The sequence below is a fragment of the Cajanus cajan genome, chromosome 5, assembly GCF_000230855.2.
Source record: "Cajanus cajan strain Asha chromosome 5, NIPB_CcT2T_4, whole genome shotgun sequence".
NCBI classification, from domain to species: Eukaryota; Viridiplantae; Streptophyta; class Magnoliopsida; order Fabales; family Fabaceae; genus Cajanus; species Cajanus cajan.
In genome coordinates this window covers 60,601,769-60,673,857 of record NC_138521.1, presented here as the reverse complement: position 1 = coordinate 60,673,857, position 72,089 = coordinate 60,601,769, and the positions used below count along the sequence as shown (strand labels likewise).

The window sequence follows — 72,089 nt, the reverse complement described above, 5'->3', positions numbered from 1 at the left end:
GGCCCGTGATGTCCCTCACCATTTGGGCCCCTACCCTTGCTCGGAACACTCCGGATGCAGCAATCCTCCTCGGAGAGAACATGTGAGTCGCGGAAATCCTTCTGAGGTTCCTCCAGTACTCCCCGTATGGCGCGAACCCCATTGCACGATGGAAGAGAAGCTCGTAGGCTGATTCCTTAACAGGACGATCAGCAAAAGAGGGACTATTCAAAATCTCTTTGGCAGTGTCCGGGTGAGAAGAGATTATGAAACGAGTGAAGCCCACGGAAAAAGCCATCAAATGCTTGGCATCAAAAGCCTGAGCTAACTTAGCAAGGACTCTGTGGGTAAGAGGCCCTGTGAAAGCCGGAACCAGGCCCACCACCGGGTAACCGGAAGGTCCTGGAATGGAAGCTTTGTTGTTTAGAGCTGTTCCCACTCTAAACTTAGATAAGGCCCATGCAAGACCACCGGGAGCAAGCCAGTAGCCCAACACGCCCACAAAAAAAAGGAGTCCAAGAAGGACATCAAGACTCAGTATTGTTGAGCACGTAGATAGTGGCAGAAACAAAGAGTAGAGTTCGAAAGACATCTTGTGGAGTTCAAAGGTTTTGTGTGACTGAGAGAGATAGCTTTTTAGGTGAATGGAAGGGAGAGAGAAAGGCACTTTAAAAGCCTTGAAATTGTAGTGAATGACCAAGAGTGTGAGCCAACGCTTATATAGATATCAAGACTCCTATGGAAACTCCATTTTCAATCACACTTCTTACATCACTAAGTACTTGATCCATGTGTCGGGTGGGGGTGGCTTTAAAGTTTCTTCCATATTTTCATGTTCAAATTTAGGTTAAACATAGGACCTCTTTCTTGGTGGTGTCGTCACTGTCGTGTAAGAGAAAAAAAATAAGTTATAAAAGGTTATATTTTAACTTTTCAATATAATATTAATTATATTTTAATGTATTTATACATCTAATAATATTCTTTTTAGAAAGTTGTTACCGTGTTGTATAGTTTATAACTAAAAATAATTAATAATAAAATTAATTAATAATAAAATTAATTTTATAAAATTATCATTGACACACTTTTTTTCTTCTGATATCTGTCAATTAACTTAAAATAAAAGTAAAAGTTTTTGCATAATTATCACATGTCCTAAGATAAGCGAAATATTTTTCTGCTCAAATATTTATATGGTAAACGTTACAAACACTATTGTTAATTAATTAGAGAAGCTTCCCTATTTAATAATTTTGATGACTTTCTAATACAATTTTTAATTAATTGGTGGCTTAATTTTTTTTAACCTGTTAGTATAAATATTAAACATCAATATTTACATCAAATCAGATATTTTTATCATGTTTGAAATATTTAAGATTTTACTTAATTTGTCCATGCAAAATATCACCCGTCTTGAGATATTTCACTGTTTTATTTAACGAGTGGAAGCTGACACATTTACAAGAGGGAAAAAAAAACTGAGAATACAAGTGCAGAAAAATCAAAGTATTGGTTTCATGCTGTAATGACTTGTGCAATCTTCACTTAAAAAACTGCATAAACGGTAAACGGGATATAAGGACCATAATTAATTTACGGGCAGGCCAGTTTAAATTAATTATTTCTGCCTCCTTTTTTATTTGTGAAATTTTTATAAAAAATATTTTTATTTACTTGTTATTTTTAAATTTCAAGATACTATTAATTACTATATTATTAATTATATCTTTATATTTCACTTAATTTTTAATTAATTAGTTTATACATGATAATCAATATTTATATATCATAAAATAAGAATGAAAGGAAGTATAATAAAAAATATTAAAATCATTCCAAAATCAAATAAAAAATTTATTACATTTCTTGATTTTTCCATTTTCCAAGCATAACAGTTACTTACACAACTAATAAAAAGATTATAGTGTCTTGAAGAGAGAGAATGTTTCATTCTTCAGATCTGTCATGAGTTAATTCTTTTTAATACATCTTTCATGACTTAATTAGAATAAAAAGTGTATTTATTGGAAAGAAAATAAATCATTTATAATTTTTTTCCAAGGACACTTGCAGATAAATTTTCCTACAAAAAACACTTAGAGATGAATTTTGTACAATAAATTCATTAAAATTCTATTTTTTTATAAAATATTTTAAAGACTGAAAATTTTATTTTTAAATTTGAGAGATAAAAGACAAACTTACATCATAATTGTGAGAATAAAACAATTCAAACAAATATATAATTTAGTCAATTCAAATTTAAATATTTTTAAGTAAATTATATTAACTCCCCTTATTCTATGAAAAAGTTTCATATATTACATTACCCATTTTCATATATTAAAATACAAAAATATATAATTTAAATTTTTATCTTTTGAGAGATGTAAATATTATACTATTACTTTCTATTATATTTAAATCTACTATAAAAAATAATAATATTTATTATAAGATTTTAAGGTATATTTTTAATTGAAATATATTAAAATGTTTTTAGTTTATTAATTTGTCATTAACTCACTTTTTTGTGTAAAGTATATAATTAAAACTTAAAATAAGTTATTAAAATAATAATTAAAATAAAAAATATAAGATAAATTATATGTTTAAATTTTTTCATACAAAATGAGAAAATTTTAATTTTATTACTGCACCATTTAACTCTCTAATCGACCGAGTACATTGACTCGAAATTTTTCATACTCTAGTATTTGAGTTTGGAAGATTAAGTATAGTATGACTCTTCTTCCTATTGACCAGGTCAAACTTATAGTCACTAATAAGTTGTGTCGATCCAATCGTACACTTTTTTTTTTCTATTGATCTGGTCGAACTTATAATCACTAATAGGTTATCGACTAAATTGGATTCGTGATTCACGTCATAAATATCATTTATGGACTCATTATAAATGATTAAAAGCATGTGTTTCATGGGATTATAATCAAAAATAACAAATTCACATATTTAATACGACACCAACATATATAAAGAAGAGATAATATATATTATTATAAATAAGCATACACTTACTAAATGTTTTTTTTAATAATCATTTAATCGATAATTTTTTTATAGGAGTTGTCACACAAGAAAAAATGAGTTAATCACCTATACACTGTCAATATAAAGTTTTTTTTACACTGACAACCAATTATATTTTTTAATTGTGTCATGTCACTGTAAATACATTTATTTTTAACAGTGACATGACACAATTAAGAGATATAATTAGTTGTCCAGTGTATAGGTGATTAACTAGAAAAGAATTACCTATAATTTTTTTTCTTGTAAACAACATTTGTCCAATTTTTATATAGTATATTATATTATTAAATATTTCATTTTTTAAAAGAAAAAAAAAAGTAACATTCAAGAGGCAACATAATGCTACGCGTCTGCGTACGTAATTACCCCGGATTATGATCCAGGTCCAGGTGATGCGTAATTAAGCTCTGCAAACAATGGAGTACATTATGCCAATTTGCACTGAGCACATCCTAGACAGCTATGCTCACAATTTTTGTGTACCAAATAAGGTTTTTAATATGTATGAAACTTAAAAGCAGTCAAAAGAAAAAAAAAATGACTTTATAGGTATTAAAGTAGTGACTGGAATTGCGGCTTTTGCCCTACTCGAGATACCATCAGTTGTCCCCATTCGTACAATACTTAGGTTACCTATAAATTATTAATGTCATAATAAGATCAGCATCATAATTAATTAACATTATACTAACTCAAAATCACTATGTGGTCCATAAATTGAGGATAGCACATTAGGAAGAAAGTACTTTTGCTCTCCGATAATTCTTTAACATTTTAAAGCATATGTTGGAGAAGAATCCAACAGGCCAATATGATGGTTACGCATTTATTAATAAATCAGCCACATGTATATGCATGAAATGCCGAATTCAGAATTAGGTTTTTTAAGTCTCTTGGGTGATATAATTAGAGATAATAAATGTTTCAATCGAATAAATTTTTTTCCACAGATTATAATAGATTAGGTAAAAATAATTTATTAATTTATTTAAATTTATTTAAATTTATTAAAAAATTAGATAAAATTCAATCCATCTAATATATTTAAAATATCCAATTCATCTATTAATAAAAAAATTATGGATGAATATTCAATCTATCCATAAAATAATGTTTTAAAAATTAAATAATATTTTTTAAAATATTTTATTTCTCTATTTTTTTATATATAAATTATTATATTCATATATTATCTTTTAAAATATACACAATTTTTTTTAATAGCAAAATAGTCTTTTAAATTTTAATCAAATAAACATTTAATATCTAGTTTAATAAATTCTGAAAAGTAATTGATAAATTACAAACTATCCGTAAAATTAAATGACTGAATTATAATTAATTTATTATTTATTTTTAATGTAATAGATGAATTGGATAGATTTAGTCATCAATAAATTAGATAGATGATGGATAAATGAATTCATTTGTCATCTCTACTCCTAAAATATAATTAATATATAATTTTGGTTAAAAACCTAATTTGGTCTCTTATAATATTTTTTTGTTTCAATTTAGTCTCACTTTAATTTTTGGTCTCAATTTGGTCCCTAATAATTTAAATTAATGCAATGTCGGACTTTCGTCCAAATTATTTAAACGGAGTTAACTGGATGCCACGTTGATGCCACATAGATGCATAGGTGGATGCCAAATTTTTTTAATACATCTGGGACCAGAACGGCCCGTTCTGAAACCAAAACGGCCCGTTCTGAAACCAGAACGACCTGTTTTGAAACTAGAATGACCCGTTCTAGTTGCACTCTTGGTGTGTTAATTTTGCACCTGGAACGAGCTGTTCCAAATGCAAAATTAACACACCAAGAGTGCAACCAGAACGGGCTGTTCTGGTTTCAGAATGGGCCGTTCTGGTTCCCGAATGCCAAACACAAACGGTTGATGATTATAGTTCATGTCCGTGATTCTAAATCACTGTTGTAAATCGTGCAAGGAAAAAGACCTAAGGTACAAAATATTTCAAACAATGGATTTGGTAATATTGTCAATGGGGATTGATAACTTCAATTGCTAAACATTTGGGCTATACAGTGTATCATTAAGGACAATGCAGTGTATCACTAAAGACAATGGTGTCAGGTTTTATTTCATTGTTAGTCAAACTGGAGTGTATCACTTACTACCAAATTAACACTATACAGTGAATGATGAAACGACATGGTGTTTTCCTTTGAAGTCATTGACCGATGTACTCCAACAACAACAACCTGTTATTGAGGAGGTACAACCTGAAGTAGTGGAAGAGGACACACATGATCAACATTTTACCACACAACTACATGTACAGGTAGATAATGTTGATATCCTGCCAGCCATTCAATGTTATATGGTGGATAAGATGTATTATTGGCACCTTCAGCATTATCCAGATGATTTCCCTTCTTAGTAATTTCTTTAAACTTTCTTAGTATATGTTATGTTATGAATTTTTGTTTTCAGTCTCTGAACCATATTTCTGTCTTTGAATTTATGTTATGTTATAAATTTTTATTTTCAATTTTTGAACCACATTACGGCATTTTGCTGAACGTATGTACGTGGTTGGCGTTCTGAAACGACCTGTTCTGAATCCAGAACGGCCCGTTCTGCTGCACTCGTGATGTGTTAATTTTGCATATGGAACGGCCCATTCCAAATGCAAAATTAACACACAACATGTGCAACCAGAACGGACCGCTTTGGTTTTAGAATAGGTCGTTCTGGTTCCAGGTGCATTAAAGAAATTTGACATCTACCTATGCATCTACGTGGCATTCACCTGACATCCACGTGACCAACAGTTATCTCCGTTTAAATAATTTGGACAGAAGTATGATATTATACTAATTTAAATTATTAGGGACCAAATTGAAACAAAAGATTAAAATAAGACTAAATATTGAAGAAAAAAAATATTATAAAAGACCAAATTAGAGTTTTAACCTATAATTTTTAATTAATATTATTATTATTATTATTTTATATTTCTATAGGTATATTGGTGGTGGAGGATGATGATTCGTTCATATGCCTAAGCCAGAGCTTTTAAAACCCTAGGCTTTTCATAGTTGAGGAGGCGGCGCATGTTTTTTTTAATTCAACTGCTTTTATTTATTATTTTTTTCAGATTTTAATTTTTTCTTTCCGAGCGATAAGAATCACAACTACGTACAAAGTGGCTTGAGAGATTAAACTTTTTTTTTTCTAATTAAAGAAGATAGAGGATTACTAGATTTAGATATATTTCAAATATAATCCTTTAATTTGATTCACTCAATCTTTCTTTCACAACTTTATACCAATGGCAGATCTAACTTTCTGCGGCATCTCCAAGTAAAATCATTGATATATAACAAAGCGCCAAAAAGTTTGTAGTTTAGTTGATAATATAATTCGTTTTAGAAATTTGTGCGTAACTTTGATATTTGCTAAATTATTTATCTTTTTGTAACTTAGTTTGAGTGTCATTAAATTTAATTTTTTTTAAAAAAAATATGTGATTAAGAGATTACATTTTGACCAATGCTTTTGGAACAAACAGTAAAATCATTGATATAACAAAGCGCCAAAAATTTGTAGTTTAGTTGATAATAATTGGTTTTAGAAATTTGTGTGTAACTTTGATTATATGCTAAATTATTTATCTTTTTGTAACTTAGTTTGAGTGTCATTAAATTTAATTTTTTTAAATATGTGATTAAGAGTTTACATTTTGACCAATGTTTTTTTATTATATGCTAAATTATTTATCTTTTTGTAACTTAGTTTGAGTGTCATTAAATTTAATTTTTTTAAATATGTGATTAAGAGTTTACATTTTGACCAATGCTTTTGGAACAAACATTTTGGGAGGAGACTAGCAACAACAATATACTTTAATATTTTAACATTTAATTAATTTAAGTTTTAGAGAAAAATAATAATATTAATTATGATTGTCTATGCAGCCACGTTAAATCTTGAGGCCAGTTATCACAACCTTTGAGGTGCGTCCAATGTAGCGAGGAGATTAGTCACTGCTATTGGCAGTGGATACTCTAGGAACGAACAAAAAAAAAAATCTAACAAGCACGAAAAACAAGAATAATAAAGAATGTTGAACAAAAATTAAAAACTACAACAACAATAAAAAAAATATAAGAAAAATAACAAAACATAATTATTATTTTAATTTAATCTTCTAACTTAATTTAGTTCTATTACATGAAAAACAATCTATTCACATGGATGTCTTGTTTTAAGGTTGTAAGCAGATACAAGTTATTTATAAATTTATATTAATTAAAATCGACCCATTGATTTTGGTTCGAATTTTTAGAAGGTTTGAATCATACTATAATTTGATCCAATTAAAACTCGACACTATAATATGGATAATAAGTTGTGTGTATTTTACTCATAATCCATCTCGATTAAGTCATATATAATAATAATAGTAATAATAATAACAATAATAATTACATCATATTTTGTATTTTGTATTCTAATTAATTAACTCAATTCGTTCCTTATACATAAATGAATTTTCCTTTAGTTTAGCATTAAATTGATTTCCACATCATCCATAGAGTAATTTTTTTATTGAAGAGCAAAACAAAAATCAATATCTTACACTTTTCTTCACACCAAGACTAAACACAAAGGAGAGAAAAAAAAATGTTTCATAATTAAAATGGTGTTAAAACGTCTACTTTTAATTTACTGTGAGGACTCAATCATGATGAACACTTATCGTCGAGTGACATATATAATCAACATTACCAATGAATGTAATCCTCGTTGCTAAGGGATATTTTAACATAATAATTTATATTATGACAATCACAACTCCATGATAAGTGAAAGTTCATTAAATATTTTATAGCTAGACGGTAGAAGTAATTTTTTCAGATCTTACAAGATTTAAGAAATATAATCAATTTTTTTTTCTATAATATACCTAATATTGAATAAAACCTAGTTATTCTAAATTAATTTCATGTGATTTATTTGAGTTTTACTATTTAATTTATTTAATTGGTATGCTAAATTTTTATTAATTAAAGAATCATCCGTTGCCTCTTGTATATTTGAGAAGAGATATAATACTACAACTACAATAAAATAAAATTTTAGTAACATTTAATATTAATTTTAGTAGTAATAAAAATGACTACAAAATATTTTATTAACATTTTCATATTAGTCATTGCATGTAGTGTTGATAAAACATTTACCAACAATTATTTTACATGTTAGTAAAGATCCTTATGATGGTTGACAAAAATATACGAATTTTTATGATATTTTTTATTATTGAGATTTAATATTTTTTACTATTGTCACTAAAAGTTTAATAAATAATTCCTAACTCATGTACTCTTGAAGAGGGTGTTTGGTAAGGGATTTTTTTTTCATACCCAAAAATCATAATTCATACGAATTACAAATTCTAGGAATAACTAAAATATGTTTTGTTACTCATAAAAGTTTATAGGAATATTCATACAAGATTTTCAAGGATTAAAGATTTTCATGTTTGGTTACAATAGTATATTTATGGGTATATAAATATTTTTTTACAAAAACATCCTTTGTTAAAATAAACTTATTAGATATATTTATTTACTCAAATCTTATTACAAATATGACATTAAACTATTTTTAAAATTTTGAAAAATTATTAAAATCATTTAAATAAAAATTCAACAAAAAAATACAAATGCTACATTATAATTAGGAAGAATAAAAATATATTATTATTTCATTTCATTAAAAAAACATTAACAAATATCATTAACAATTAGCAATAAGATAGACTTTTATAATATTATTAAAATTAAAAATGTTAAGAAATGATGAGATACAAGTAGGAGAGAGAGAAAATTCGAGATATGGAAGGGAGAGAGAGAGAGAGACAAGGGGGAGAGAGATGGAGAGGGAGAGGGCGAAGAGAAAGGGAGTGAGACTAGAGATGGTAATGGGGCAGGATGAGTATGGGTTTCTCTATACATGTCCCTGTTCCCGTATCCTATACCCATCCTTGTCCCCATATCCGATTGGATGAAATTTGTGTCTCCATCTTGTATTCGTTGGGTATCAGATATACCTGTATCCGTCAAAAAATTAATTAAAATATTATTTTTTTGTAAAAAAATATAAAAAATAAGACTTTTAACATAAGATAATAATTACAAAATTACATCAATTAATCTTTCTTTGACAAATTAAAAATATAGTAATAAATTACATAAATATCGAGTAAACTCTAAAAAAATAAATTAAATATTTATTCATTTTAAGCAGGTATGAGTGGGTATGTATAGGCATGGTAATCTAACCCGACCCCGTCGGTACCTGCCCGAACTCGTCCCGATTTAGATAGAAAAAATCTGTGTTGACTAGGTTTGGGTTTGAATTTTTCCCGATTGATAAAATCGGGGACGAGGACAGAGATTGGGATGTTAATACCCGCCCCGCCGCCCCCACCCCCACCTCTACCCCCACTACCGTTCCGCTTAATAATATAATTAAAAAAATTATTCTTATATATATAAACCAAAATTAAAAACTTTATATATGTAAAAAATTGTATTATCTTGCATTTTTTTTTTAATTTTTTCATATTTATTAGAAACAAAAAGAACAAGTACAGGAGTGGGGGCGGGGGCGGGGGCGGGACAGGGAAATCGAAACCCCATCGGGGATAGGGATGGCTACCTAAATTTTACCCCCAACGAGTATCGAGGGTGGGGATGGGGGCGATTGAAATCTGAACCTGCCCTCGTTCTGCCTCGCTGTCATGCCTAAGTATCTATGTACTTATCCCCGTCTCCATACCTGGCTTAGTGAATTGGATATTACCTTTAATCGTACATGTGTTAGGTCAAATTGAGTATTCTTCGTCAAAGTTGGGATAGATTCGGACATTATCCACGGTATGTGTTTATTTGTCATCCTTAAGTGAGACTAAGAGAGACAAAAGGTGAGAAAGAGAAATAGAATGAGAGAGAGGAAGAGGGAGAGGAAGAGAGAAAGAGACAGAGAGGGGGAGGAAAAGAGAAGGGGAAGAAGAGTGAGAGTGAGATAAAAATTGTTCCTCAAAATCTATATTGCTACAAATATTTTTTTTAAAATACCTATCAAACACTGAAAACCAAAATTCCAAATTTAAGATTATCGAAAGAGTAAAACATTTTACACACCAAACATCCCCTAATTATCTTATCTCTGATCGATGTAAGACTTATCTTTAGTCAATGCGAAACTTGTAAGGTGAAAATTGTTTTTTACTTATAAATCTTTTAATTATCTTATTTTTAGCCGATATGGGACTTTGATTTTTTCTAATACACCTCTCAAATCTAACATTATTGAGCTTAGTGTACGAATAAATGGTTGATGATTTGATACTATCTTGAAATAGTAAGTTATGAGTTTAACTAAACCTTATAAAATCAACTTATAAGGTAAGGGTTGTCCCTCCACTTATGTACTATTTAATTGTCTTATCTCTAATTAATATGAGACTTAAGTTTTTTCCAATAAAATAAATTAAAAATTATCTTTACTTTTTATTAGTTATTTCAATAATTACTCTTATAAATATATTTTTAATAACTATCATTTATTAGTCTTTAATATTTTTATTAGACAATAAAATAAAAATAATTAATTTATTATTATTGATAATTATCATTAATAGTAAATTTTAATATAATGTAAAAGTATTTTTAATGATTATTATTTATTAATTATTAATATTTTTATTAGATAATAAAATAAAAATAATTAATTAATTATTATTAAATAATATAAAATTGATAATAATAAATTTTGGTGGAGTTTTCATGGCTTGTAAGTCACGAGTCATTACATCTTTCTTTATGGTGGGAAAGGAGCAAAGCTTTTACGAGCACAAATCATTTTATAAAAATATATATAAAAATTCTGAAGAAGGATTTGGATCATGCAAAAGATATAGGCACATATATATAATTGTTAGGTTCTTATTCCTCAATCATTTTAAATGTTTTTGCAAGGTCACGATAAACTAGGGAAAAAGGTGAAATTCTTATGATCATCACGCTACTTGCTAGTTCATAGCCTATACGAAGGAATCAATATTTTTTATTTCCACCAGTCCCTCCACTCACACTGGGAAATGATATATGATATTCCTTATATTATATTTCACAAACATTCATTTGACATCCATTATTTTATTTATTTTATATATTATAAATTTTTATCACATCATGATCATAACATATGTCTATATTTTTATTTTATTTTTCACTCAAAATATTAAACAACATGAGATTTCCATTCATGTTTATCCCCCCACACAATTCAGAACCGTTAAAAAAGTGACACTGCGGGATAAAATGATGCAGCCGTGATGAACATGCAGAGAATTCATTAGTTTGATAGCTTAATTATTTTACGTACATCACGCATGCCAATTCGCTTATCAACTTTCTTTCTCCCTCCATCCTGTGTTTGTTCCATAATTTTATTTTAGAATATGCACAACTCGATAAGAGAATATTAAAGTAAATAGTGGGTCGATGTGTAACAGTATAGACAGTAACATTTTTCTTTTTCTTTTCTTCATTTTATTCTTTATTTGATATGTAGTTGGAAAAGAGTTATTATATAATTGAATATTGTTGTAACCAGTGTGGTTGATGTGAATAGTTATATATAGACAATTACATTTTGACTTAATTGTGTTTTCATACAGAATTGTAATTGTGCATTTTTTATTTTTAAGATTTTAATTGAATAATTTTAATTTTTTAAGTATTGTAACTCTGTAATTTTAGTTTCTAAAATTTTGTTGAGTAGTTTTAATCCTTCAAATATTATAATTATATGATTTTAATTTTTCAATTATCATAATCATATGATTTTTGATTTATTTAAATTACATATATATTATAATTTTTTCATGTATTAGATGATATATATATATATATATTATAAAATTAATAATATTTATAACTTAAATAGGTAAAAAAAAAGGTATAATTATGATACTTAAATGATTAAAATTATATAATTATTATACTTGAGTGACTAAAATTGTTTAACTAAAATTTGAAGGCCTAAAATTGCTCAATTAAAATTTGAAGAACTAAAATTACACAATTGTGATTTTGAATGACTAAAATTGCTTAATTAAAATCTTAGAGATCAAAATTACATGATTATTGTATTAGGAGGATAAAAAAAACACAATTAGACCTACATTTTTTTTCTTCATTTTATTCTCGATCCAATAGATTGCTAGAAGGAAGTCATTGTATAATTGAATATTATTGTAACTAGAGTCTATGTATAACAATTACGTAGAAAATTATTATTTTTTATATTTTTTATTTTTTATTTTATTCTTTATACAATGTATTATTGGAAGGACATTATTGTATAATCGAACATTATTATAACTAAAGGGATTGATGTGTAATAGTTAACTTTTTTTTCTTTTATTAATTCTCTATCCAACATATTATTGGAAGGGATTGGTATAATTGAGTGGACAAAATCGTAAAAAAATTAGAGACGAAAATAATTATTAAAAGGATATTTTCTTTGTTAAAGGTTACAGATTTTATAATTAATTTTCTGTTTTCCAATTTTCATAACTTACAATTCGTATCTAAATAAAACAAGGAATAATAAAACTTTATGCTCAATATATATATATAATTTCTAACCTTTATTAATTATTATTGTGTTATTTTTTAAATGTTAAAATTGTAAACAATAATGTATATATCAAAATATGAAATCTTCCTTATATATAGGTATAGATTTAGATTATTATTATTATTATTATTATTATTATTATTATTATTATTATTATTATTATTTTCCAAATAATATCTTAAAGCTGAAATCTTTCTATATTTTTTCGCCCCCTCTCATTTGATCTTAAAATAAATTTCCCAGTGGCAAATTAATCTGTATATATCAGTGTTTTAAAACCCGGACCGACCCGGCCGGTCGGACCGGTTGGACCAGGAACCGGTGGTCCAGCCGGTTCGAATCTGAAGTTGGATCGGTTATGCAGTTGACCCGTTTCAAACCGGATTGAACCGGTCAATTTTTCGGTTCAACGGTGAACCGATGGGTCAAACCGGTTCAACCACATTTTTTTCTTATTTTTTTAAAAAAAATTTTAAGGGACCATAAATCACAAAAAATAATAATGAAAATTGAATCTCTTAATGAAAAAGTAAGGAGTCTTATTAAATATAACAATGACTACTTGTTCTAATATATTTGTTTGCAATATATACAACTTAAATAACTTTTATAGTATATTATTAATTTTAAATTATATATTATAATACAATATCTATGTAAATATTAGATATATTATTTTGTGATATTAATTGCAAGCATATTATATATGTACATATTATTTATATTTTTAATTTGTATTAATATACCGTTTTTTTTATGTATTTTTTTACAAAATAAAAATAAAAATAATTTTAAATAAGATAGAAAAATTGAAATTTAAAATAAGATATGAATTTATTAAAATTTATAAGTATAAAATATATTTAATATAAATATTTTTTAATAAAAATCGAGTTATGCAGTTCAACTAGTGACTCACCGGTTCAACCTTTGACCCACTGATCCAATACCTTAACCGGTTCGATCACCGGTCCAATTTTTAAAACTATGGTATATATGCATGTCAACATTCTTTTGAGTAAATTATAGTTCTATAAATATGATTTTTCAAGCGTAATCAATTAAAGTTCTAAACTACTAAAAGTTCTAGTTAAGTCAATGGATTTTTTTATCCAAGTCAATATGGTTTAAAGACAATGTTTTACTCCGTTAAAGTAGTAATTTTTATCGGTATATAAAATATATTTATTTCCCTAATTTAGTACAAGAGTACTGAAAACTCACTACAAGCCAAGTTAAAGGCACGTAAATAAAGTATAATTATTTTGTTGAAGTCCAAACTTGTGTAATCTATCCCATAATTATATTTATATATATACAAATAACATGATTCATAAAAAATATGTTAAAGGTTATATTCTCTATATCACATAATAACTGTATTTTAAGATTTTTACTCAGATTAAAAATAACGTATCAATTTTTTATATTTTTTCTAAAATAACATCACTCTTTCAATAAATATATTATTTTAATAAAAAAAAAATTAATGAATGGACAAATTTTTTATAAAAGAAAGTACTTAATATTATATTGAAAAGTATAAACATCAATTATTTTTTGGATAACTTTTAAATGTTAAAACAACCATTAATTTGTGACAAAGGGAGTATATATTTATGAATTGTCAATAACAGGTCGACACAAGTAACAGTGACTTATGTCTCTTAACCAAATTGTTTAGAATTTGAATCATAATTTTGGCTAAAAAATATACTATGTAAGATAGAGGATGTTTATTCTGTATGAATTGATTTTCAACAGAAATTACTTAATACTTTTAACGATGAATATTTCATACTAATGTCTTGATTAATATACTTTTACTTATTTTTAAATTGAAGTATGTTGGTAACATGAACACAAATTTTTTTTAAAAAAATCACAATTATTTTTATTTTAACTAATTTAACTAAGATCATTTGAATAATTAATTTGATTTCACTTTCTTCTCTCCTCTTTTATTAAACACATGTCATTTCCATTTTCCAATGTCTGTTTTCTATCAAGATTTTATCTACTAATGGGCTTTTTTTCATCTGTATACAGGGCGTGCTGCAGTGTTGGAGGAATGCGAGACAGCCCCCAACAGCTCTGTTGCTAGCCGTGTCAACGCTGCCTAGTAGAGGTAGGGTTCCTCGTGTTCTTCATAAATTTTGTTTTCCAATAATTATCTATCTCCGAATCTCCTTTTCCTCGTTGGAAATTAACATCATTTTTCTTCCACATACAAATCATAAGTTTTTCTTTTTACGAGTGCGTCTGAGCAACACCCACACCATCTTTCTCCACCGCGGAACCCTAACGGAGTGTTACATGTGAGGCTACGGTTGACAATGCAAGGCCCAAAAGAGTCACCAACAGGCCCAGTAGTTGGACTGACTTCATTCACTATTAGTGCAGCTCTTTTATTACATTATGTATTTTTCCCTTTATTTCTAGAAGAAGTTAGTTAAGATTTGGTGATTGTTGTATGGCCTGATGGTGCCAAGTGTTAGGGGAATCCTTCTAGAATTATTGCTTTATATGGCCTGTACTGTGAATGGAATTGGCAGAAAAAGTATTCTCATTCTCCTCTTGTTCCTTTCTTAGGAGGCAGCCTGTCCTCTAAATCAGTGCATCCTTCTTTATTGTTAACATTTGGTGCTTTCATTGCCACTCTCATGGCTGACGGTAGTCGCTTCAAAAACCTCTCTGACAAGCTAGATGACATGCTAGGTCAGATGACCATCTTTTCCTCACAAATGACCGATATGCAACACCGCCTTTCCAACCTGGAATCCAAACCGCCTTCCTCTCCACATTCCATCAACGCCATTAACAACCCACCCTCTCCCCGCCACTTCCTTAAACTTGACGTTCCCCGTTTCGATGGCTCTGATCCCCTTGGCTGGATCTTTAAAATCACCCAGTTCTTTGATTATCATAATACTCCGGAGGAAGAACGCATCACCGTTGCTTCGTTTTATCTTGATGGTGCAGCCTTGGCCTGGTTCCAGTGGATGTATCGGAACGGACAGATCCACTCGTGGCAGCACCTGTTGCAAGCTCTTGAGACCAGATTTGCCCCCACTGCCTTTGATGACCCTCGCGGCAGACTCTTCAAGCTCACTCAGACAACCACTGTTTCTGCATTCCTCACAGAGTTTGAGGCTGTGGCCAATCGCGTGACGGGTCTTTCTCCTCAATTCCTCTTGAGTTGTTTCATTTCCGGGCTGAAGCCGGAGATCCGGCGTGAGGTGATTGCGCAACAGCCACCGTCTCTCACTCATGCCGTCGGGTTGGCGCGTCTCCACGAGGAGAAGCTTCAGGACCTCTCTCGCATCCAACGAGCCAAACCAGGTGCACCTTGGTCCTCTCCTCCTTTTTCCCGCACCTTCACTCCCTTTGCTCCACCTCAAACGATAGCACCAAAACCACTTCCTCCATTGTTGCCCTCCCCGCCACCTACGACACGTTTTCGCCAGTTAACCGAGGCTGAGATGGCTGATCGCCGTGAAAAGGGGCTCTGTTTCAACTGTGATCAGAAGTATTCCAGATCTCATAGGTGTCCTGCTCGTTTCCTTCTTCTCATCGCTGAAGATGATGACCCACCTAGTGCCCCTGATTTAGATTTCCCAGCAGCGGACCCTGACCCGAGTTTGGTGGATCCTTCAACCGTCACTTCGGTCCACCCAACCCAGATTAGTTTGCATGCCCTCTCGGGTACGGGTGCCCCGGAGACGCTGCGGCTCACGGGCCAGATTGCCCATCACCCGATTCGGGTGCTAGTGGATGGGGGAAGCACTCACAATTTTATCCAGAAGAATGTGGCCCTTCAATTGGGCTTGGGCCAATCCCCCACTTCCCCTCTCAAAGTCTTAGTGGGCAGTGGGGAGGAGTTGGCATGTGATACAGTTTGTTTGGCAGTTGCATTATCCATTCAGGGCCATTCTTTCCAACTGGATTTGTATGTTTTGGACATGGGGGGGTCAGATGTGGTGTTGGGTGCACAATGGTTAAAACAACTTGGGCCCATTCTTATGGATTATCAGGCTCTCACTATGAAATTTGTTTACAATCAAGTTATTGTTGAACTTAAGGGTGATTCGGGCCAGTCTTCGTCACTTCTTTCCCTGCACCAATTCAAGAGGGTGGTTCGTTCAGACTCTGAGGCCCAGTTCTTTTCTCTTAGTGTGCAGCCTGCTTCAACATCAGTCCTTCCTCCAACTCACTCCGATCCACGAGTTCAGCATCTCCTTTCTTCCTTCTCATCCCTGTTCTCTGAACCGTCTTCCTTGCCTCCTTCCCGAGACACTGACCATGCCATTCCTCTCTTTCCCGAATCGCACCCCGTCAACGTGCGTCCTTACAAATACCCTCATGTCCAGAAGTTGGAGATTGAACAACAGGTTTCCAAGATGCTGAAATCCGGGTGGATCCAACCCAGTTCCAGTCCCTTCTCTTCCCCTGTCCTCCTCCTCAAAAAGAAAGATGGGACATGGCGTATGTGTGTGGATTATCGTGCTTTGAACGCCATCACGGTGAAGGATCGTTTTCCTCTCCCCACGGTGGATGAACTGCTGGATAAGTTGGGTGCTGCACGTTGCTTTTCCAAATTGGACCTTACATCGGGTTTTCATCAAATCCGTCTCCAGCCCTCCGATGTGCACAAGACGGCTTTCCGTACACATGATGGGCACTATGAGTATCGCGTTATGCCGTTTGGATTGTGTAATGCCCCTGCCACATTCCAGTCCACCATGAACGAGATTTTCAGGCCTTTATTACGCAACTCAGTCATTGTTTTCTTCGATGACATTTTGGTTTTCAGCAGCGATTTTGAGCAACACTTGCGTCATCTACATCAGGTATTCTCTATACTGCAGTCCCATCAATTTTATCTAAAACCACAGAAGTGTTCCTTTTTTCAGTCTCAGATAGCTTATCTTGGACATATTGTGGCTGAGGGGGGGGTGTCTCCTGACCCCACTAAGATCGAGGCTATGGTGCAGTGGCCCATTCCAATCAGTGTCAAGGGGCTGCGTGGGTTTCTGGGACTCACGGGATTTTATCGCAAATTTGTCCGGAATTATGCTGCTATTGCCTCCCCTTTGACGGATCTCCTTAAGAAGGGCAGTTTCCAATGGTCTCCCACAGCGCAGTTGGCTTTTGAGGCATTAAAGGCTGCTATGATTAGTGCCTCAGTCTTAGCGCTTCCGGATTTCTCTAAGCCCTTTTGTGTGCAGACTGACGCCTCTGGTATTGCTATGGGGGCAGTGTTACTTCAAGAAAATCGTCCCATTGCCTTCTTTAACAAGGTTTTCTGCCCAAGGCTTTCCAAGTGCTCTGCTTACATCCGTGAATTACATGCCATCACTAGTGCCGTGAAGCGATGGCGTCAATATTTGTTGGGTCACCATTTTGTCATTCAAACGGATCAGAAGAGTCTCCGGGAATTACTTACCCAAGTCATCCAGACTCCGGAACAGCAGCATTACCTTGTTAAGTTGCTGGGTTATGATTATGACATTCAATACAAACCGGGCAAGTTGAATATTGTTGCAGATGCACTTTCTCGTTCCCCTTGTGACGCTCAAGCATCGTTGCACACCCTCACAGTTCCGCAGTTTGTATTTTTTCGTGACCTGAAGAAGTCGTTACTACTTGATCCAGATTTCGTCCTTATGAGGGATAAGGTCTCTTCTGATCCCACGTCTCATTCCCTTTTCAAGCTGAAGGATGGGTTATTGTTTTATCGTGGGAAGATCTGGTTGAGTAACACTTCCACTTTCATTCCCCTGCTCTTGCGTGAGTTTCATGAGACTCCTATAGGGGGCCACGTAGGGGTCAACAAGACACTGAAACGTCTTAGTGCCAACTTCTATTGGGCGTCTATGGCCAAGGATGTCAAGTCATTTGTTGCTCAGTGCCTTGTTTGTCAGCGAACCAAGTATAGCACTAAGTGCCCTGGGGGTCTTTTGCAACCTCTGCCCATTCCCACGGGTGTTTGGGAGGACATTTCCCTCGATTTTGTGACTGGGCTACCTCCCTCCAATGGCTACACGGTGCTGCTGGTTGTTGTTGATCGATTCTCTAAAGGGGTTCATTTGGGGGCCCTGCGATCTGACTTTACTGCCTACAAGGTTGCAGAACTGTTTGTTTCCATTGTGTGCAAGCATCATGGGTTACCCAAGAGTATCGTCTCTGATCGCGACCCTATTTTCATCAGTCGATTCTGGTCCGACCTCTTCAAGTTCAGTGGCACGCTTCTCAGAATGAGTTCCTCTTACCATCCTCAAACGGACGGTCAAACTGAGGTCATGAATCGCACGATTGAGCAGTACTTGCGCGCCTTTGCTCATGACAAACCCACTCACTGGTTTAAATACTTACCGTGGGCTGAGTATCATTATAATACATCTGTTCATTCTGGTTCAGGGTTGTCTCCCTTTGAGGTAATGTATGGCAAGCCTCCTCCTTCGATTCCTGCATATGTCGAAGGGACTTCTTCTAACATTGGCTGTGACTCCACCCTGGCCACACGAGAGGAGATTCTGTCACTTTTGAAGACCAATTTAGCCAAAGCCCAGGCGCGCATGAAGAAGATAGCTGATTCGAAGCGCCGTGACCAGACTTTTGCTGTTGGGTCATGGGTTTATCTTAAACTTCAGCCCTATAAGCAGATTTCGGTATCAGGGGAGAAGTATCATAAACTGGCTCGGCGTTTCTATGGCCCTTTCCAGGTGCTTGAGCGGGTAGGACCGGTGGCCTATCGTGTAGAGCTCCCTTCATCATCCAAAATTCACAATGTCTTCCATTGCTCTATGTTGAAACCGCATGAGGGACCCGTTTCAGCACTAATTGATCAGCTTCCACCGTCTTTTGTTGACAACAATCCTCTTGTCACCCCCTTGGCAATTCTTGCTTTCAAAACTGTTCCGGTCAATGGAACACCGACCAAGTTTGCTTTGGTTCAGTGGCATGGACTGTCTCCTGATGATACATCATGGGAGAATTGGTTGGAGCTCAAATCCTTCTATGACCTTGGGGACAAGGTCGTTGCCGAAGGGGATGGTATTGTTACATGTGAGGCTACGGTTGACAATGCAAGGCCCAAAAGAGTCACCAACAGGCCCAGTGGTTGGACTGACTTCATTCACTATTAGTGCAGCTCTTTTATTACATTATGTATTTTCCCCTTTATTTCTAGAAGAAGTTAGTTAAGATTTGGTGATTGTTGTATGGCCTGATGGTGCCAAGTGTTAGGGGAATCCTTCTAGAATTATTGCTTTATATGGCCTGTACTGTGAATGGAATTGGCAGAAAAAGTATTCTCATTCTCCTCTTGTTCCTTTCTTAGGAGGCAGCCTGTCCTCTAAATCAGTGCATCCTTCTTTATTGTTAACACGGAGCCACTCACAATCCCTCTATTTTTTTCATCTACATATATTCAAACTTTAGTAGTTAAGTTTATCAAAGCAAAATAGAAATGAAGTTCAAAAATTTATTTTGTTTCCGCAAACGTACAAATCGATATAAATGGTATGTTAAATTAAAATGGCCAACATTATTCCTAACAAAATGCATCGGCATCATTCAATAACATTATAATTCCTAATTTAAAGTCATTGGATAATCTATTAAATTTAACACGAGTTTTGCACTTTTTTTTTACAATGAGAAAATAAAAGAGAAGAAACTAGCCAAAACCAGCTAGAACACGATTTTTGCTCAACAAACTAGCCAACAGTAACACTAGAACACGATTTTTTGCACGATAAACTAGCCAGCAGTAACACTAGAACACGATTCTTTTGCACAATCTTTAATATATAACACATTGAATATATGTAGAATTAGATTATTCTTAATACTCGATTAGAGTTTTCTTCTTTTTTTATGAAAGTATATATAACTTTTTTATTTATAAAAAATAAATTATAAATCAGCTGAATGAAAAAATAAAAATAAAAATCGTTAAGGAGTGTTTTGATTTAAAACTAAATCTGCGAAAGCCATTCACTTAAACTCCAATAACATCACATTTGTTAATGAGGTTTTCTTTAAAAAATTTGATAAACGATATGCTAAATCAAATCAAAATAATTAAATGAATCCTATAAAAAGCATTGATATCAGCTAATAATCATTATATTGTGATTGTGTTTATGATTGATTTTAAAAAAATATATCATCCAACAACCTTCTATCACGTAATTTTAATACCATTTAATGGACTTACAATTAACATTATTTTTGGGTGCAGTAGATTTTTAATATTTGATTTCGGAATGTTTTAAATAACCTTCATTCAAGGTTATTCTTAAAACAATAAATTAATCAAACATAAAAAAATAATATTTTTGTTAAGCACTCAAAATATTAGAATAATAAAATACATCCATTATTTGTTATTTGATAAGAAAAAAAACTACAACCCACGTTTCACAAACATGACGTAAGATAAATTAGGAAACAACTATCTAAACCCTAAAAAAATAGGAATTATTTAATTAACACTAACTAACAAATAAAGACTATTTCAAAACTAATTCTGATTTTATCTTATCAATTCAACATCGATCCCATAAACTAAATATTTAATTTATTCGGTTTACATTTAGATAAGCACGTACTCCTAATTGGCTCCTAAGCTTTTCAGACAAATCAAGTTTTAGGGGGGTGTATTGGATTAGGATTTTAAAGGACTTTTTTAGTTAAAAAAAATTCTACGGATTTTAAAAGATTTTGCAGGATTTTCATGACTTTTAAGATTTTGCAGGATTCTACAAGACTTAAAATCAGGATTTTAATGGATTCTGCAAGACTTTTAAATCAGGATTTTAATGGATTCTGTGGGATTTTGTAGAATTTTCATGGATTTTTGACATTTGATAAGATTTCAAAAAAAATTTCATACATTCAAATTTAAAGAGTCAAAGACAAAAATAATAATAAAAAATAATGTCTAGAGAATTAATAATAATAATAATAATAATAATAATTCTCCATAATATCTTGTCCTCTTAAATAGCATTCACTCACATATCCATATCTATACTAGTCCTCCAAGCATTAGCGTATTTTCGCTCTTGTTCCTGGATTTGAATAATAGGTTCAAAAGTATGATCTTCATTAATTGGTAACGTTGAAGATGAAGGTTCATCCACCGCTTCAATTGGAAATTCATCAGAACGACATTCTTTACGTAGAAAATTATGTAGTGTTACACATACTAACACAAGTTCTACTCGTGTCTTAAATAAAAATGGAGATGCTGACTTAAAAATTGTGAACCTTGATTTAAAAATACCAAATATTTTCTCGATCACATTCCTTAAAGACGCATGACAAAGATTGAACAATTCTTTCTCATTTTCAGGGTGATTACCCTGACCTGCAAAATCTTGTAGATGATACCTTACACCTCGAAATGGAGCTAAAAATTGACGTCGATTAGGAAATCCACAATCCACCAAAAAAATAGTTACCTAATTACATATGCAATATATTTAATATTAGTATAATAATAATAATAATAATAATAATAATTATTATTATTATTATTATTTAAAGAATAAGCATTTAGATATAAGGAATATATATATATATATATATATATATATATATATATATATATATTATTTTAGTTATATATTATATGATAATTTTTAACGATATTTATAAATATAAATTATTCTAACAAATATTTTAACAATATTTCCTCTTTTAAAAAATAAGCTAATGAAGACATAAATTCTAAACCCTAAAAAATTAGATACTGCAACGTTTTATGTTAATTTTCTTTTTTAAAATATAAAAAAGTCCTAATTTCACAATATAAAAAGAAAAAGAAAAATTCATAGTAAAAAAAATAAAATAATTGTTGAGTCATAAAAGGAGGAGAATAAGAGTAACAAACTTAAGGGAAGAAGATAAATCGCAATTTTTATCCTAAGAGAGTTCTTCCCCCAATTAAGATCAATTTTCATCTCATTTTACTCACAGAAACCCTAACAAATTCATCTTTTATATATATATATATATATATATTGTAGAGATTATAATATCAATTTCATCTTTCACTTTTTTCTTTTCTTGATGTGTGTTATAAAAAAAATTACCACTTAAAAGTTAAAATTTTAAGCATTTTTTTTGTGTTATATAAAGGAACAAATTCAACTACATAGAATAAAATAAAGCAAGTCAATTAAAGAGAACGAACAGAAAAATAGAACAAATCAATGACACTATCATTTATATATCAGAGTTTCACAAAATAGGAGAATGAGATGAGAACAATATTACAATATTATATATGAGCAATGAACAATAGTGCAATATTATTAGCAAAGAAAAAATGGAGAAGACAGGAGCATAGAAAAAAAAGATAAAAAACTCACTTGAAAAGTCACTTCAAACAATCCTTCGAAATCCGATGGGTTTGGATGAGATTGTTTTATGAATTTGGTATTTATAGATAACACTAGAAAGTCCTTCAAAATCCCTCTCACACAACAATCCTTTAAAATCCTTATATTTTTGAATACCAATGGATTGTTTTTAAGTTGTAAAAAATCTCAAATGAATACCAATGGATTTTAATGGACTCTTTAAAAAATCTTGAAAATCCTGATTGAATACCACTGGATTATTTTTAAGTGACATAAAATCCTGATTGAATACCAATGGATTTTTTTACTAAAAAAAAATCTTTTAAAATCCTACGAAATCCTAAACCAATACACCCCCCTTAATGACTTGCTAATTGTATCTGCAACTTGCTTCTGAGTATGACAATGGACTAGCTTTACAACTCCATCCCTTGTGAGCTCGCGAAGAAAGTGAAATCTAACATCTATGTGTTTGCTACGACCATGAAGAACAAGGTTCTTTGATAGCTCGATGGCTGAACTATTATCAAAAAAATTGTTATGCTGTCACTTTGAATGTGATTAAAATTATTTAGAACCCTTTTTATCCAAATAGCTTAATTGATAGGTACAAGAAGCTGCAACAACGGACTCTACTTCAATGGTAGAGAGAGTGACTATATATTGGTTGTTTCTTTGAGGACCAAGAAACAACACTTGAGCTTAATAGAAAGATATAGCCTGAAGTACTCTTCCCATCCTAATCTCTAGCATAATCACTGTTTGTATATGAAACCAACTCCTCATCTCCCCCCTTTCTGTAGAATATCCCAAAGTTTGAGGTTCTTTTTACATATCTCAAAACTCTCTTTGCAGCTTGGAAGTGCAACTCAGTGGGACACTCCATATATGTACTTAAAAGGCTAACCACAAACATAAGATTAGGCCAAGTGGCAATTAAATACATCAAGCTGCCAATTAATTGTTTGTAGTGAGTGTTGTCCACTCTAACTCCATTCTCATCCCTTGTGAGTTTGCAACCTGGAACAATTGGATTATGAACTGGATTTATACTAAACCTTTCTAACACTCTCTGGGTATATTTCTTTTGGCAAATAAACATACCTTCTTGATTTCGCAAAACTTCTTTGCCAAGAAAATATCTCCTTTGTCCAAGATTTGTCATATCAAACTCATGCATTATAAAGCTTTCAAATTCTTTAAACAAGTTTATCATTGCCAGTAAGAACAAGATCATCAACATAGAGACACATAATCAAGATTTTACCTCCATCTTCTACTTTAACAAACAAAGTGTGCTCATAAGGACAATGTTTGAAACACTCCTTAACAAAGTAAGGCCCTATGTGACTGTACCAAGCTCGCAATGCATGTTTTAATCCATATAAAGCCTTTTTTAGCTTGTAAACTTTTTGCTCTGCGCCTTTTCTTTGATAACCAGGTGGTTGATCAATGAAAATCTCTTCATTAAGTTCTCTATGTAGGAAAGCAGACATGACATCTAGTTGAAAGATTTCCCATCCTTTTTTATCTGCAAGTGAAATCACCATGCGAATTGTTTCCATATGTGCCACAGGCGCAAAAACTTTAGTGTACTATATACCATATTTTGGGTATATCCTTTTGCAACCAAGCACGCTTTGTACTTCTCCACATCACCATTTTCATTTAATTTTGTCTTATATACCCATTTTACAGCAACCCTCTTTGCTCTTACAAGTAACTCAATCAATTCCTGAGTATTATTTTTCTTTATGGCTTTAATCTTTGCATTCATTGTTGCTTTCCATTTTTTTCCTTTTGGGATTCTTCAAAACAAGTTGGATAATCTGTTGTAAACATGAAAAAAATTGTTGAATTTTCTTCCTCAAATAAATCTTCTCTACTTATATAATCTTTCATTCAAGCTGGTTGTCTTCTCATCCTACATTCACGTGGCTGCTCTTCACTCAAGGTGGATGCGTTTTCTGCTTGTTCTTCGTTGTTGTTTTCACCGGTTTCAGATCCATCTCCATTTGTTCCAGATATTGTATTTGCACCTTTGTCATCATCGTCCCAATCCAAGTCAGCCAAAATATCCTCCACATGTTTTTACTCCAATCCCAGCTGTCATCTTCTTCAAACACCACACCTCTGCTCATTATAATCCTTTGAGAAATGGGATCATACAACCTATATGCCTTTGACTCCTCACTGACCCCATGAAAAATACATATTTTACTTCTGTCATCAAGCTTTGTTCTCTTACATTCAGGAATATGTATATGCATCCAAATACCTTGAAATAAGTCATTGATGGTTTAAATCCCCTCCAAGCCTCTTATGGGTTTTTGTTCTTTACTACGAATGTTGCACTTCGATTAAGAATGTGAACTATCCATTTTACAGCTTCAGGCCAAAATGTTTTTGGCATTTTTTTGTCTAGAAAGCGAACTATATTCATGATTGTTCGATTCTTTCAATCTGCTACACAGTTTTGTTGAGGGGTGTAGGGAGCTGTCAATTGCCTTTGAATACCATTCTCACTACAAAAATTAGCGAATTCAAATGATGTGAACTCACCCCCACGATCTATATGAAGTCCCTATATGGCTAAACTAATCTCTTTCTCAATTTAACTTTTATAATTTTTAAAAGCCAAAAGAGCTTCAGATTTTTCAACCAAAAAATAGACCCATGTTTTTTTTCTTTCTAAAGTTATCAATAAAATTGATCATGTACCTTTTGCCACTATTGACTGATTGGTCCACAAATATCATCATGCACCAATTCAATAATTTATGATGCCCTCCACGTGACTGCGTGTGGAAATGGACTTCGATCTCTACTGCTTTTCCATTAGACAATCTATATTTATTTTTTATGAAGTGTCAGGATAAGGCAAACCTCGCACTATTCCCTTTTGTTGAAGTGTATTTAGACCTATGAAGCTTAAGTGGCCATCTCTACAATGCCAAAGTCCTACTGGATCTTTTGTCAAAGTGTTGAAACAAGCTTCCTCTTTTAGTTGTGTTTTTGCAGCCAACTTGAACATTCAATTTAAAGACATTGCTATCTCCAAAATCAACCCTTTTTAGGGTGATAAATTTCGCAAACTCTTCGCTGTATAAGAATTTCAAGCCCTTTCTCCGCCAGCTGTCCAATGCTTTATAAGTTTGTTTTTCAGTCCAGGAATATAAAATACACCAATAAGGATATGTGCAATACCATTTGTCAATATTCGAACAATACCTTTTCCCATCACATTCATGCTTGAGTTGTCTCCTATAATGTCACTGTTGTTCATAAGCTTTCATTTAGATCAACAAAGAGATCACGCTTGCCACACATATGGTTGCTGCATCCAGAGTCTATAGGAACCACAATTCTTCCTTCATGTACGCCATCGACAACACCTCTTCTCCACTTGCAACATAATTTGTTGAATTTGATTCTTTGGTTGGACATTCATATTGGAAATGTCCAAGTTTATGGCGATGATACATAACATTCAATGGTTGCTTTATCAAAATTATGCCCGCCTCCACCTCTTCCTTGTCTTCGCATTCCACCACGACCTTGCCCTCTTCCTTCTGAAAAGTCATCTTGGGTGACCTTTAAGGCCCGCTATTCTACCACTTGAGGTTTCATGCGTTGCTTGTGTACTAAAAGGTTGCTTTGCAATTCGTCAATTGTAAGAGCATCCATATCATTTGATTCCTCAATACAGCACACCACATAATTGAACCTAGATGTCATGGATCTCAATATTTTTTAGACAACATCCACATCATCTATCTTTGCCTTATTAATATGTATCTTGTTGATAATGGCAAGGGTGCATGCAAAATAGTCATTAATAGACTCTCCCTCCTTCATGTTTAACATTTCAAACTCCTTTCGAAGTGCTTGTTGTTGTACTCGTTGCACTCGTGTTGTCCCTTGATACTTTTTCTTCAAGGAGTCCTATATGCTTTTAGTTGTATCTTTGTTCAAAATGGTCTCCAAAATTGATCTATCAATAGGCTAAAAGAGATAATTTTTTGCCTTCATATCTTTCAGCCTTACATCATCAATAGCTTTCTTTTGTGCTTCACTAGACTGGACTCTTTCTGCTTCTGTAAGTACTTTATCTTCAATCAAACTCCAATATTCTTTTGATTGCAAAAGATTTTCCATATGAGCATACTCAAATGATCATAATATTGATCATCAAACTTTGAAATTGTTGCACAAATCCCTTTTGGTTGCCATATTTTCTCCAACACTCTATTCATCATCAGACCCTTTCACGGAGCTTTGGTACCAATTGTTAAGCACTCAAAGTATTGGAATAACAAAATACTCCTATTGCTTGTTAATTATTTGATAAATTGATATGACTTTGTATAGCCTTACAAGAAGTAACAAAATGAAAAACTGCAACCCATGTTCCACAAACATGACGTGAGATAAACTAGGAAACAACTATCTAAATCCTAAAAAATAGGAATTATTTAAATTAACACTAACTAACAAATAAAGACTATTTCAAAACTGATTCTAATTTTATCTTATCAATTCAACAATTTTTAACTTCAAATTTGTGAAAAATTAAAAACTTCCCATATACTAAACACTACATTATGTTTAATAATGAAATGAATATTAATTATCTGATTAAATAAATATAAATATATATATCAATTGTATATATTTTTAATTTTATTAGTGTTAATGTTAGTGAATATAATTTTTTTTAAAATTTAAAATTGATATTTTTTTCCTAAAATTTAGAGAGAAAAAATAATCTCTTTACTTAGATGTTGTTAATATAAATCAATAAAAAAAATTCACATTTTACAAGATTCAAAATTTATTTACAAATATTTTTAAAAGATAAAACATGTGGATGACATTAAATTAATTAAGGTTGCTTTGTTCAATCGATTTATCATTGTCACGGATATTCGTGATTTTTGTTTTAAAAATTGAAAGACTAAAATATTAAATTTAAATTTGAGAGACAAAATTAGATTTATCTCAAAAATAAATTTAAACCTCGTATACTTTAACATAAAAAAGGGAGGGTGTGACACAGTAATCTCACTCTTAAGGACGAGGGTAGTAGAATTTACTTGAAAAAAAATATATGTTTTATTTTCTTTTCAATGAATGCACTTGTTATTTGAATTAACTCATGACAGATGTATGAAGAAAAAATATTAACTCATGACAAATGAGAAGGATGAAACGTTCTCTCTCTTTAATACACTAATCTTATTTATTATTTGTGTAAGTACTGTTATGCTTGGAAAATAAGCATAAATCCGTAATATATTGTTTATTTATAATAATTGTTTAAGATTATTTTACATATATAATATTTTTTATTTAATATTTAATATTATATATTTATTAATTATTATGTGTAAATTAATTAAAAATTAAATAGAATATAAAAGTATAATTGATAATATGATATTTAATATTGTCTTAAAATTTAAAATTGATAAAAAAAAATTAAACATCTTTTTACTACAAATCTGAAATTAAAAAAGAACTGAAGGAGTAATAATAAATCAAACTTGCCTGACCGTAAATTGTGACCCTTATTTTCTGTTAACCGTTTATGGAGTTTTCACATGAAGCTTGCAGAAGTCTTTACAGAAACCAATGACCTTGAATTTTCTACACTTAAGTCAATTTTTTTTCTTCCTGTAAATGTGTCAACTTCCACTCTTTTGATAAAACGGTGAAATTTCTCAAGACGGGTGATATTTTGCGTGGACAAATCGAGTATAAACTGAAATATTTCAAATTAACTGCCTCATAAATATTTGATCAGAAAAAAATTTCTTTTCTCAGAACATGTGTTATCTATGCAAAAGCTTTTGCTTTTACTTTTATTTAAATTAGCGGACAGATCCGAAAAACGAATGTCTTAATGGACTTATCTCCAGACACATTTTTTTATTTAACTTTTTAAAAAGTTACTGTTACAAATATATTTAATTTTTAGGTTATATATATATATATAATTCCGTTTAATTTTTAGCACAATTCTAGTGATTCTAATTAAACTTTAAAATTCTGAAATATGAATTATTTTAGAAAAAAAATACTAAAAATGAGTAAAGATTTGAAAAGAGAAAATATATTTATTTCTTTCATCTTTTTACAAAATTAATCTTATTCCTAACCTTCTTAATGTATACAAGTGTTGATATCTATACAAGTGTTGGCTCAAACATGGTCTTTCACAATAATTTCAAGGCCCTTCTAAAGTGTCTCTCTCTCTCCCCCTTCCACTAGCCTAAAAAACCTTCTGTCTCAGTCACACAAAACCTTTGAGTTCTACAAGATGTCTTCTGAATTTTGTTCTTCTAAGTTTTGATGTTCTTCTTGGACTTCTCTGTGTTGTGGCTGTGTTCGACTACTGGATTGTTCCCGATGGTCTTGTTTGGGCCTTGTCCAAGTTTAGACCGAGGACAACCCTAAACAACAAAGCTTCCATTCTAGACCTTCAGGTTACCTGGTGGTGGGTTTGCTTCTTGCTTTCACAGGCCTCTTACTCACATGGTCCATGCTAATCAAACTGTCAAAATGAATTATAACCTCTGAGTCAACTCGTTTATCATAAGTGAATTAAATTAGACTATAAAAAAAATTACCATTTTCATTTCTGGAAAAAATTTAACCCAATTCATTAAAAATTCAACTCATTTTTATTTGAATTAAATCCATGGTAAGTAAGCTGACTCACAAACCCAATAGAAAAAATCCCTCAACTCCATTCTGTTCACACAATCATTTAAATATGTACTAAAACTTTTTTAAAAAGTAAATGAAAAAATGTTAGTGATATTTTTTAATATTTTTTAATATTTATTATAATTTATTAAAAATAATAAATTTTTATGAGTGTCATATCATTTAACAAGTCTATCTTAATATGTTAATAAAATTTATTAATATTTATAATTTATAATTAATATTTAGGAAAGTATTACTCAAATAAAAAAGTGTTGTTAGTATTTTTTTTTAATTAAGTATGTTCCATTGAGTAATATAACAAATGGTCTATCAATAGAGAAATGTATAAGAATTATTATTATTTTTTTTATTTTTTCAATTTTAATTTTTAAACTGTTTCAAATTACTCATAAGTCTATTTTAAAATATTAACTAAATATAATTATATATATATATATATATATATATATATATATAAAAAAGTAATATAAATTCATTATGTCCATTGCTTTATGTGATTACTTTCTTACTTATTCTCTCTTAAAAATTTAAGTGCGGGATTTTGACTATTTAATTTTTAATAAAGGTAAAAATATCATAAATTATATTCAGTTTATAATAAATGATAAAAATGATTGATTAATTTTTAATAAATAAATTAATTAACATTTTATTTCAATAAAAAGTATAATTTATATCATTGATTATATTTGATTCAGTCATGAACCATTTAATAGGAAGTTTCATAATAAATTTTATTTTTTTTTATCATCATAGATACAATTAATTTAAAAGAAAAGAACAAGTTAAATGCATTTATGAAAAAAAAAAATATTTAAAACAAAGAAGACTGCAATACAAAGGAGGAACTGAAAGAAAAGATAATAAAAAAAAAATTAGGTCTTATAACACAACAAAACACAAACTAATCTTAGGTAAAAGTAAGAGAAAGAAAAGGAGGTGTGCAAACTAAACCTTAAAAGACTTGTTCCAATATTGTCTTATATTTAAATATTAGCATGTGTTATTTTTAGTTAATAGAAAAAAAAGTATTTATAACATAAAAGGTGTTTCTAGTATTTTATGTCCTCTTTCTTCAACTGAATATTTTAAAAATAAAGTGTAAATATAAATTAAGAATTTTTTTTTATTTATTAAAATTGTTGGCTAATTTTGACTATTTAATTTTAATAAATATAAAAATGACCATTTAATTTTTGATAGAATTTTGATATTATTTTTAATTAATATATTATTTCAGTAGCTAGTATAATTTATACTATTGATTATACCTGATAGTAATACAATATTGACTCACCTTTGAAATATTTAACCTGAAGGTTCATTGTTTATACAATTTGTTTTAAGATCAGAGATAAGTCTAATTTTAAAGAAAAATAAGTGAAATGAATTTCTAGAAAAATTTATTTAATGGTATTGATTACATCTTACACCAACAATATATTAATTCACCTGTGACTTATCTGAATTTTAATTTCAAAACTCACATGTGATTTATCTGAATCTTAATTCCAAAACGTACCTGTGACTTATCTGAATCCAAATTTCAAAACTCACATGTGATTTGTCTGAATCCTAATTCCAAAGCTCAAATGTGACTCATGTGAATCCTATTTTCAAAATCCATCTGAACCTTATGAGTTTATGACTGATGTAAACTCTAAATTTTAAATTTATCAGTGATTCACCTGACTTAAGGATTTATCACACATATTACACCTGTGAGGCATCTAAACCCTAAACCCTAGACTCACTCATAACTTGCCTAAACCCTAAATCTTAAACTCATCTCTGACTCATTTGACTTGAAAATTCATCACAAATATTATATCTGTAATTCATCTGAATCCTTAAATTTAAACTCATCTGTAACTTATCTGAACTCAAAATCTTAAACTCATTTGTGTCTCTTGAGACCCAAAAACTCTTCACAAAAATTGTTTGTTTTAAAACAAGAAGAGAATGCAAATAATTTCAAAGATGAGAGTGAAAGAAAAAAAAGCAAAAGAAATAGTTAAGTTTTATTTAACAAGAAAAAAGATGAAAGCTTCAAGTTCAAACTTCACCACCAAGGCAAACAGCAATGAGAGTAAGTGGAAGAAAAAGAAGGTAGACAGGCTAAGCAGGTTACCGGACGAAATCATCCACCGTGTGCTTTCCTTTGTGGACGCAGTTTCAGCTGTTCAGACGAGCGTTTTGAGTAAGCGATGGAAGAAGCTTTGGACTTCCCTCCCCGTCCTCAACTTCAACTCTTCCTCCTTCCACCACCCTCTCCTCTTCCACTCTTTCATCCACCACTTCATGTCCCACAGAGACTCTTCCACCAACCTCTACGCCCTCAACTTCTCCTGCAACGATGAACTCGACGATGGCCATATGGTTGATTCCATCATTGACCATCTCACCCTCTCACCCACCATTCAGCTTCTCACCATCTCCGCTGAATGCCCCGTGGCCAACCTTCCTCAACTCTCTTTGTGTCAATCCCTCACCACCCTCAAGCTCGCCGACATATCCGCCGAGGCCACAACTTTTGACTTCGTTTCTCTTCAATGCCTTTACCTTTTTGATTGTCGGTTCGAGTGTGGGGCAGAGGAAGAACTTGATCTTTTCAGGGGTTGTGTTAATCTCAAATGCTTGTGTCTGCATGATTGTCAGTACTATGGCAGTGTTAAGAGCTTCAAAATCTCTGCGCCCCATCTTGTGGATTTGAGTGTCTCGGAGATGAGAGTGGATGATGTGTTTGATTCTGACTGTGTTATTGAGCTTTTCACGCCAAGGCTTCAATCTTTTAGCTACCGTGATTCTCATCTTTATAATTTTTCTGCAAGGATGAATCTTTCCCAAGTGGAGAAAGTGAATATTGTGATAAACTGTTTGACTAAGGATACTGATCTTTCTCTTCGGCTGATTAGGTTGTTTGACGTGATGAGAAGTGCAAAGTTTGTATCTTTATCCCTTGATGTTATTAAAGTAAGCATAATTTTTTTTCAATCTGGTATTTTGATTAATAATTGCTACACTACTGTTCTTTCAACTAAATTATTCTCTTTTGGATACTTATTTCCTAGGTTCTGTCTATGTTTCCTGATCTGCTGAATGGTCGGTATTCTCCTTTCACTAGAGCGGTGGTTTTTAAGTTAAACATCGATGGACGTCCTTCCTCCTATGCTATACCTACCAATGTCATGGCCTACTTATTTGGTTGATCTCCTTAAATGGGAAGTTATGGAAAGGGTATATTAAAACATGCTCTTATTGTTTTTTTTTAGCCCTTATCGTAAATGCAGAACATTGATACACTGATTAATTGTCATGTTGCTTTATGGAATGCAAATGTTTCTTTTTAAGATCAAAGTTACTTGATAAGCAACAACTCAAACTGTTTGGTGTTTAAGAAAATTCAACCTACTTAGATACTCTAGACATGCTTAGGTAAACTTCTAAAGGGGGTTCTGGATAAGTTTACACAAATAGACCCTTTATCCAAGTAAGGTCACATTTATGGCGTTGTCTATATCATAGAAGATTCAACAATGTTTTAAATTTCTGGTGGATTTCCTTACACATGACACATCTCTTGGGTCAAATGTTGTAAAGCTTGGTGAAAATGGATTGGTTATAAAGACTAAAACAATCTCTAGTTAGAAAAGGCAATCAAATATAAAGTTTATTTGTGTGGTAAAAAAGGGTGGGGAAAGACCTAAGGTTAAGTAATATGTTTTACTTTCTTCCATCCTATCACCATCCTTGAATATAGTTGAATTTTATAGAGAAAAGGGTTATATATCATAACCTATGAAGCAAAAACTCCTCTGAAAAATGGCATATTGACATGTCAGGCATGTTTAGACATGATACTTGTTAGACATGCATTTGACACTTTTTCATTGTGTCACAATTTTATTATTTTTTTGGCTTGAATACCTCTTTGACACGGCTTGGATACCTATCTGACACAACTTGGACAAATGTCAAAAGAGTGAGCCGACACTTACTCTTGGCTAAACACTTATCTAACACTCTTTAAAAAAAAATTAAAAAGTCAACTTGTTCTATAAATATTGCAAAGCTCATAACATCTTTTGTTGTTTTCTGAGTTTCATTTTCATAAGAACTACTAGGTATTTAACTTTTAAGAGATATAATTCATAATTTTATCATGGATTTTTTTATAAAAGATTTCATTGTGAAATGATCCATCTCTTATCATATAAAAATTATTAACAATTTTGTTTCTACAAGGTGAATATATATAAATCTTAATTCTCAATTTAGATTTTTGTCATGTAGATTATACACACATACATGTAATGTCTTAGTGTCATATATTTTGCTTATAGTCGTGTTCCTGTGTTGTGTTTGATATCTGTATTAGAGTTGATGCTTTATATTCATTACTGTGAAAATTCTTAGCTGTCAAATTTTAGCCCTTGTGATGGACAAATATGAATCAGATGTTAGAGTATCGTTCTTTAAAAGACCTGTAGAGTGAATGTTATGGCCACATTGAAATCTATTACAGACCTTTTGTTTTGCACTACAGGCGCGCAGTGTAAGAATCAACTTGATAGAAGATGGATTCTGATTAACTTCCACTGTTTTACTTTTTGGAAGATCAAGAGATGTTTTGCTTGGGTCTAAAGTAACAAAAAATTTCTGTTTTATGCAATGCATACGTGGCAATGCAAAGAGGACTTGACTTATTGTGTCTTTTGCAATGCATATGTGGCAATGCAAAGAGGACTTGATTTGTTGTTATTAATCTGGCATCATACTTGCTACTTGTTACTAATGGTTATTTTACAATCTATTAGACTCTTGCTGTAGTAGTCTGTCACATCTGATATGGAATTTCAATTATAAATTAGCTCAAAAGTACATGTGAAAGTGATAAACTGAATTGGTTTATAATATTAGATGTCTGAACTTAAATTTCTGTGTAAAATGGGACAAGCTTGAGAGTTTTCTTGATTACAGCTTATTGTCACATCTATTATATAAATGAGGAACCTTTATTTGGTGACCGAGATTTTCACTCTTCTCATTTTCTCTATAGTTTATTCTTAACTTCTCTCGATTCCTTTTAGCCATGGTATTCATGTGCTTAACTTGCAAAAATTGTAATGCTTAAGTGGTGGATATTTCTTGTGAAGTTAGTGTTAGGAAAATGCTTCAAGACTGAAACATGTCCAAGTTTTGATTATGTTATTTTTATTTGTAGTTGTTTTCCTAGTCTTAAGGAGTCACTTGGGAAGTTTAGGCACTTTGTTATCCCTGTTTTTCTTTGTGGTTTATTCCTAGGACCATTTGTTAGTGGGTAGTTATTCTTTAAGATTTATAAATTGTATTTGGAACATCCATAGCAGTGTGACTTTCTCATTCAATATATTTTTTGTTCTCGGTAATTCTGCATTTCTTTTCTCTTGAAAATTTCAACGGTTAGCATATTAGTGAGACAAGATTTCAACTCCTTTTGTACTGCGGCAATTAAGGACGGTGCCTTATAATAGCCCTTAATGTTAGTGTTTTTGGCTGTGCTTTTTGTTTGAGATGCCTGAAACAACTGATTCACAAATCAATCATATTCTTTTTTTTTTGTTTGCGCCGAGGATATCTCCTGACCTATAGTCTGGAACTATTTGTGTTTGAGATGTAGAGATCACTGAAATGAATTGTCTTGGTCAACAAAGTCTTTTTCATACATATAGACAGGAATCAAATTATTGACAACATGCTTAAGAGTATCATAAAGTTAAAATGGCAAAATAGTATATTGTTGACAGACAACTTGCATTGTGAATGGTTGAAACCTTTTCAGACATTTCCATACTAAAACATTCCAAGATTCAGGAAGTAGGCAGGTCAAATATTGACATGTAGGTTGGGCATTATGGTGAAAACTTGTCCACGTATAAGCGCACTCCTTATTTAAACATGGAGGGCATGGACGAAAGCTCATGTTTATGCCCCTTTTATTGAACCTTCACTTTATTTAAACATGGAGGGCGTGGGTTATATACCGGTTTTGCCTCACTGTGATTGATTAGTGATGTTTGATTTTGGTTAAATTTTAGATACTTTAGTCAAAAGATCTCTTGTAAATAGCTATAAGACTTTTTTAACACAATAAATTAATCCAAACACTTACATACCATTTGACTTCTCAAGATTATTTATAAGAGGAGACCAATAAAGCAATTTTATGCAATAACTTGGATTCATTTTTGTAATCATCATCTTGACGGTTAGAGGTCCAATCCTGAAAATGATGAAGACTACCAGTGAAGTCTGTAAAGAGACCATCAACACCTATCTTATTGATCCAGTAATCATACTCCATATACGGATCTTGAGAGAAGCTGAAGTGCAAAAATAGGTTCTCATTTCGGTAACTATGTGGATGTACCTGCATCAATATTAGTAGCAATTCATATTTGTTATTTGTTAGACTCTAAAATCATTCATGAAGACAATACAGTAGATTACAAATTAAAGAGAGGAAATACAAACATCTCCGGCTCCCGCCACTAGGTGGCCTCCATCTTCAACATGCTAGCCTATTATTGTCATGTTCCCATACAATATATGATTATCGCAGTTCAAATCGCATGAGAACATGCAAGGATAAGCTAGGTAAAATAAACACATAATATATATAGTTATATACTATATAGCAATTTATGGTTCATCATCATTATCATCACATTCAACGCAAACAACAAACAATTCTTATATTACTCACATTTTCTACATAACAACACATTATTATCACATCAACACATATTTAACTCATCAATACATATGTGTCGTCACGCATTTCAACTCGGAGATCTTATATAATACAGAGTGAACAGTTTAAGTGGTTGGGTCTTACCGAACCGACAAGAAAAAACCTTTTTGGGCTTGTTAGGTAAACAACAAATTTGAATAAAAATCCACAACACGATAACGGTTTCTCAAACTTTGTCATTTAAACAAGTAAATATAGTATTATGTCAGGATAGGACAGTTGGGTTTAAGCTTATCACAACATTAGCTAGCTCAACTAAGTCACCTATGGGATTAACCTACTATCCTCCAAATACTACAACCCTCCGATACTCGGTTAAGAACTAAGTTTCCGACTTTGTACTTTACTCGAATTGGCCGCTTATAATTAGTATAGCTCGACCTAACCCCTATAACATGGTCGCTTCATACATGTGTGCCTCGACCTTACCCACACACAGGATCAACTAAGTCCTAGAGGAGAACAACACATCATCTACTTCAATAGACAACTTCTCGAGAAAGGTTTTTAACAAATTAGGTTCTTAAAGCACCACAACTATCTCAATTCGCACAATGGGATGATCATCTTCGAAAACATCTCCCTTAGTCCTACTGATCAACTCATCATCACAGTACAACAACATAGTTATCATCTCATCAACTCAACTATCAGCTCATTTCAACTTTAAACAACACAGTCAACTCAACAGTTCAACAACTCAACTCACAACTTATAGCTCAACCATCACAAAGTAATATCTTTTCAACACATAGTACAACATACAACATACAACTCTCATCTAACAACTTAGCAACATTATCATCATGCACTTCACAACTCTCAACTAGATCATCTCATCATATTTCACAACATATACATAGTCAACACACATATAACAAGTTTAACAACTTAATTTCAACATGCTTCAAAAATATCATCTTTTCAACATATAATTGATCAACACACAACTTGTAAATAACTTCAACAACATGCAACATATAAACAACTCCAACAACACGCAACATGTTCAACACATAATGTTCCTCATCATATCGCATAACTTATTCAACATCATTTAATCATAATACAACTCAAACAACAAGCTTTCAACATACAACTCATCCATCATGTAAGCAACCAACTTAATTAGAAAATAAATTTATTAAACTAAGTCCACACATTCAGTGCATAAACTCACACTCAACCTCAGCCTTCTAGAAGCACAACTCAACTCTCACGCTAAGCGTAGAATCACACGCTCAGTGTCAGCCTTCCAAAGGCACAACTCACTTTCACACTTAGCGCAAAATCTCACGCTCAACCTCATCTTTCCAGTAGCACTCCCAAATTGTCACACTAAGCGTGAAAACTCACACTCAACGTCCCAAACCCAGTAAACTCATACCAATAGATGAACAACTCAAACCTCTAAATCCTCTCAACCCATGCAATGATCAAGGCATGCAACCTAAAAACCTTCCAACATTAACATCATACAACTCAAAAAATCCAAGAAAAACAACATTCATCCACAACAACTCAAGAAAATCATCACATTTTAACGTTACCTCAAGAACAACAAAAATTCCCAATTTTCAATAAAACCCCCCTTGAATCCTCCCCACGGTTGTAGATTTCACAAATTTACCAACATTAACCTTCAATCCATTCATCAGCCCTACGTTTTCAACCCAAAATCCCAGCTTCCCTTACCTCAAAGGAAGAAGAATCCGGCTCCAAGCTAAAGAGAAGGGAGAAGAAGAAATGTCTGCACGACTCCGAGGTTAAGGAATGACTACGGAACTTCAACCACGACTTTGAGACTTCCTTGCACTCCTAAGGTTCAACAACTTGCAAATGAGACCAACAATGTACCAACTTCAGCTAAAGGGTGAAGAGCGAAGGAAAGTGGTTAACAAGAAAGAAAGTTTAGTGGTTGGGGAGAAAATAAGAGTGAAGGGATTTACGAGTCTTACTGCTAAAATATGTACATTGAACACAAATTTTGAAAATAATATATTTATATTAAAAATATGTTATTAAATAAAATATAATTATTATAAAATTTAATATAGTTAAATAATATATATATATACACACATTAATTGTATATAAATTCACATAAATACACACACAAACACAATTAATAAACAAAAAACATTTTAGTATACATTTCTATTAAAAATATTTTTAAATATTATTTATCGATACTATTTAATTTATATATTCTAATATAATAAAAAACTGACAATATAATATTTACATATCTTAAGAAGGAAAAAATATATAACTTCGATTTTAACATATACAAAAAGAATAGTGTATTACATACATCTTTTTCATGGAAGGTGATGAAACTTATTAAAAGATATTAAGTTAAATAAATTAAGTTATATATCAGTTTAAATATATTTTTAATCTTTAAAATATTATAAATTTTATTTTTTAAATTTAAAATTGATATTTTTTCTAAAATTTGGAGAGAGAAAATCTCTTTACTTAGATGTCATTAACACAAATCTATTAAAAAAATTCACATTTTACAAAATTTATTACACAGAATCTATTCACAAATATTTTTAAACATGTGGATCACATTAAACTAATTAAGGTTGCATTGCTCAATCGATTTATCATTGTCACGGATATTGGTGATTTTGAGCCACTAAAATTGTTTTAAAAATTCAGAGGCCAAAATATTAAATTTAAATTTGAGAGACAAAATTAGATTTATCTCAAAAATAAATTTAAACCTCGTATCGTTTAACATAAAAAAGGGAGAGTGTGACACAGCAATCTCATTCTTAAGGAGGAGGGTAGTAGAATTTACTTGAAAAAAAAATATAAATGTTTTATTTTCTTTCCAATGAATGCACTTGTTATTCGAATTAACTCATGACAGATGTATGAAGAAAAAAAAAAAACATTAACTCGTGACAAATGAGAAGGATGAAACGTTCTCTCTCCCAATACACTAAATCACTAATCTTTTTTATTATCTGTGTAAGTACTGTTATGCTTGAAAAATGAGCATAAATCTGTAATATATTGTTTATTTATAATAATTGTTTAAGATTATTTTATACATATAATATTTTTTATTTAATATTTAATATTATATATTTATTAATTATTATGTGTAAATTAATTAAAAATTAAATAGAATATAAAAGTATAATTGATAATATGATATTTAATATTGTCTTAAAATTTAAAATTGATAAAAAAAAAATTAAATATCTTTTTACTACAAATCTGAATTAAAAAAGAACTGAATGAGTAATAATTAATTAAACTTGCCTGACCATAAATTATGACCCTTATTTTCTGTTAACCGTTTATGGAGTTTCCACATGAAGCTTGCAGAAGTCTTTACAGAAACCAATGACTTTGAATTTTCTACACTTGAAGTCATTTTTTTTACTTCCCGTAAACGTGTCAACATCCACTCTTTCAATAAAACGGTGAAATTTCTCAAGACGGGTAATATTTTGCGTGGACAAATCAAGTATAAACTTAAATATTAAAAATTAACTGGCTCATAAATATTTGATCTGAAAAACGAAAGTCTTAATGGATTTATCTCCAGACACATTTTTTTTTTTACTTTTTAAAAAGTTACTGTTACAAATATATTTAATTTTTAGGTTATATATATATAATTCCATTTAATTTTTAGCACGATTCGAGTGATTCTAATTAAACTTTAAAATTCTAAAATATGAATTATTTTAGAAAAAATACTAAAAATGAGTAAAGATTTGAAAAGAGAAAATAAATTTCTTTCATCTTTTTACAAAATTAACCTTATTCCTAACCTTCTTAATGTAAAGAATGTTGTTAGAAATATAAATAAAAAATGTAATTAGCACTATGATGAAAAACTAAAATAGCAATTATTTAAATATTTACTCTTTTCTCTTACATTAAACACCACCAAGAAAGAGGCAATATGTTTAACTTAAATTTGAACATAACATAAAAGCCACCCAACACAACACAACACACATATTAAGAAATTACTGGTAAAAGAAGTGTTTGAAAACTATGGTTCCATAGAGTCTTGATATCTATATACGTGTTGGCTCACACATGGTCATTTACAACAATTTCAAGGCCCTTCTAAAATGTCTCTCTCTCTCCCTTCCACTAGCCTAAGAAACCTTCTGTCTCAGTCACACAAAACCTTTGAGTTCCACAAGATGTCTTCTGAACTTTGTTCTTTGTGGTTGTCGCCGTATTTGTGCTCAACCATACTAAGTTTTGATGTTCTTCTTGGACTTCTCTTTTTTGTTGCTGTGTGTTCGGCTACTGGATTGTTCCTGGTGGTCTTGCTTGGGCCTTTTCCAAGTTTAGATTGGGGACAACCCTAGACAATAAAGCTTCCAATGAATTATAACCTGAGTCAACTCGTTTACCATAAGTAAATTAAATTAGACTAAAAAAATTCACCATTTTCAATTCTAGTAAAAATTGAACCCACTTAATTAAAAATCCAACTCATTTAAATTAAATCCGTGGTAAGTAGACTAACTCACAAACCCAGTTAAAAAAAACCTAAACTCCATTCTGATCGCATAATCATTTAAATATATATAAAAAAGTAAGTAGAAAAATGTTAGTGATGTTTATTAATATTTTTTATTATTCATTAAAATTTATTTAAAATAATAAAATTTTTGTGAGTGTCATATTATTTAACAAGTCTATCTTAACATATTAATAAAATTTATTAAAATTTATGAAAATATTACTTAAATAAGAAAGTGTCGTTAGTATTTCTTTTAATTACGAATGTTATTGAGTAAATATAACAAATGATAGAATATCAATAGAGAAATGTATAGGAATTGTTATTGTTTTTTAAATTTTAACTTTTAAATTGTTTCAAATTACTCATAAGACTATTTTAAAATATTGACTAAATATAATTATATATATAAGTATATATATATATATATATATATATATATATATAAGTAATTTAAATTCATTATGTCCATTGTTTTATGTGATTACTTTCTTGCTTATTTTTTGCTAAAATTTTAAGTGCAGGAGCTTGACTATTTAGTTTTTAATCAAGGGTAAAAATATTATAAATTATATTCAGTTCACAATGAAGGATAAAAATGATTGATTAATTTTTAATAAATTAATTAATTAACATTTTATTTCATTAACTAGTATAATTTATATCTGATTATATCTTACAGTAATAATATATTAATTCAGTCATGAACCATTTAATAGGAAGTTTCATAAATTTTTTTGCCTTTTTTAAGATCATAGATAAAATTAATTTAAAAGAAAAGAAAATTAAATGTATTTTTGAAAAAAAAAAGTATTTAAAACAAAAAAGATTGTAATACAAAGGAGAAAGTGAAAGAGAAGAAAGTAAATAAAATTTTAGGTCTTATAACAGAACAAAACACAAATTAAATCTTAGGTAAAAGTAAGAGAAAGAAAAAGAGATGTGCAAACTAAATCTTAAAAGACTTATAAGACTTATGTTTCAATGTTGTCTTATATTTAAACATTAGCATGTGTTATATTTAATTAATAAAAAAAGAAGTATTAGTAACACAAAAGTGTTTCTAGTATTTTATGTTCCCTTTCTTCAATCGAAAATTTTGAAAGTAAAGTGTGAATAAAACTTAAGAAATTCTTTTTTTATTATTAAAATAGTTGGCTAATTTTGACTATTCAATTTTTAATAAATGTAAAAATGATCATTTAATTTCCAATAGAATTTTGATATTATTTTTAATTAATATATTATTTCAATAATTAGTATAATCTACACCATTGATTATATCTAATAGTAATACAATATTGACTTACCTGTGAATTATTTAACCTGAAGATTCATTGTTTATGTTGTTTGTTTTAAGGTCAGAAATAAGACTAATTTTAAAGAAAAACAAGTGAAACGAATATTATTTAATGGTATTGATTACATCTTACACAACAATATATTAACTCAGGTGTAACTTATCTGAATCTTAATTCAAAAACTCACATGTGACTTATCTGAATCCTAATTCCAAAGCTCACCTGTGACTTATCTGAATCTTAATTCCAAAATTCACCTATGACTTATCTGAATCCTAATTCCAAAGTTCAAATGTGACTCATGTGAACCCTATTTTCAAAACCTATCTGAACCTTATGAGTTTATGACTAATCTGTACTCTAAATTTTAAATTTACCAGTGACTCACCTGACTTAATTAAGGATTCATCACACATATTACACCTATGAAGCATCTAAACCCTAAATCCTAGACTCACTCATGACTTGTCTAAACCTTAAATCTTAAACTCATCTGTGACTCATTTGACTTGAAGATTCATCACAAATATTATATTTGTGACTCATCTGAATTCTTAAATTTAAACTCATTTGTAACTTATCTAAACTGTAAATCTTAAAGTCATTTGTGCCTCTTCTAACTCAAAAACTCTTCACAAATATTGTTTGTTTTAAAACAAGAAGAGAATGCAAATGATTTCAAAGATGAGAGTGAAAGAAAAAAAGCAAAAAAAAAAAAATAGTTGTTTTATTTAACAAGAAAAAAGATGAAAGCTTCAAAGTTCAAACTTCACCACAAAGGTAAACAGCAATGAGAGTAAGTGGAAGAAAAAGAAGGTAGACAAGCTAAGCACATAAACATAAAAACCATCCAACACAACACAGATCAAGAAATTACTGATAAAAGAAGTGTTGGAAAAAGATGGTTCCATAGGAGTCTTGATATCTATATAAGTGTTGGCTCACACATGGTCATTCACAACAATTTCAAGGCCCTTCTAAAGTGTCTCTCTCTCTCCCCTTCCACTAGCCTAAAAAAACCTTCTGTCTCAGTCACACAAAACCTTTTGAGTTCTACAAGATGTCTTCTGAACTTTGCTCTTTGTGGTTGTTGCTGTCTTTGTGCTCAACTATACTAAGTTTTGATGTTCTTCTTGGACTTCTCTTTTTTGTGGCTGTGTCCGACTACTGGATTGTTCCCGGTGGTCTTGCTTGGCCTTGTCCAAGTTTAGACCGAGGACAACCCTAAACAACAAAACTTGCATTCTAGACCTTCAGGTTACCTGGTGGTGGGTTTGCTTCTTGATTTCACCGGCCTCTTACTCACATGGTCCATGCTAATGAAAACTGTCAAAATGAATTATAATCTGCCTCAACTTGTTTATCATAAGTGAATTAAATTAGACTAAAAAAATTATCATTTTCAGTTCTAGAAAAATTGAACCCAATTCATTAAAAATCCAACTCATTTTCATTTGAATTAAATATGTGATAAGTAGGTTGACTCACAGACTCAATAAACAAAAGAGTTAATTATTCATACACTGCTAATGTAAAAAATTTTATATTGGCAACCAATCATATCTTTTAAATTATTTTATTTTATTTATTTTATTAAATAAGTAAATGACATGATACCATTAAAAGATATGATTGATTGTCAATGTAAAAAAATTTCACTAATAGTGTATAGGTGATTAACTCATAAAAAAAATCCATCAACTCCATTTTGTTCACACAATCATTTAAATATGTACTAAAACTTTTTTAAAAAGTAAATGAAAAAATGTTAGTGATATTTTTTAATATTTTTTATTATTCATTAAAATTTATTCAAAATAATAATAAAAAATTATGAGTGTCATCATTTAACAAGTCTATCTTAATATGTTAATAAAATTTATTAATATTTATAATTTATAATTAATATTCATGAAAGTATTACTCAAATAAAAAAGTGTTGCTAGTATTTCTTTTAATTAAATATGTTACATTGAGTAATATAACAAATGGTCTATGTATAGGAATTGTTATTTTTTTTTCAAGTTTAATTTTAAAATTGTTTCAAATTACTCATAAATTTATTTTAAAATATTAACTAAATATAATTATATATATACAAGTATATATATATATATATATATATATAATATTTATCATATATAAATACATTAATATATATATATACAAGTAATATAAACTCATTATGTCCGTTGCTTTATGTGATTACTTTCTTGCTTATCCTCTTCTAAAATTTTAAGTGCGGGATTTTGACTATTTAATTTTTAATCAAGGGTAAAAATATCATAGATTATATTCGGTTTACAATGAATGGTAAAAATGATTGATTAATTAACATTTAATTTCAATAACTAGTATAATTTATATAATTGATTATATTTGATTTAGTAATGTAGAAAATTTCATAATAAATTTTGTTTTTTTAAGAACATAGATACAATTAATTTAAAAGAAAAGAACAAGTTAAATGCATTTCTGAAAAAAAAAATATTTAAAACAAAGAAGACTGCAATACAAAGGAGAAAGTGAAATAAAAGAAAATAAAAAAAAATTAAGTCTTATAACACAACAAAACACAAACTAATCTTAGGTAAAAGTTGTGAGACCCTACTTCCCCTATTCATTTTTTTTTTCTCTCCCCGACACCCCCCTCTCCCACTCACTCTCCATTTCCCTTCACCCTTACTCTCCTTACTCCTCCCTCCTCACTTCACTAATCTTTCTCCTTGGGGTGTGAATTCAAGATGCTGTTTCGGGTGTTGAGGACTAACTGAGGCGTGGGTCACTTTCTTCTTCGTGGAGCTTTTCCCCTTCTTCTCCTTTTCTCATTCCCGGAAGTTGCGATCTTCATTTTGAGGTAAGGGAAGCTAGTCATTTGGTTTTTCTGGGGTTGAAACGAGTTCTACGAACTCTTTGGTGGTTGAAAATGAGTGATTTTATTGGCTGAGCTGCTGAAACTTTGGGGGTTTTGTGGTCTTGAATCCAAAGTTTGATTTTCTTTGATTTGTGGTTGCATGCATATAAAGCTGGTATCTTTGAACTCCATGATGAAAATGTGACATTTTGATCCATTTGCATGTTAATTTTCTGTTAAGATCTGCAGGATTGTTGTTCAAAAATGGTGGAGGGATTGTGTTCGCTGTCGCAAACGGCTGAGCCGTTTAAAGGCGCTGAGCGCTTTGGGGGCAGAGAGCCCCTGGAACCAAACGACTGAGCCGTTTTAAGGCGCTGAGCGCTTTGGGGGCAGAGAGCCCCCTGGAGCCAAACGGCTGAGCCGTTTTAAACCGCTGAGCACTTTAGAGGCAGAGAGCTAGAGGAGAATCTCTAGAGGCAAAGCGCTGAGCGCTTTGGAGGCGCTGAGCGCCTTTGTACTTTCAGAATTGGACTTTGTAGTCTTCATGAAAGTTGTAGCCTTGGATGTTAGCTTTCCAATGGCGCTGGAATCACTCAAAAAGGAGTTTTAGAACTCCAGATATGGTCGTTTTAGTGAAGAGGGGTCAAGCTATCAGCATTAGTTATAGCTGTTTCGGTTTTTAAAATTTTTCACATGGTAGATGAAGGAATTAGGATTTGGGGTCTTCCTGAGAGTTGTAGGAAATTTTCTTATCATTAATATGATATAAGGATGAACATGATAGGAGCATTATGACTCCATATATTCTATAATTAGTAATGGTTGTCGTTTTACAATGAGTGATTATGATAAGTTGAAGGTTGTTTTGGATGTGTTTTTTTTTGAATATGTTGATTTATGCTGACTAATATTGATTAATGTTGTTGAGCCAAGCTGAGTTGTATGATGTGTTGAAATGTTGTGCTGTGCTGTAATATGCCATGCTGTACTATGCTGAATGGTGTGGTGTTGTAGCCGTTAAGTCGGTGCTGTTGTTTGCCACATACGTGGTGCTGTAATAACCGCTAGCTGGTGCTGATATGTGCCTAATTGAGGGGCCATTATAACCACTTGAGGTGGTGCTGTTGCTGTTGTTGTTGTTGTTGTTGCTGCTAAGCAGTGTCGATGTAGCCGCATCGCGGTGCTGATATTGCTGAATAGTATGAGCTGTGCAAATGTGCTATTAAATATGACGACGGACTTAATCATATTACTATGCATTTAATTATAGGTTGATTTTTAAAGTATACTAGCTTACCCTTTGATGTTTTCCATGTTGTTGGACTGCGATGATCATACTATGTATGGGAGCAGAACAGGAATAGGTGGGCGTCTTGGGATGAGTCTCCGGCGGACCTTGGAGCTGTTTTGCTTGTGTGGATATTTTGCTTGTAGCTACTTGGGATAGTAGCATTTGGTTGTAATTTTCTTTGGTGCACTTTAACCCTAGTCAGACCAGAACTTTGTATATTTATATATTCTAGATCCTATATTTATATACTTGTTCTATCTGTCTGGAGTTTCTAGTGTACGATGCCGTGTGTAGTGACTAGCCGGGTCGTTACAAAAGTAAGAGAAAGAAAAGGAAGTGTGCAAACTAAATCTTAAAAGACTTGTTCCAATATTATCTTATATTTAAACATTAGCATGTGTTATTTTTAATTAATAGAAGAAAAAAAAGTTTGTAACATAGAAGGTGTTTCTAGTATTTTATGTTTCTTTTCTTCAACTGAAAATTTTAAAAGTAAAGTGTGAATATAAATTAAGAAATTTTTTCTTATTAAAATTGTTGACTAATTTTGACTATTCAATTTTTAATAAATTTAAAAATGACCATTTAATTTTCAAGAGAATTTTGATATTATTTTTAAATAATATATTGTTTCAGTAGCTAGTATAATCTATACTGTTGATTCTACCTAATAGTAATACAATATTGACTCACCTGTGAAATATTTAACCTGAAGATTCATTGTTTATATAATTTGTTTTAAGGTCAGAGATAAGACTAATTTTAAAGAAAAACAAGTGAAAGGAATTTCTAAAAAAATTTATTTAATAGTATTGATTACATCTTACACCAACAATATATTAACTCACCTGTGACTTATCTGAATCTTAATTTCAAAACTCACATGTGACTTATCTGAATCCTAATTCTAAAACGCACCATTGACTTATCTGAATCCTAATTTCAAAACTCACATGTGAGTTGTCTGAATCCTAATTCCAAAGCTCAAATGTGACTCATGTGAATCCTATTTTCAAAACTCATATGAACCTTATGAGTTTATGGCTGATCAGAACTCTAAATTTTAAATTTACTAGTGACTCACCTGACTTAAGGATTCATCACACATATTACACATGCAAGGCATCTAAACCCTAAACCCTAAACTCACTCATAACTTGTCTAAACCCTAAATCTTAAACTCACATATGACTCATCTGAACTCTAAATCCTAAACTCACTTGTGACTCATCTGACTTAGAGATTCATCACAAGTATTACATCTGTGAGTTATTTGAACCCTAAAACCCTAAGTTCACTCATGATTTATCTGCACCCTAAATCTTAAACTCATCTCTAACTCATTTGATTTAAAGATTCATCACTAGTATTACATCTGTGAGTTATCTAAACCCTAAACTCTAAAGTCTAAACTCACTCATGACTCATTTGAACCCTAAATCCTAAATTCATTTGTGACTTATTTGATTTAAAGGTTCATCACAAATATTATATCTAAGTCTGTGACTCATCTAAATCTTGAGACTTGAACTATTTTGTGACTTATCTAAACCCTAAATCTTAAACTCATTTGTGACTCTTCTGAGATAAAGACTGTTCAAAAAATTTATTCTTTTTAAGACGAGAAGAGAATGCAAATGATTTCAAAGATAAAAGAGAAATAAAAAAAAAAAAGCAAAAAGAAATAGTTAAATTTTATTTAGCAAGAAAAAAGATGAAGGTTTCAAGTTCAAAGTTCACCACCAAGGCAAACAGCAATGACAGTAATTGGAAGAAAAAGAAGGTAGACAGGCTAAGCAGGTTACCGGACGAAATCATCCACCGTGTGCTTTCCTTTGTGGACGCAGTTTCAGCGGTTCAAACGAGCGTTTTGAGTAAGCTATGGAAGAAGCTTTGGACTTCCCTCCCCGGCCTCAACTTCAACTCTTCCTCCTTCCACCACCCTCTCCTCTTCCACTCTTTCATCCACCACTTCATGTCCCACAGAGACTCTTCCACCAACCTCTACGCCCTCAACTTCTCCTGCAATGATGAACTCGACGATGGCCACATGGTTGAATCCATCATTGACCATGTCACCCACTCACCCACCATTCAGCTTCTCACCATCTACGCCGAATGCCTCGTGGCCAACCTTCCTCAACTCTCTTTGTGACAATCCCTCACCACCCTCAAGCTCGCCGACATATCCGCCGAGGCCACAACTTTTGACTTCTTTTCTCTTCAATGCCTTTACTTTTTTGATTGTCGGTTCGAGTGTGGGGCAGAGGAGGAACTTGATCTTTTCAGGGGTTGTCATAATCTCAGATGCTTGTGTCTGCATGATTGCCAGTACTATGGCAGTGTTAAGAGCTTCAAAATCTCTGCGCCCCATCTTGTGGATTTGAGTGTCTCGGCTGAGAGTGGATGATGTGTTTGATTCTGACTGTGTTATTGAGCTTTTCACGCCAAGGCTTCAATCTTTTAGCTACCGTGATTCTCATCTTTATAATTTTTCTGCAAGGGTGAATCTTTCCCAAGTGGAGAAAGTGAATATTGTTATAAACTGTTTGACTAAGGATACTGATCTTTCTCTTCGGCTGATTACGTTGTTTGAGGTGATGAGAAGTGCAAAGTTTGTATCTTTATCCCTTGATGTTATTAAAGTAAGCATAATTTTTTTTCAATCTGGTATTTTGATTAATAGTTGCTACACTACTGTTCTTTCAACTAAATTATTCTCTTTTGAATACTTATTTCCTAGGTTCTGTCTATGTTTCCTGATCTGCTGAATGGTCGGTATTCTCCTTTCACTAGAGCGGTGGTTTTTAAGTTAAACATGGATGGACGTCCTTCCTCCTATGCTATACCTACCAATGTCATGGCCTACTTATTTGGTTGATCTCCTTAAATGGAAAGTTATGGAAAGGTATATTAAAACATCCTCTTATTGTTTTCTTTTAGCCTTTGTCGTACTTTAGCCTTTGTCGTAAATTCAGAACATTGGTACACTGATTAATTGTCATGTTGCTTTATGGAATACAAATGTTTCTTTTTAAGATCAAAGTTACTTGATAAGCAACAACTCAGAACTGTTTGGTGTTTAAGAAAATTCAACCAACTTAGATACTCTAGACATGCTTAGGTAAACTTCTAAAGGTGGTTCTGGATAAGTTTACACGAACAGACCCTTTATCCAAGTAAGGTCACATTTATGGTGTTGTCTATATCATAGAAGATTCAACAATGTTTTAAATTTCTTGTGGACTTCCTAACACATGACACATCTCTTGGGTCAAATGTTGTAAAGCTTGGTGAAAATGGATTAGTTATAAAGACTAAAACAATCTCTAGTTAGAAAAGGCAATCAAATATAAAATTTATTTGTGTGGTTAAAAAGGGTGTGGAAAGACCTAAGGTTAAGTAATATGTTTTACTTTCTTCCATCCTATCACCATCCTTGAATATAGTTGAATTTTATAGAGAAAAGGGTTATATATCATAACCTATGAAGCAAAAACTCCTCTACAAAATGGCATATCGACATGTGAGGCATGTTTTAGACATGATACTTGTTAGACATGCATCTCACACCTTTCCATTGTGTCATAATTTTATTATTTTTTTTTCTTGAACACCTCTTTGACACGGCTTGATACCTATCCGACACAACTTGGACAAATGTCAAAAAGAGTGAGCTGACACCTACTCTTGGCTAAACACTTATCTGACATTCTTTAAAAAAAATTAAAAAGTCAACTTGTTTTATAAATATTGCAAGGCTCATAACATCTTTTGTTGTTTTCTAAGTTTCATTTTCATAAGAACTACTAGGTATTTAACTTTTAAGAGATATAATTCATAATTTTATCATGGATTTTTTTTTTTAAAGATTTCATTGTGAAATGATCCATCTCTTATCATATAAAAATTGTTAAGTTTAACAACTTTGTTTCTACAAGGTGAATATATATAAATCTTAATTCTCAATTTAGATTTTTGTCATGTAGTTATACACACATACATGTAATGTCTCAGTGTCATATTTTGCTTATTAGTTGTGTTCCTGTGTTGCGTTTGATATCTATATTAGAGTTGGTGCTTTATATTCATTACTGTGAAAATTCTTAGCTGTCAAATTTTAGCCCTTGTGATGGACAAATATGAATCATATGTTAGAGTATCGTTCTTTAATAGACCTGCAGAGTGAATGTTATGGCCACATTGAAATCTATTACAGACCTTTTGTTTTGCACTACAGGTACGCAGCGTAAGAATCAACTTGATAGAAGATGGATTCTGATTAACTTCCACTGTTTTACTTTTTGGAAGATCAAGAGATGTTTTGCTTGAGTCTAAAGTAACAAAGAACTTCTGTTTTATGCAACACATACGTGGCAATGCAAAGAGGACTTGACTTATTGTGTGTTTTTTTGCAATGCATGTGGCAATGTAAAGAGTACTCACTTATTATTATTAATCTGGCAGGATACTTGTTACTTGTTACTAATGGTTATTTTATAATCTATTAGATTCTTGCTATAATAGTCTGTCACATCTGATGTGGAATTTCAATTATAAATTAGCTCAAAAGTACATGTGAAAGTGATAAACTGAATTGGTTTATAATATTAGATGTCTGAACTTAATTTTCTGTGTAAAATGGGGCAAGCTTGAGAGTTTTCTTGATTACAGCTTATTGTCACATCTATTATATAAATGAGGAACCTTTATTTGGTGACCGAGATTTTCACTCTTCTCATTTTCTCTATAGTTTATTCTTAACTTCTCTCAATTCCTTTTAGCCATGGTATTCATGTGCTTAACTTGCAAAAATTGTAATGCTTAAGTGGTGGATATTTCTTGTGAAGTTAGTGTTAGGAAAATGCTTCAAGACTGAAACATGTCCAAGTTCTGATTATGTTATTTTATTTGTAGTTGTTTTCCTAGTCTTAAGGAGTCACTTGGGAAGTTTAGGCGCTTTGTTATCCCTGTTTTTCTTTGTGGTTTATTCCTAGGACCATTTGTTAGTGGGTAGTTATTCTTTAAGATTTATAAATTGTATTTGGAACATCCATAACAGTGTGACTTTCTCATTCAATATATTTTTTGTTCTCGGTGAATCAAATTCTGCATTTCTTTTCTCTTGAAAATTTCAACGGTTAGCATATTAGTGACAAGATTTCAACTCCTTTTGTACTGCGGCAATTAAGGACGTTGCCTTATAATAGCCCTTAATGTTAGTGTTATTGGCTGTGCTTTTTGTTTGAGATGCCTGAAACAACTGATTCACAAATCAATCATATTCCTTCTTTTTTTTGTTTGCGCCGAGGATATCTCCTGACCAATAGTCAAATTCCTGACAACATGCTTAAGAGTATCATAAAGTTAAAATGGCAAAATAGTATATTGTTGACAGACAACTTGCGTTGTGAATGGTTGAAACCTTTTCAGACATTTCCACTGCAGCAGCATGTTTCTTTATATGCAGCACTATCTTAAATTTCAGCTTGATCTTGGATATAATTTAATGCGAGATTTTAGTTTGCTTTGCTGAGTTATCATGTGGTATATTAGTTAGAGTTTGTTTTTAATAAACAGAAAAATGTTCCATACTAATTAAACTTTCCAAGATTCAGGAAGTAGGCAGTTCAAATATTGACATGTAGGTTGGGCATTATGGTGAAAACTTGTCCACGTATAAGCGCACTCCTTATTTAAACATGGAGGGCATGGACGAAAGCTCATGTTTATGCCCCTTTTATTGAACCTTCACTTTATTTAGACATGGAGGGCGTGGGTTATATACCGGTTTTGCCTCACTGTGATTGATTAGTGATGTTTGATTTTGCTTAATTTTCGGATACTTTAGTCAAAAGATCTCTTGTAAATAGCTATAAGATTTTTTTGAACACAATAAATTAATCCAAACACTTATACACCATTTGACTTCTCAAGATTATTTATAAGAGGAGACCAACAAAGCAATTTTATGCAGTAACTTGGATTCATTTTTGCAATCATCATCTTGACGGTTAGAGGTCCATTCCTGAAAATGATGAAGACTACCAGTGAAGTCTGTAAAAATACGGTTCTTGAGAGAAGCTGAAGTGTAAAAATAGGTTCTCATTTATGTGGATGTACCTGCATTATTATTAGCAATTCATATTTGTTATTTGTTATGGAAGACAATGCAGTAGATTACAAATTAAAGAGAGGAAATGTCAACAGATTCTCAAGAAACATATAAGACAACCAGATCAAGAATAATTTCACTCAGTCTACCAAAAATTATCAAATCATATGAAAGAAAATAAGCTTTAAACCAGAACTGTACCTGCAGGTTATGTGCATGAGCCATAGTAACAAGATTAGTAGGATTTATCGTATAATAATTTACCACAGGTACCAACGTGTCCTTCCAAGGTCCAATTCCCACAACATATTGCTTTATGTAGTCTAGGTATTTATCAGATGTAATCTCCCAATATGACTGCACATCATCACATTACTACTATTTTGTTAGTCTTTGGAATAAACAATGCAAACTGCATTCTATAACATAAAATGGAGACAGTATTACTTTTCAAAAGACAGAAATAAAAGGTTTAGGAGCTTATAAATATTACTCATGGACTTGATTATAAAAATTAGAAGAAACAAAATCAATTACATTTTTTTTTATAATTTGAGGACTTAAATTAAAAAACAATCAAAAAAACGTTTTTTAACACAAAAAAAAAGGTTTAGGAGGTTATAAATATATTAAACCTCAAAATATTTAAAATTTTAATTATTATGTTTTTTTTGAAAAATTATATTTAAATAGATTATAAACCTTATATTATTACATTTATTTTAAAAATTATATTTAAAAATTCAAAAATCCCAACCATTCAAATATGTTCTAAACCTTTGAAATAAGTCTATTTTAGACAAAGAAAAATATTAGTGATACTCTTTTTAATTCTCTTTTTCTAACAATTTATTATTCACTGAAATTTAATAAAAATCATAAATTTTGTTTGTGTTTTGTATGATTTAGTGAATCTATATTAATTTAGTGGTAGACTAATTAATATTTGTTATATTCAATCAATAACCAAAAAAATATGAGTAAGATAAAAAAGTATTGCAAGTAATTATTCTCCAACTAAATGTGGTCAAGCCCGATGGCAGAGGACGAAATTCATTTAATGCTCTCCTCCTCCTGCAGCTTCAATATAAATTTTCTTATTTTTAGATGTTTTACTATTATATTATAACTGTAGTAACATTTTTTTTCTTTTAATTTTATTAAGTTATATAGTATTATTTTGATCTATACATTAAAAACTTTAAATATTATTTTAATCATATAAAATTTTTTATATTATATATTACAATATTAAAATACTAGTAATTTTAAAATTATTTAGTAAAATACGATAAGCAGGAATCAGTTTTCGTGAATTGGGAATTTTTTTCACGTGGCAACTCTTTATTACTTTCATTAATCCAATTCGTGGATATTAAGTGCCTTCCACAGGACAGGACAATGACACGAGTAATAAATAACAAATTAATGCATCCCGCGTGTGGTATCATCTTGTTGAAGGCACTTGTTTTGTGACGTTTTACTTAATGTGCCTGTCATATATATATATATATATATATATATATATATATATATATATATATATATATATATATATATATATATATATATATATATATATATATATATATATATATATATATATATAGCATATTAAGTGAGAGAAAATTTATTATGAAAGATAAAATGATTAAAATATAATTTTTAAATTAATTTTACAAATTTTTAAATTTCAGCATATCTACAGTTACCTTGTTATAACTTCACTCCAGTCACTAGTCCTGCCTTTGGCATCCTCCTCTTTACGGTTAAGGTAACGACTTCGAACATGACCAGTTCCCATATTGTGACGGGCGGTGTGTACAAGGCCTGGGAACAAATTCATTGCCGTATGGCTGACCGATGATTACTAGCGATTCCAGCTTCATGCAGGCGAGTTGCAGCCTATAATCCGATCTGAGGACGGGTTTTTAGAGTTAGTTCACCCTCGTGGGATCGCGATCCTTTGTCCTGTCCATTATAGCACGTGTGTCGCCCAGGGCATAAGTGAGAGAAAATTAATCTAAGAGTTATATTTTAACCCTCTCATCTTTCATAATAAATTTTCCCTCACTTGATATGTTATATATATATATATATATATATATATATATGAGGAGGGATCCGTTTACTCTAAGAGTAAGTCTACCTAAATTTACTCTGTTCAATAACTCATGTTCTACACCAAATTTTAATGATCTAACCGTTTGAATTTAAAGTTTTGAATGCATAGATCAAATCTGTAAATTTTTAAAAATTTTGTATTAATGAAATGAATTATCAAATAATTTTTAAATTTTTTAAAAAAATTTAGACTTGATCTATACAATAAAAATTTTAGACTTGATCTATACAATAAAAATTTTAAATTTAATGATTGAATTGTTAAAATTTAATGTAGAACATGAGTTATTGAACGGAATAAAATTAAGTAGATTTACTCTTAAAATAGACGAATCACTCTCTCTCTATCAATCTATCAATCAATCAATCTATCTATATATATATATATATTATTTATAAGGGAACAAAATATGCAATATTGTGCCTGTCATATCTAATCGTAGTATAAGGGGGAAAATGTCGTATAACAAAGCTTTTTTTTTTTACAGAATAATTATTACTGAGTAACATATCGTGCCTTTTAATATATTTTAAATGAATAAAAAAATAGAGAGACAAAAATAAATAAAAAATAATCTTTTTTAAGGATAAAATTTCGGTTGTGATATGGGAAGAATAACTTCAATTATTATATAATAAATAAAAAATAATCTTTTTTAAGGATAAAAATATTTAAAGAAAATTAGAGATCAAAAGAGACTATTATTATATATTGTTATAAATGTTAAATGATTCAAAACAAATAGGGAGGAAACAAAGAATAAAACATAAGATTACAACATATAAAAAATATGAGAAGTAATACATGTTATTTTAACTTGATGAGACAATGTGCACATCATAGAGCTAAAAAAAAAAAAAAAAAAGCTTCCATAAAAAAAAATTATATTAATCAATTGATGAAAAATTATTATAATAGGAAAATATATGTATTTATAAAAGTACGAAAGAAGTTAACTAATCTGAAACGACTAGTTAACTAAACTGTCTCAACTAATAATTTGTACAATACGACACACACTCTCTCTATAGAGAGAGAGATTTGAAGTGATGTTGTAAATTGGACTTCTAGATCAGTAAAGCTTGCTATAAAAAATTGTTGTATAGTGAAATAAAGTATGATATACTAATATAATTTATGTTTAATTATTCTTTTAGTTTATGTAATTTTATTATCAATTTTATCTTTTAATTTTTATAATTAAATTTGTTTCATTTTAATCTTTCCTATAATTTTTAAACTTTTCTTTTTTATAATTTCTATAAAAATGGATGATAGAAACTAAAAGAGAATATAAATGATATGTGTAGAGACTAAGAACATTTTTAACTATATGAACTAATAGATAAAGTTGATGAAATTATAAGAATTAAAAGAATAGCTAAATTTACAATATATTATAATATTGAGATTATTTATAATTAAATAACATAAAACTAAAGAAGTATATTGATATAACTTGTAACTCAAGTTGATCTTAGTATAGTCTTCCTAGCTTTTTTTTTGCTTTGTGTAAGAGAATACAGGTATGAGACAAATAAATGCATATCTTTCTTCTTTTATATTCGTGTATAAATTGTAGAATTTTATGTATATGTATGAATTATTTAGTCCTTCTATCTAATTATTGATATTTGCGAGTTTTATTATGGTTAATTATTCATTTATTCTCAATTCTTTTTTATGTATTTTACATTTTTTATATCACGTTGTTTGGTGATCTCTTTAGGTAAATTGAGTACATGTTTGGATTGGATTTTCAAACTTGATTTTACACTCTCTCTCCATATTAAAGATAAATTTTACGTGGAAGCAAAATTTTTTTACTTCAACTAAACGTGAAAATTCACGTTTGCATTGAAACCAAAACATACATTGAGACTATTTAAAGTTTATATATTACTTTAAAAATCAGTCCAAATACCTATTAAGTTGAAATATTTTATTATCAGTATATATAGCAGTTTAAGAAAATGTATTAAACTATATTAAAATGAATTGAAATATAATTCAAAATTATTCTCAAAATATTTTATCTAATTTTTAAAATCTAAACTCATCAAATTACCTTTAAATTGAATCAAGTCAACAGAACGAGACAAATCATAGGTATTTTTAGGGTTTATTTAGTAACAAAGAAATGGAAGAGGCAGGGGAAATAGAGATGAGGTGGAAAAGAAGCTTGTTTGGTAAAATCACAATAGAAAAGAAGAGAAATAAAGAGGTATTCATATCTCTTAATATCTCAATTGTGTGGGATGGAAGCAGCGTCACAACATGCAACTATGTGTTGGGAATTTTGTGATGGATGTGACCATTTCATTTATCATAATTAGTAATTGTTATAAATTGTTTTATAAGAGCATTTATTAAAATCGTCAAAAATAATATATAAAAAAACAAAAAATCAATTTTCAACTCTTTAAGAGATTATTGTTACTTCAACAATTAATTATTTGGTAAGTTTTTAACTTTTTCTATTTATTTATTTTATTTTTATTTTTATTTCTCTTGAATCAAATATCTTTAAAATTTATTTATTTTTATTGTAATTCTACTTATCTTTAGAATTGTTACCTTCATGTCAAGTATATGTAGACCATTAATTTCTATTTATCCTGTTTTAGTACAAAAATTTTAAATTGAGACTAGAATGGAGCACCTTGTTAGGTGGTTCATGATGGAACCAAAATTACAACCCTTAAATTAACCAAACTCATGTAAATTATATCTAAGTTTACCATACTCTATTATTTCTTCTTCTCCCTCCAACTCAATTCCTCCATGTCACACCTTTCACCGTCCCCTTTTTTCCACTGCATTGTTAGCACAATCTCATGCACATACATTGGGAAGAGAAAGACAAACAAAAAACTAATCATCATTGTATAATTATTTTCGGTGAATTCTTTATTTAAATATGTACGGTAAATTATGATTCTTAAATAAGATTTGATGATTATTATAAGGTTTGTTTTATAGAAAATAAAATTTATAATGATAAAAAAATAAATGAGGAGTTTTGTTACTATATTCGATGTGTATGTATATATTATTATTTATATATCATGTTAACTTTTTAAATTTTTTTAAATTTTTTTTATATTATTTATTTTTAAGTTTTTATTAATTTTTTTTTATAATTATACAGTAGCAATCCCTCTTTTTATTCTTGTTGGGGACTTCTTTGTTTGAGGAAAGATTTAAGGAGGTTCGTTCATCGCGGTTCATTGTTACACTAGGCTACCCTTCTTCGAAAGTTCCGGAGGACCACTTACCAGTTACCACTAATCTTCGATGAGAGGGGTTTATTGCACGAAAATGCTGGGACACAGGCTCCTAAAGAGGGAAGCCCAACAAATGTCAAATGCAAAGTTTCGTACCTCATTAAGATCATATTGACATCAAAAATGATGCATCCTCTGAAAGTAACCTCCGAAAAGCATTCCGAAAATTTAAATATTAATTTAAATTATAAAATATTAAATTAAATAATTATTTTATAATAAATTTATTAAAAAATATTAATAAAATATTATTCGGAGGATGATTAGGCCTCTATTTTCTGAGGCTGTACCAGTGTTCTATTGACATACTCTCCAAAAAAAAATAAGAGCAGACCCTGTTGAATACCATAGTAAGGTAAAATAAGGTCATTTCTGTCCATTGTCTTTTTCACATAGCCGTACATAGACATTACATGCACGATTTTTCATTTCTTAAGAAATTAAAAGTAAATAATAATATAAAAAATTTAAGTAAAAAATTAAATTTATTTAAAAGACTAATATGACATTTAAATAATAATGTATACATACACATCACATAAAAACCTCTCATTTATTGAGAATACATAAGTAACCTCCTAAGATAAATATTGGTTGAATAATCATTTTTAAAGTATCAAAAACTAAAAAAAAGAAAAGAAAACATATATACTATACTAAAAGAAAAAATTGGTACAAAATTACACACAAATATCTCTCATGAGAGTAAGTAGAATGACGTACAAAGGAAATTTGTGTGAAGTGTTTAGAATTTAGGGTTTCTGATTTTTAATTTTGACTCCAATTTGAGTATTTAAATAAATAAAAATTACAGTAATCATTCAATATTAACTCTATACATGTACAATCTTAATAATTTCTAAAAATTGTCGCGAACCATCTTATACCTTAAATCCGAAAATTTTGATATTAAAAAATTCATTGGTTGATCATCAGAGATCTTTGGACATCCCTTTTTAAGCTTTCTTTGAGTAATTTTTTTTTAATCTCTTTCTTAAAGTATGTTGAAATTTTGCAGATTACAGTAATATATTATTATATTATATTACAATGTTGATTTAGGACGTGTGAGAATGAGAAAGGCATTTGTGAGGGACAGGGACATTGGACATTGATGCATGGGAAGTATGAGTTGGGGTGGGAACTAGGGCACGGAACGTTCTCAAAGGTGCATAACGTGGAACCTGAAGACAGGGAGAAGGTGATAAAGGTAGGAATGATAAAACAATATAAGTGGAATTCTCTTCCACTATTGTCAAAAAAATAAAAAAAAAAAAAGCCCAGTTTTTATTGAAGATATATTTTTGAAATTTGTGAAATAATTATTTTAATCTGAATATGTAACCCATGTCCCATATATCTTTGGTTTATCCACGTCATAACACGTGCCTTGAATCGAATAAAGAAAAAGGAAACGATAGGGACCACATTCATGGACTGAACTAAAGCTGCAAGTAGGATATACCATGTTCATGGCCCATTCAGATTCCAATGCCGTGGCTGCTGACGTTTCCTCACCTCTCTAATTTTATTTTTTAACCAAACTTCTAAGCAACAAGGTGTCCATAGCCAAAAATGAAACATATATAATCGTAACTATGCACATCACTGGTTACGTCATCACAATATAAAATAAAATATTTTTTTTAACATATGTCGTGGCTCATATGTATTTCGGGCCTCGTGAACTCTACTTACTAGACCTCGGGAGTTTCTTTAACAGTTGTTCAACGTTAAAATTCTATTTTGGTTTAAAATCAGAGAGAATTATTTATATAATAATTTTTTTTAAGTTCCTTAATATTACTTGTTTAATGAACAACTTAACTCATATCATTCATAACTTGTTACACAATATAAGATGAGATAAAATTAAATCATTGAAGCCAGCATATGATTCAATTGTCCTTATTAAATTATGAGTAACTTAATTATCTTGACCCTAGAATCTACTCCATGTTTATCCTCACTCTCATTAGGAGTGGACTAGGAAAGTGTAGTCTTCTCTTTACTATTATAATTAATATCTTTATCCCTTAAGATCATGATGTGAAAGTCATGCATTTATATACCATACTCTGTAGATTCGGAAAATAGAGTAGCATCAATGTTACATTTTAAGTATCCTATTCCTAAAAAAAAGTGAAAATAGAAGAGTAAAAATAAGATCGGTAATTTGATTGGTAATAAAATATCCTACCTTTTTATTTTTACATAAGATAGCTCCAAAATGTCGTGGAGAATGGTCAATACATTGTACTTTCTGACCGTTTTTCTGGCAATTTTAAATAGCCTTAAAATGTATTATATATATTTTTTTTTTATTTTTTTGGCTGTTTTGAGCAGCCATAATTATTTATTTATATTATTTTCACAAATACTGAGGGTTTTCAAAACATTAGTAACTATTAAAATCGATTAATTTTTTTTATTTGATTACCACTCAGGAAGCGTACATAAGTCATGGAAAAAAAATTATTATAAAAAATTGATTATAGTATTATTTTTATTTCTCTCTTCTCTATTTCTTACTTATTTATCTTAAATCAAACAATTAAATTCTTATTTTTTTTTATCTATTTTCAAGGTTGGTCTAAAGATACAGTCAATAAAATTCTCGTTTTAGGCCCTTTAAAAAATTCTCTTAGTATAAAATTGTGTAACAATAAGAAAGTATATTTGAAAACTTGTCAATAAAACAAAATTTCTCAGGAATTAATGGTCATTTTCTTCATGGTATAATATATTGATTAGAAAAGAAATTCATTGTCTCTAAGCATATAATGAAAGATTTGATCTAATGTTAGAAGTGAATTCTTTAATATATAAAGGAGTAGTAGTAGTTATTTACACTGCACTGTCTCTAGGCACGCTCTTTTCATGCCCCAATTATTCATATATTTTTGTTTATTTTCTCTGGACCAGTCGGCTATCACGATAAGCGTCATTTCCAATGCTGGAAAAGTATGTGCATAAATTATTTTGCAAAGATAATTACATAATGTTAAAGAGAGTCAATATTTGTTTTGGAGGAAACAAAGTATATGTTGACAAACCGACTATAACGACAGATTTATTTTATTTTATTTTACTTTTTGTATGGACCTAACCTACCGAGTATAACGTACGTATTGCTATGGTCTACTAATTAGAATAGAGAGTGGGAGTGGAAGAGGCATTCTTTGAGTTGAGAGGTTCAGAATGAACGGTTTAAGAAGTGAACGAGCCCCTCTCTTGGAGACTGAGCGTGGAGTGAGTCAATTTCAATTACAATTTCTTGCGCTACATATGTTTTCTGCTCTTTCTAGTTTGTATTATTGGTCTCTTCTCTTGTATTGTTATTTAAACCTGCTTCTCTGTCTATGTTTCACTTTCTGTTCAGTTTTGTTTTGGAGACTGTATGTTCAGCTCAAAACAGAGTTTAAGTTTTACTCTTTGTCATCTTTCGCCTTTTTTTTGTATTTATTTTTAATTTTTCATTTTTTCATTTTGGGGCCTGAATGAGGTTAAACCTTAAACCTTAAACTCGGTCGTTTTGTAACGGTTCTAAACGGTTTGGAACTCATGCATGGTTTATTGGTTAAGGCTCCTTATCTAGTAACAATTGCTCTCTGAAACTATGAATTAACTCCCCAGTTATTGTTATCGTTATGCATTTAGTATGATTGTAGTAATTAAAAAGAAACTAAACTGCGAAAGGGTTGTGGAAGTGGAAATGTTTCTGCGATTGCGTTTATCATTCTGGTACTCCATTAATTTTTCCGGTCTATATAGGGAAGGGGAAAGAGGGATGGTGCCTCAGAAGGTCAAGTCTCAGACCTTGAACATGGTGATGCAGTGCCGGTAATCATTTAATTCTCTATGTAACATATCATCTCTCATAGCATCATTTTAATATGTGCAATTGTTAACTTTATGCTTGGAAATTACAGGCGGCAAATGTGGGATTCTTTCGAGTGTTTTCACTTGTAAGTGACCAGTGTTTGTTTGGATGAATTGCTGCCATATTTTTGTGATCATTAAAGTTTTTTTTTCTCCTGTTTTGAATTAATTGCAGGCAAAGCCCGAGGCCGGGAAGTTGGTGATTGGTACAGTGGCTTTGTTGATTGCAGCCACATCAAGTATCTTAGTTGTATGCATCTTTTACTTTCTCCCCCTTCCTGTCCTTCTCACACACACAGATACTACATGTATCTTTGTTATTTGCTGTCATCATTGCGGGATGCAGATTGCAAAGTTTAAGATGCTTTCGAATGCTGCAGCAAAAATTTGGTGGGAAGATTATTGACATTGTCTCAAGGGATCTCCGAACTCCAGAGGAGAGAGATGAAGCTTTGAATGCTGTTAAGAGCACTATACTAGAAATTTTTCTGATCGTTGTCTTCGGGTATGATCCTTGCTTAAGTACTATCCAGTTAATCATAGATAGATATTGTTTTATCTGGAAGTAGTTATGAACTTATGACTTTAGATCTGTCACATGATGTTTATGAATCCCAAGTGGTTCACCGAGTTTTCTTGGTTTTACAGTTCAATTTGCACTGCACTTCGAGCTTGGCTTTTTTATACTGCTAGTGAAAGGGTTGTTGCACGTCTGAGAAAGAATTTGTTCAGTCACCTCGTAAACCAGGTAAAACAATTGTCATAATGGCTCTTGGATTGTGTGTCTTTAGATGTGTTACTTTCTCTTAGTAGGCTTATATATTGTGGATGATGAGTTTTCAGGAGATAGCCTTCTTTGATGTTACACGAACCGGGGAACTTTTAAGTAGGCTATCTGAAGATACACAGATCATAAAGAATGCTGCAACCACCAATCTTTCTGAGGCCCTGAGAAACTTTTCAACTGCATTTATTGGTCTGAGTTTCATGTTTGCAACATCATGGAAGTTAACATGTGAGTAATTCATCATCGAAGAAATACAGTACACACATTTTTTATGTTTATCCTAACCAATGTTTTTAAAAAATTAGATCAATCATTGAACTAGTGAAACTTTGGTTCACAATGTATTGGTTCATTCAATTATTGTCAAACTAGTGATAATTAAGTAAATATTTATAATATCTTATATTACATTAAGCAATGAGTTAACATAAAATATTAAGAAATCAAATCAGATGAAATTTAACATTAGCATAAAAGGACCATATTAAATCCAGCAAAATAGAAAAATAAATAATAGCAACCCATGTGTGGGCAGTGGACCTAATACATGGCATGTTATTTGTATCAAAAAATATTTGGTTGAATTAAAAAATGAAATAGTAAATAAATAAATACTTGTTCAAACTGGTTTATTGCCACCAGGTTGAGTGGTTCTCTAATTGTCTGATCTTTTAAGCTGTCTAGATCGATAACTGGACCACTTCACTGGTTCTCTGGCCAAAGTAGGTCAACCGGATTTTTTTTATCCATTATCCTAACTTTTCTCTTTCATCAACTTTTATAGTGTTGGCTTTGGCTGTTGTACCTGTTCTTTCTGTTGCTGTTCGCAAGTTTGGTCGTTACCTGCGAGAACTTTCTCATAAAACTCAAGCTGCAGCAGCCGTTGCTTCATCAATTGCTGAAGTATGTTTTTTTTCATCAAACAGATATCATAGGAGAAAAAGAAAATGGTTAAACTGATATTAATTTTGATTGTGTTGCACAGGAATCCTTTGGTGCAATAAGAACTGTAAGATCATTTGCCCAAGAAGATTATGAAATAACACGCTACTCAGATAAAGTTGAAGAAACACTTAACCTTGGTCTTAAACAAGCTGTGAGTGAGCTAGTTATAGTTTGATACATGTGTGTGTAATTTTATTTGTTTACCATTACAGAGCATTTAATCTTATATCTCTTTGGCAATGCAGAAAGTTGTTGGACTCTTTTCTGGAGGTCTTAATGCTGCATCTACACTTTCAGTTATTGTAGTTGTTATATATGGAGCTAATTTGACAATCAAGGGTTCCATGTCCTCCGGTGATCTTACATCTTTCATTCTTTATAGTCTCTCAGGTAAGTTCATCTTTCTATTTTTCTCCTTTTGATGTGAATGAAACCTGTGAAACATTCACAATTGAAAGTATGTATGATCCATGGATATTAGTTATTAGTTGGTTAAGATGCTAGTTATTTATTTATTTATTTTTTGATAAAAGATGATGCTAGTTATATTTCTTTCTTGATTTATTTTAGTGATAGTTTAATCTGTTGTATTTATAATGACTCAGCTCCTTTGCCTTGTTTTAGTGGGGTCTTCTATATCTGGTCTGTCAGGATTGTATACAGTAGTTATGAAAGCTGCAGGTGCTAGTAGAAGGGTATTTCAACTTTTGGATCGTACCTCATCCATGCCTAAGTCGGGAAATAATTGTCCACTGGGGTCAGTTTCATATATTTTTCTAAAATATAACTTTGAGAAATGTTAGCAATACAAGACAAACACTTTGTTTAGTTCGCTGAAATTAATGCAGTACCCACTAAATAGGGGGTAGGACGGATATCATTGAGTGAATCACTCATGAATATTACCAAAAAGTAAAAAGTGTGGACAGTTTGCCTCTCATTTGACCTGTTTTTGTATTTTGCTTTTTTACAATCCTTGAACACGGGTTCAGATCCTCTCCAGTGACATTCACTGAATGATATCTTAACCATTAAAATATTTAATTTATTTTATTAAAAATACTATAAACTAATGTTGAAAAATTATGGATGAATGAGATTTATTCAAGAGACACTCATGTTAAATTTCAATAGAAAGAATCCTTACATCCTTGAACATAGTCCAGGAGGACCAGGACGTGCAGATGAAGGAGTTTGCTTTTTGAAATTTTGTACTCAAACATTTTACAGTGTCCTAATTTTTCTCTCAAATACTGTATTGCTGATAAAAATGTGGTTAACTCATTATAAAATAGTCCTTGCAATATTTAGACACTTATGCCTTTGTTGTTTAATGTTTTCTAAAATTTGTTTGTCTCCTGAGAACATTTGAAAATATTTATCCTCTGAACACATTTTTGTATTTTAAAAGTTTGTATCCCGAGCACTTAAAAGAAAAGTGAAGAGGATGAGAAAATTTCTCCCAGTTTCTGTTTTTTTTTTTTGGGTTTTAAAACACTTGTTTTGGAAACACTTTTGAAAACTTAAAAGATTTTGGGGAACTTGATTGTTGGGTAGTGTAAATTTGTTTTAGAAAATAGTTTTTAAAACTAAAAAGTGATAAGAGAATCAAACATGCCATTATAGAGGCCACCCTGTTTTCTCAGTTTTACTGAGAAGTGAAACTTTATAATCTAGAGAATGAATGCCTAACACAGGCTGAATTATATAATGTAAATTTTAGAATCATTTCATAAATTAAATATATCCATTTTCTATGGAAGATAGGTGATCTCATAAAACGAAAAGTCACACTAAATGTTTTTTACTGTAGTGATCAAGATGGTGAAGTAGAACTAGATGATGTGTGGTTTTCCTACCCATCACGCCCTAATCATCCAGTGCTCAAGGTAGCAGTTTCCTTCTAGTTTTCTGTTCTGGCTTTACAAATTGAGTTGTAAACTATTAAGCAAATTATATTGCATTGTTCATCTTTAGGGCATTACATTGAAACTGCGTCCAGGAACAAAGGTAGCTCTTGTTGGTCCAAGTGGTGGTGGAAAGGTATATAGTACACATCTTATCTTTATTTTCCCTTTCTTCCTGTTTTTATTTTTGCTGTTCATCATTCCGTAATGTTCTTATTTAACTTGCTTGGGTTGAAGAAGCATAGAAAGGTAAGCAAGGTGGAGTGAAAGGAGAAAGCATTGAGAACCTGAACTTGTTTCTATTTTGTGCAGAGTACAATTGCAAACTTGATTGAAAGGTTTTATGACCCAACCAAGGGAAAGATTCTACTGAATGGCGTTCCTTTGGTAGAAATATCGCACAAGCACTTACACAGAAAGGTATCTTGATGTTATATATATACACATATGAGGAGTGATCCACTTATTCCAAGAGAAAATTTACTTAAATTTACTCAATTCAATAATTCATGTTCTACATCAAATTTTAACAATCCAATCATTGGATTAAAGGTTCTTAATATATAAATCAAGTTTACGAGTTTTCAAAAAATTTTAAAGCTATTTGGTAATCTGTTTCATTAATTCAAATCAACATATAAAATACTTTTATGATTATCCATCAATTTGAATTAATGAGATAAATTATCAAATAGTTTTCAAATTTTTAAAAAATTTGCAGACTTGATCTATGTATTAAGAACTTTTAATTTAATGTTGTTAAAATTTAATGTAAAATATGAGTTATTGAGTGAAATAAGTTTAAGTAGACTTATTTACCCTTTGGAGTAAACGGATTCTTCTCTATCTCTCTCTATATAAAATCCTGAGTTTAAATTTGTTTAGTTTTTTCTTCTTTGATAGTCAAGTGTTTGAATTTAAATACTACAATTTTTCGTTATTACTATTTACTGGCGAAAACGGGGACCATGGATTAATAGGAACCATGGATTAATAGGTTAGCACTGTACAACTGTTTCACTACAAGACAACATTTTAGCAACTGAATATCACAAGTACGTTTCTGTACATATTAACTTTATGTTGTGATTCAGGAATTGTGTGTATTGTTGTACACATACCAATCTTATTTATAGAGTGAATACAATAAATGATAGAGATACTAATCTCTTATATTATGGAAACTAATCTAATCATATCCCTAATTGATAGTGAGGATAATAACCATAATATATGTATCCATAATATCTGTAATATATTCACAATATCCAATATCTGTAATATATTCACAATATCTGTAACGCTCCCCCTCAAGCTGGAGCATATATATCATATGCACCAAGCTTGTTACAAATATAATCAATCCGAGGTCCTTTAAGCGATTTTGTGAACACATCTGCTAACTGGTCACCGGAGGCAGCCGAAGGCAGCGGTCAGAGGCGGCGATCGGAGGCAACGACCGGAAGCGGTGATCGGAGGCGACGGCCACTTGAAGCGACGATCGGAGTCAGCGGTCGGAGTTGGTGACCAGAAGCGGCAATCGGAAGCGGCGATCGGAAGCAGCGGTCGGAGTCGGCGATCGGAGGCGATGACGGAGGCAGCGGTCGAAGTTGGTGACCGGAAGTGGCAGTCAGAGGTGGCAATCGGAAGCGGAAGTTGGAGGTAACGACAGGAAGCGACCAGAGGCGACGGTCGGCGGCGCGGCAACTGGCGGCACGACGACCGGAGGCTGCAGTCAGAGGTAGCAACCGGAGCGACGGTCGGCGGTGCGACAACCGGAGGTGGTAGCCGTCGGCACAGTGGCCGACGGCGGTCAGAGTGGGTGACCAGAAGCGGTGGTCGGCGGCGCAGCGATCGGCGGCGATAGCCACCGGCGCAGCGGCCGACGGCAGCCGGAGGTGGCAGCAAGGGCCTTAGCAAGAAGAGAGAAAAAATATATTCTAAAAGAAAAGAACCTAAGCTCTGATACCATGTTGTGATTCAAGAATTGTGTGTATTGTTGTACATATACTAATCTTATTTATAGAGTGAATACAATAAATGATAGAAATACTAATCTCTTATATTATGGAAACTAATCTAATCATGCACAATTCCTGAATCACAACACTTTAGATAAGACATTTATACACTACCGACAATGATTTACCCAATTTAGTCTTGTAGTGTCATGTTTTTGCGTTTTAGGAACCTATATATCTTGTAGTATTATGAATTGATGAGTATGGGATAAAGTCCTGATATATTAACCTGTTAAGAAGTCAAGGTGAAAAGCTATTTATTAGTACATACCTTGTGCCTGATATATTCTCACCTATTACATTTTGTGGTTTTCTGTCTTATTGTTTGGGAAATTAGATTGAAGCACAGATGTAATATGATATGCCCTTGGTAACAATACATGGGACTCTCCAAAATCTAACTTTCTTTTGTGATTTGATAACTTAAAATTAATGCAGTTTACTTGTGTATTTGCAGATCAGTATAGTGAGTCAGGAACCTACACTCTTCAACTGTTCCATAGAGGAGAACATAGCTTATGGATTTGATGGCAAAGTGAACGCTGTTGATTTAGAAAATGCTTCTGTAATATTTACTGTCTTCATTCTCTAATGAGACACCTCTCTCCCAGCTCTCATTTGCTCATAATTAGTATGGATTTGAATGCAGAAAATGGCCAATGCACATGAATTTATATCAAAATTCCCAGAAAAATATCAGACCTTTGTTGGAGAGCGTGGGGTAAGGCTTTCAGGAGGGCAGAAACAAAGAATAGCAATTGCTAGAGCCCTGCTTATGGACCCAAAAATTCTCCTCTTGGATGAAGCGACCAGTGCCCTGGATGCTGAAAGCGAATACCTAGTGCAGGTGAGTTAACAATTAATATATTATCTTTGTTGTGATACTTTTTCCAGTTTCATGAACATATAAACTAGTTTTTATTTTTTTGCACAATATACTAATGGTGATGGATGTGGTGCAGGATGCCATGGAGTCTCTTATGAAAGGAAGAACAGTTCTAGTCATTGCTCATAGGTTATCAACAGTTAAAACTGCTGATACCGTTGCAGTTATATCTGATGGCCAAGTAGTTGAGAGTGGCACTCATGATGAGCTTCTCAGCAAGAACGGTGTCTATACTGCATTAGTGAAGAGACAACTGCAAACAACAAAAGCCGAAGCTGAAATCTAGTCTCTGACCCTCTGTGTGGTAGCAAATTAGTCTCTTGTCTGCCGGTCAGGGGAGGGGCATATGATACTGAGGCACAAGTTCATTGGAATTGGAAGACCTTCACTCCCACACTTTCAAGTTACAGCGTTACTCTGTTTCAGAGGAAAGAAAAACGAGTAGAAAAAATTTGAAATTTGAATTGCAGAGGAATTAGAAAGAAAAAAATTATTTTTTAAAAAATATCAAATTTCTTTCTATTTCCCTCTTAGTTGCTGTTCAGCCAAATAAAAAAAATGTTTCATTATCCATATTTTCTTTCATCTAGTCCAAAGGCATGATCAAAGTTTAGCAACAAATTGTGGATACTACACATTAACTACCCCTATAGTCTGTCACAACATATTTATGGCACTTAATAATACATAATATATGCTTTTAACTTCATTCCTAGTTTTATGTAATAGATGATAACTAGTGAATTGTGAGCATATGTTTCTGTCATGTCCAATGAGGTGTCATTAACTTTGTTACAATTTGCCTTTTGTTATCAGGCAATTGTAACCAACTTGGGTATTATTAAGTTTGATGGCCAATGAAAATTTTACATCATCATTCACTAAAATTCTATCTTCTTTAATTATTCTCTACACAAGTATTTTCGTTCCTTACAACGAAATCCATTCTAACATTGGAATTCCTATTTTGAGTAAGGAATATTCTCGGTATACTCCTTAAATATCTAAACTGTTCCAATTGGTATCAAAGGCCTAGGTGGTTCATCGGCAATGGCTACTACAACTCAACATTAGGTTACGATGGTTGAGCTTGAGAAGAAACAAGAATAGTTTAATGCTCAATTAGAGGAAATTAGTATGAGTATGACCTATTTAGATCAACTAGATGTAGGAGTGAAAGAAATCAAAAGCTTATTATGAGCTCACACCACCCAAAAAAATTATAGTTCCTTTGGTAGTAGTGATGGTGGTTCCTCTACGAACAATAACGGCGACACCTGCAATTCCTACTCTACTCGCATCTCTACAGTGGGTTTTCCTTGGTTTAATGGCAAGAATATGAAAGAATGGTTGTACAAGTGCACCCAATTCTTTTCTTTGGATGGGACTAGCGAAAACTCTAAGGTTCATTTAGCCTCAATAAAGTTTGTTTAGCCTTGATCCACCTCGATGGAGTTGCCCTACAATGGCATCTCAGCTGTATGCATAGTAAGTTTGATATTTATCCTTCTGTCTCATCACATTGCTGATGTAACTCAATGATTTGGTGAAGTTTATGATGACTCGTTAGCTACTCTAATTCAAGTGAAAAGCATAGGCAAGATCCAGAAATATGCATATGATTTTGAGCTCACCTTAACTCAAGTAGCCTTACTTCCTAAACACTCTTTGAGCTTTTTCTTGGCTGGTTTGGAACATGAAACAGATGAAGATTAGGATGTTCAAACCACTTCCATTTCTCATGTAGCTAACCTTGTAAAATTGCATGAAGTTTCCAAAGCTCCTATCAATAAGCATGATGGTCGTAATTAGGTCCCTCTCACTAAATTCAATAACCACCCGCCTAAACCTTTTTTTTTTTTCCACAAACACACCTCCACAAAATCCAAACCCTAGACCCTTGCTAAATAGAATTCCGAGAACCTTTAATGTTGTAGAGATGGCTGAGAGAAAGGCTAAGGGACTATGCATGTTTTGTGATGATCCTTTTTACACCAGGCCATCAATTGAAACATAAGAGATCTCAAGCTTTAGTGATGGAGTTGGATGAGGAGGATCCTAATGAGGAAGTTGGTAATGCAAAAACTGAGTTGGTAGTGGAAAGTATGGATAACATTACAATTGAGACTCCTAAACTTTCTTTGAATGCTATGACAAGAAATTTTAGTTTTTACATTAAGAAGGTGTCTAGCCTGCACAATAAAACATTGTTGCATATTTTATTTGATAGTGGCAACACCCATAATTCTTGGATTTGGATGTGGCCAAGAAATTAGGTTGCAAATTGGAGAAAATTTCCCCATTGGCAACCACAATTGAGGGTAGCAATAAATTAAAGGCTCCTTTCATGTGTAAAGGGTTTACTTGGGTAATGCAACAAACTATTTTCATTGTTGATGTCATTGTTCTTCCTTTGGGGTGTTATGATTTGATTTTAGGCATCCAATGGTTCACCTTTTTGGGTCCAATTTTGTGGGATTTCTTTAAACTACAAATGGAGTTTACCACCAACGGTAAGCAAGTTTGTTCTTAGAGGTGCTATGACCTTGGGTATCAAACTAATTAATAAGAAATCATGATATCAAGCAATACAACAAGATGCTCAAATGTGTTTTTTTGTACATGGATCAATTCGACAATCATGCGGAGATGCCTACTTGCTAAATGCTAACTATGTTAGAAATGACTTGATTATTGTCAACTGATATTGAGCTCTTGCTTGATGAATATACAAGCATTTTTGGGAACCAATTGAGTTACCTTCTTCTAGACCAGGTTTTGACCATTGTATTCCTTTTGAAGAAGGTTACCAACCCCTTTAATTTGAGGCCTTATAGATACTCCATCATTCAAAAGGACATTGTAGACAATTTTGTAGAAGATATGCTATGGTAAGGGCTTATTCAATATAACAATAGTCCTTTTGCTTTTCCAATAGTGTTAGTAAGCAAAAAGGTGGCTCTTGGAGGTTGTGTGCAGATTATAAAAGGCTCAACCAACTTACCATTAAAGAGAGGTTCCTAATTCCACTCATAGAAGACTTAATGGGTGAATTATGTGGTGCTACTATCTTTTCTAAGTTTGATTTGAAGTTTGGGTATCATCAAGTTTGCATGAAAGCAGGAGAAGATTACAAAACTTCCTTTAAAACTCATGTAGGCCATTTTGGGTACCTTATGATGTCATTTGGGCTCACTAATGCACCTACCATTGTTCAAGCTCTTATGAACCACATCTTTCATCTTTATCTACACAAGCTTGTCATAATTTTCTTTGATGACATTTTGATTTACAGTCCATTATCAAGGGTCATGTTTCTTATCTACAATTGGTATTTAAAATTATTTAGGACCATAACCTATTTGTCAATAGGGAAAAGTGCAACTTTGCTACTGCAAGAGTCGAATACCTTGGCCATTTTATCATTAAGGATGAGTTTCAACTAATTCCTCTAAGATTTGAGTAGTGGTAGATTGGCCACAACCTCAAAACCTTGAATAGTTGCGAGCTTTTTTGGGGTTACCCAGCTAATATCGAAGATT

The 72,089-nt window shown here is 31.4% G+C and overlaps 4 protein-coding genes across 5 annotated transcripts in view; 3 read left to right on the top strand and 1 right to left on the bottom strand.

The window, feature by feature from the left end:
- The window catches only part of LOC109807207 (cytochrome P450 78A5), a 2,073-nt gene extending 1,354 nt beyond the window's left edge, over positions 1-719 (bottom strand). Inside the window, exon 1 of the mRNA XM_020369728.3 lies at positions 1-719. This exon is cut by the window's left edge and continues 416 nt beyond it. Within this exon, the coding sequence (XP_020225317.1) occupies positions 1-571 (571 nt within the window). The 5' untranslated portion in view covers positions 572-719.
- Positions 720-31,819: 31,100 nt separating this feature from the next.
- LOC109807206 (FBD-associated F-box protein At1g66310) lies at positions 31,820-34,682 on the top strand. The gene is made up of 3 exons (XM_083075557.1): positions 31,820-32,813; positions 32,912-33,077; positions 34,387-34,682. Exons 1-2 carry the CDS (start codon positions 31,821-31,823, stop codon positions 33,047-33,049), a joined length of 1,131 nt encoding a protein of 376 aa, XP_082931683.1. The 5' UTR covers position 31,820; the 3' UTR covers positions 33,050-33,077; positions 34,387-34,682.
- Positions 34,683-47,959: 13,277 nt separating this feature from the next.
- LOC114916485 (putative FBD-associated F-box protein At5g22720) lies at positions 47,960-51,072 on the top strand. Its single transcript, XM_083075558.1, has 3 exons — positions 47,960-49,237; positions 49,336-49,500; positions 50,833-51,072. Exon 1 carries the CDS (start codon positions 48,307-48,309, stop codon positions 48,745-48,747), a length of 441 nt encoding a protein of 146 aa, XP_082931684.1. The 5' UTR covers positions 47,960-48,306; the 3' UTR covers positions 48,748-49,237; positions 49,336-49,500; positions 50,833-51,072.
- A 10,140-nt stretch (positions 51,073-61,212) lies between these two features.
- On the top strand, positions 61,213-69,256 carry ABCB27 (transporter associated with antigen processing protein 2). 2 transcript variants are annotated; one of them, XM_020371013.3, is made up of 17 exons: positions 61,213-61,371; positions 61,894-61,962; positions 62,052-62,087; positions 62,177-62,251; positions 62,382-62,506; positions 62,650-62,749; positions 62,845-63,016; positions 63,573-63,691; positions 63,774-63,884; positions 63,979-64,123; positions 64,358-64,490; positions 65,547-65,622; positions 65,711-65,776; positions 65,953-66,060; positions 68,119-68,226; positions 68,311-68,508; positions 68,624-69,256. In XM_020371013.3, exons 1-17 carry the CDS (start codon positions 61,321-61,323, stop codon positions 68,831-68,833), a joined length of 1,902 nt encoding a protein of 633 aa, XP_020226602.1. In that variant the 5' UTR covers positions 61,213-61,320; the 3' UTR covers positions 68,834-69,256. The 2 variants fall into 2 exon arrangements, with proteins under 2 accessions (XP_020226602.1, XP_082931682.1); XM_083075556.1 differs by lacking the exons at positions 61,213-61,371; positions 61,894-61,962 and having other exon boundaries at positions 62,348-62,506.
- The last annotated feature ends 2,833 nt before the right edge of the window (positions 69,257-72,089 follow it).

Bases quoted from the DNA above. Each gene is read 5' to 3' on its own strand.
- LOC109807206 (XM_083075557.1), top strand. From the start codon at position 31,821: ATGAGAGTGAAAGAAAAAAAAGCAAAAGAAATAGTTAAGTTTTATTTA. The intron at 32,814-32,911 runs GTAAGCATAATT...CTTATTTCCTAG, and splicing joins TATCCCTTGATGTTATTAAA to GTTCTGTCTATGTTTCCTGA.
- LOC114916485 (XM_083075558.1), top strand. From the start codon at position 48,307: ATGAAGGTTTCAAGTTCAAAGTTCACCACCAAGGCAAACAGCAATGAC.
- ABCB27 (XM_020371013.3), top strand. From the start codon at position 61,321: ATGAACGGTTTAAGAAGTGAACGAGCCCCTCTCTTGGAGACTGAGCGT. The intron at 63,017-63,572 runs GTGAGTAATTCA...CAACTTTTATAG, and splicing joins AACATCATGGAAGTTAACAT to TGTTGGCTTTGGCTGTTGTA. The intron at 63,692-63,773 runs GTATGTTTTTTT...TGTGTTGCACAG, and splicing joins TTGCTTCATCAATTGCTGAA to GAATCCTTTGGTGCAATAAG.